The 72089-nt window shown below is 35.7% G+C and overlaps 1 pseudogene; it reads right to left on the reverse strand.

The window, feature by feature from the left end:
• Window positions 1-42350: 42350 nt before the first annotated feature.
• On the reverse strand, window positions 42351-47001 carry LOC140518768 (ELL-associated factor 1 pseudogene; annotated as a pseudogene).
• Between the last annotated feature and the right edge of the window lie 25088 nt (window positions 47002-72089).

Genomic DNA, 72089 nt, shown 5'->3' on the forward strand with positions numbered 1-72089 from the left:
AACAATTCAGATTAGTCATAAAACAGTAGAAAAAATAAATACATTGATGGTATTTTACCAAAGTAGAACTTTGAAAAAAATAAAATCAGACAATAAGCACTTTCAAAATTTGGCTAACATGCTTTTTACATGAAATGATTCAAAATGAAGAAAGCAAGTTCATGAAAATATACACAATAATATAATGTATGAAAAATGAATAATCAACAACTAGGCTATCTACCAAATACAGAGAATAAAAGAGAGATCCCAAACTGTGTAGAAGCAAAAAAAGGACATTTTTGTTACTCTTTGGTTAAAACAAATATTAAGTGTGTATATTAAAATACTGTTAGTAGTTTTATACTTTTATAAATTTTCTCAATTTTAATGTATTTTTTTCATTATAAATGCTTACTAATTTGATAATTAGAAATTACAATCCCCAAAGTGATTGCCAATGATCCTATAAAAGACAATATTACCTCACAACAACTTACAGAATTTAGGACCCCCATGACAATATTTTGTATTATATACTTACTGGTATGACCAAATGAAATTCTAGGGCCTTCAATTGTATAAACCACAAAAATGATCAGGTAATGGACAGTATCCAAGACAAACAACTACTTTGTCCAGATTCCAAAAACATTAAGTTGGGAGGAGAGTTTGTACACAGAAACTTACAACAAATTTTCCACAACAAGAGCAATAAATACCTTCTGTATTCAAGACATTGGGATTAGAGTTGATGGTAGAAAACACAATCTATTTAACCCTTGCCTAAAGATTTGTAGATTCTACTTGTGGTCTATGGCATACAAGCAGATAAATTTTTACACAGAAAAGTATATTATATATGGAGACAGAGAGAGAGAGAGAGAGAGAGAGAGAGAGAGAGAGAGAGAGAGAGAGAGAGAGAGAGAGAGAGAGAGAGAGATTGAAAATATCTAATTGGGGGAGGTTACAGTATATCTACCTGGGAAAGAATGAGGGCTTTTACTGGGGCCAATTAAGCGAGTGTCAAGAAAGGATGGGAGAGATATTTTTGAGATAGACATGAAGATATTTGCCAATTAACTGGAAATGGGAGTAGTGGGAGGGGAAAAGGTTGAGGATGACTCCATGTTTGCTAACCTGAAAAACTGGAAGGATTGTGAAGATTGTTGATTTTAATTAAGATTGTTGATTTCAATGAACCAGTAGCTAGATGATCAAGCCAACTAGAAAATACTAGGTTAAATCTCCTTGCAAGGCATCAGAATTTTTTAGTCCTTTCCAATTTTTAGATAAATTCATATATATTCAGGTAAATATTTAACAACCAGCTTTCCTGGAAAAAAATGTGCATGGCACACTTTTAAATTTAATCTGCATTATTAACATTTCTCCATCACTTTATTAAGTCTAGAAATCAACAAAATGATGATTCCAGCCTTGAACTGTAGTATTTGTCAGTTTCTTAGACATAAATGCACACACTGAAATTTTATCAATCTGCCAGAAATAATTTGCTGTAGATCCAGGAGATCCTTGGGTAGAATCAGGTATTACTTTCTCATCTCATCCAATTCTGATGTTATAAACTTTACAAATATTACCAAAAACAAGCAAAGAGTTTGAATGGAATGAAAAAGTAAAAAAAAAAATTAGAGGGAAATAATTACCTGAATATTTGAGTTTTGATTTTGTCTAAGGGTGATGAAAAAAACAAAAAAAAATCACAAAGATTAGAGGCTATTATCTTCACTTTAGGAGCAAGCCTAGAAAAGCAAGACAATTTGAAGACAATTTGAATTTCTGTATATTCACTGTAAATACTTAAGCATTATGGTTTAGTTTTGAGCTGATTAGATTGTTATTTTGAATGCTATACAATTATAGTTAGAAATGAATTTGTAGGAGCTAAGATGTTGGAGCCAAAGCAGGGACTTGCTTGAGCTCTTCTCTGCACCTCTCCAAATACTTGTAAAAATGACTATAAACCAGTTCTAGAGCAGCAAATCCCACAAAATGAGAGAGTGAAACAAATTTCCAGCCCAAGATAACCTGGAACGTTAAGAGAAAAGGTTTGTTGCACTAGGCTGAGAAAGGAGTGCAGTTTAGCACTCAAAATGCACCAGCACAGACCAGACCCCAGAAAACCCAGAGAGGGCCTCAGGGGACTGAATCACTGGCAGCTGTGTTGGTTTCCAAACTTTTCAACCCTCAATCACCAAAGACAGGTCAGTAGGAAAGGTTTATCAGACTTGGGTGAGAGAGGAGCTCATGGCAGAGGTGGCTGCTTCTACAGCTCTCAGCCTATCAGTGGTAGGGGGATCAAGTGGCTGATCATAAGGGGATTGCAGGAATCTCTTTCCTGGCACTGAGGCAGAATTCTCTTGCTTTGCCTATACTTCAATCTGGAACATAGTTCTGGGTGGTTGTTCTGGGGCAAGGAGGAATGCTAGTGTGACATCTTGTGGTAAGAGCACAGGCCAGGAGAGGACCAAACACCTCTCCTTTGATTATACTACCTTGGAAGAACCGAAAATTTACAGGTCCCTAGAAGTATCTCAGAAAACAGCTGTACAACACCCCCAAAGCTTGGGAGTACACCTTCTGCTCCAGCAGTAGAACTCTATTACCTCACTTAACAAAGAGTTAAAAAGTCAAGTAAATGAACAAGCAGTGGCAGATTGGGGGAGGGGGTAATCAGAAGCAACACTTTTGAGGAGGGACAGGGTCAAAGGAGACAATAGAATAAATGGGGGTTGGATAGGATGGAGGGAAATACAGTTAGTTTTTCACAAAATGATTATTATGGAAGTGCTTTACATGATTAAACACATATAACCTATATTAAATTGTTTGCATTCTCAGTGAAAGTGTGTGGAGAGGGAGGATGGGAGAGAATTTGGAAGTCAAAGTTTTAAAAATGAACGTTAAAAAATGTTTTTACATGCCACTGGGAAATAAGATATTCAGGTAATGGGGTTTAGCAATCTATCTTGCCCTACAGGAAAATAGAAAAGGACAGGGACATGGGGGTCTGATAGAAGGGAGGGCAGATTAGGGGAAGGGAAAATCAGAATGCATGCCCTCTTTGGGTGGGGGAGAGGGAAGAGATGAAGACAAAATCTGAAACTCAAAATATTGAGGAAGCAAATGCTGTGAACTAAAACTAAAAAAATTAATTAACAAAAAAGAAATCAAACTTTTACATGTAATAGATCATAAAAGTCTTGCTGAATTGGCAAAGGAGAATTCTGTCCTATTCAGGTTTTGGTAATTTTGCCAGTGTGTATCATATCCTATTTGTAAATTCATAGTATTAGTCAAAGGGAAATAAGATTCCATTAACAGTTGTGAATTCTTCCAGGACAAAGACTTCTTTTGGCTTCTTTTTGTGTCCCCAGCACTAAGCACATTATCTGACACATAATAGTTCTTTAATAAATGCTTATTGATTGATAACAAAATAATCACATTTAGTCATATTTCCTAGAACCCCTCTCTCACATTTGCTGACCAAACTCTTATCTTTTCTTCATAGCCAGTTTGAAAACATGAAGGCAAAAAAGAAACCTAAGTCCTCCTTTTTTTTTTATTACAGAACAGAATCGCTTAGGAATTGGTTTATAATTGTTTGGGAATTGGTTTGGAATCAGCAAAATGTTCTTTATCCATTATATACAAATATAATACACTTGAAAAAATGATTGAATATTATTTTATGTTTATTATGTACTTAATATGTAATAGAACTCTGTGTTAAGCATTGGATATATAAATACCAAAAAAGTCAATCACTGTCCTAAAAGGAGCCTGTATCTAATGAAGGCAGGGAAAATATATAAAGAAAAGGTGGTTATGGAAGAATACTTTGGTCCAAGAAGTCACAGTGATGCTCAGGAGAACAAAAGATTTTATTGATTTGCCCTTTCAGGATGTAATTTCAACATTGATTTGATGACTGAATAATAAAATACCTTATGGATCTGAAGATATTATGGATGAAATCATGTTGTCCATATATACATGTAACATCTGAAATATTTTTCGATATAATTCAGAAAGCTTATGATATGAGTTTGTCTTTGGACCCTGGGTAGCAGGTTTTTTCTAATGATAGTTTATACTGCAACTTATAATTATGAAAGCTTTTTTGCATATCACCTTAAATTCATCCACACAACAGGTAGACAGTCAAATTTTATTTACATCCTCATTTAACAAATGCGGAACCCAAGGTTTAGAGACATTACATTACTTGGCCAACATCATCCCAAAATTAAATGACAAAGTAGGGTAGACTTACAAAATGAACTCAGACTTTTGTTTTTGCCTTTATATAGTGGACTGGATATTTGATTTCATTAGTGCAACTACAAGTGAGGAGACTTCCTCTGCCAATATAGATCTACTATTTTTTTCTTTTTTAAAAAAATCTATTTTAGACTCAAACACCAAAACAGAAATATAGCAGAGATAAAGGAAACAAAAACATATCATAAACTTAAATATTAGAAATTAAATACAAAGAAAGGTATGTTATATGCATAGCAAAACATAAGAGAGGGTTCCAAATATGTAACAACAAATTTTCATTTCAAGAAAGCCCATATGATAAATATTATGTGTTGTATTGAGAACTGTCCATCTTTTCTTTGCTTCCCTGTAAGTTTTCTTTTGTTCTCTGCTGTGCATTTCTTAATTTTTTTATCCCCCACCCCACCCCTGTCAGAAGGCTACAATTAAGTGTGGATATATTTTTCCATAACTGTGGATACACACACACACACACACACACACATATACATATATTTTCCCAAATACATTCTACTCCTGATCTTTGTTTTTATGTTTGTGCATATCTCGTTTCCTATCCCTCTTATCTTCTCTACTTTACTTCTATCCACTACCTTTCCCTCCTGTTACTCACCTACACCCCTCTAAGGATCCCTCCTCTATTCTCCTATTCCTATAAATCTAAACACCCTTCTATACAGCCCTATAACTTATTTCCTCACCCTCTCCTCTAGAGATCTTTCCCTTATCCTCTCATTCCCATTGATCTAACCACCTTTCTATCCCCCCTTTGACTTATTCCTTTACTCTCCCCTCTAAGGATCCCTCTGTTGTCGTCTCCCCACTTCCTATCACCTTACCATTTTATTTCTTCTGGATTTATGAGACTTTTATACTCATTTAAATTTGTACATATTGTTCCCTCTTAAACTCATTCCCTATGAAAGTAGGTAACCAGAACTTCTAGCCCTCCACTCCTATGTAATTCTTATTTTTTTAAAAATTATTTTGTTTTCAGTGCTCTACAATCACTTCCATATCTCTTATATTTTTTCCCTTCTCTTCCCCTTCTTCCTCCCCCCACTCCCTCCCCAAGATGGCATGTAATCTTATATAGGTTCTACAAACACATTCCAATTAAATACATATTCACCTTAGTCATGTTGCATAGAAGAATTAAAATGAGAGAAACCATGAAAAAAAATCAAAACAAAACAACACATATTTTGAAAATATTCTGCTTCATTCTATAATACAGTTCCATAGTTCTTTCTCTGAATGTGGATGGCATTTTGCCTCAAGAGTCCATTGGGAATTTTTTAGATCCTTGCATTGCTGTGAAGGGCTAAGTCTACCAGAAAATTCTTTGTACACTGTGGTTGTTGCTATGTACAGCTCCTTTCACTCAGCATCCGTTCATATAAGCCCTTCCAGGTATCTCTGAAAGCTTCCTGTTCATCATTTCTTGTAGCACAATAGTATTCCATTGAATTCATATACCACAACTTGTTCAGCCATTCTCCAGTTGATAGGCATCCCCTTGATTTCCAGTACTTGGTCACCACAAAGAAAGCTACTATAAATATTTTTGTACATGTGGGATCCTTTCCCATGTTTATGATCTCTTTGGGATACAGTCCCAGAAGTGATATTGCTGGGTCAAAGGGTATGCAGACTTTTGTAGCCCTTTGGGCATAGTTCCAAATTGCTCTCCAGAATGGTTGGATCAGTTCACAGCTCCACCAACAATGAATTAGTGGTCAAACTCTCCCACATGTTCTCCACATTTATCATCTTCCTGTTTTGTTATGCAAGGCAATCTGATAGGTGTGATGTGGTACCTCAGAATTGTTTTGATTTGCATCTTTCTAGTCAATAATGATTTAGAGTATTTTTTCATATGACTACAGAGAGCTTTAATTTTTTCCTCTGCAAACTGCCTGTTCATATCCTTTGACCATTTATTAACTGGGGAATGACTTGCATTCTTATACATTTGACACAGCTCTCCAAATATTTTCGGAAAGCAACCTTTAACATAGGTTCTAGTTGTAAAAATTCTTCCCCAGATTTCTAGTTCCCTCCTAATCTTGGTTACTTTGGGGTATTTTGTGCAAAAATTTTTCAATTTAATGTAATCAAAATTATCAATTTTGCACATCATAATGTTCTCTAACTCTTGTTTGGTCAAAAATTTCTCCATTCTCCATGAATCTGACAAATACACCATTCCTTGCTCACCTAATTTGTTTATAGTATCAATCTTTATACCCAGATCATGTATCCATTTGGACTTTAACCTTGTATATGGAATCAGGTATTGGTCTATGCCCAGTTTCCACTACAGTGTTATTCAGTTTTCCCAGCAATTTTTGTCAATGAGTTCTAATCCCAGAAGCTGGGGTCCTTGGGTTTATCAAACAATAGATTGCTTTATTCATTGACAGCTTTGTCATGAGTACCTAACCTATTCCACTAGTCTACCCCTCTATTTCTTAGCCAGTACCAAGTGGTTTAGATGATTGGTGTTTTATAATACAATTTGAGATCTGCTGGGCTAGTCCACCTTCCCTAGCACTTCTTTTCATTAATTCCCTTGATATTCTGGAACTTTGGTTATTCCAGATGAAATTTGATATTATTTTTTTTTTTTTGTAGCTCTAGAAAACAATCATCTGGTAGTTTGATTGGTATTGCACTGAATAAACAAATTAATTTAGGTAGAATTGTCATTTTTATTATATTAACTCAGACTACTCACGAGCAACTGATGTTTTTGCACTTACTTAGATCTGAGTTTATTTATATGAAAAGTGTTTATAATTGTGTTCATGCAGTCCTGAGCTTGTTTTGGCAGGTGGACTCCAGATATTTTGTAGTGTCGACCATAGCTTTAAATGGGATTTTTCTTTTTATCTCTTCCTGTTGGGCTTTGTTAGTAATATATAGACATGCAGATGATTTATGTGGGTTTATTTTGTAACCTGCAAATTTGCCAAAGTTATTTATTATTTCAAGTAGGTTTCTACTTGATTCTCTGGGATTCTTTAAGTATACCATCATATCATCTGCAAAGAGTGATAACTCAGTTTCTTCTTCACCTATCTTTATTCCTTCAATTTGTTTTTTTTCTCTTATTGCTAAAGCTAAAACTTCTAGTACCATGTTGAATAATAGTGGTGATAATGGACATCCTGGTTTAATCCCTGATATTATTGGAAATGTATACAGTTTATCCCCATTACTTATAATGCTTGGTAGATACTGCTTATTATTGTGTGAAAGGCCCCATTTATTCCTATGCTCTCCAGTGTTTTCAATAGGAATGCATGTTGTATATTATCAAAAGCTTTTTCTGCATCTATTGAGATAATCATACAGTTTCTGTTAGTTTTGTTGGTCATATGACCAATACTGTTGATAGTTTTCCTAATATTGAACTAGTCCTGCATTCTTGATATAAATCCTACCTGATCATAATATATTATTCTCATGATAAGCTGCTGTGTTCTTCTTGCTAATATCTTATTTAAATTTTTTTCATCTATATTCATTAGAGATAATGGTTTATAATTTTCTTTCTCTGTTTCGGTTCTTCCTCATTTAGATGTTGGAACCATATTTGTATCATGAAAAGAATTTGGTAGGAGTCCTTCTTTACCAATTTTCCTAAATAGTCTTTATAGTATTGGAATTAATTGTTCTTTAAATGTTTGATAGAATTCACTTGTAAATCCATCTGGTACTGGAGATTCTTTCCTAGGGAGTTCATTGATGATGTGTTTAATTTCTTTTCCAGAGATGGGTTTATTTAAGTATTCAACTTCCTCTTCTGTTAATCTGGGTAATTAATATATTTTAAAAATATTCATCCATCTCATTTAGATTGTCAATTTTATGGGTATACAGTTGGGCAAATTAATTTCTAATTATTATTTTAATTTCCTCCTCATTGGAGGTGAGTTCACCCCTTTCATTTTTTGATATTAGTAATTTGGTTTTCTTCTTTCTGTTTTTTTAAATCAAATTGACCGAATATTTATCAATTTTGTTGGTTTTTTCATAAAACCAACTTTTAGTTTATTTATTAGTTCAATAGTTTTCTTCATTTCAATTTTATTTACCTCTCCCTTGGTTTTCAGTATTTCTAATTTGATATTTACTTGGGAATTTTTGATTGGTTCTTTTTCTAGCTTTTTTTAGCTGCATGCCCAGTTCATTGATCTTCTCTTTCTCTATTTTATTCATGTGGAAGTTCAATGATATAAAACTTCCTCCAGTAACGGTTTTGCAGTATCCCATAAGTTTCAGGAGGTTGTCTCATTATTGTATTTCTCCTGAATGTATCTGTTGATTGTTCCTAGATTTGTTGTTTAACCCACTCATTCTTTAAGATTAGATTATTTATTTTCCAATTAATTTTTGGTCCATCTTTCCATGGCCTTTTGTTACATATAATTTTTATTGCATTATGATCTGAGAAGCATGTATTAACTATCTCTGCCTTTCTGCACTGCTTTGTGGGGATTTTATGACCTAGTCCATAGTCAATTTTTGTATGTGTGCCATGTACCACTGAGCAAAAGGTATGTTCCTTTTGATTCTGATTCAGTTTTCTCCAGAGATCCATCATATCTACCTTATCCAGAGTTTTATTCACCTCCTTAACTTCTTTCTTGTTTATTTTGAGGTTAGATTTATCAAGTTCAGGGAATGGGAGGTTGAGGTCCCCTCAGTATAGTTTTGCTGTCTATTTCTTCCTGTAGCTCCCTTAACTTCTCCACTAAGAATTTGGATGCTATACCACTTGGTCCATATAAGTTTAGTAATGATATTGATTTGTTGTCTATGGTGCATAGTTTCCTTCCTTATGTCTTTTGATTAGATCTATTTCTGCTTTTGCTTTGTCTGAGATGAGCATTGCCACACCTGTTTTTTTTTTACATCAGCTGAAGCACAATATACCCTTCTCTAACTTTGTACCTTTATCCTGTGTGTACTCCCTGAGTTGAAATGTGTTTCTTGTAAAAAACATTTTGTTGCATTTTAATTCTTTCTGCTATTCACCACAGTTGTGATTACTATTTGTGTCTATTCCTCCATCCTCTTCCTCCCCCCTTCTCTCTTCCTCTCCACAAGAGTTTTAATTTTTGACCACTGCCTCCCTCAGTCTTTCCTCCCTTCTTTCCTCCTCCTCCCTTTTATTCCTCTTTTCTGTTACTACTTCTTCCCTCCCTTGTAACATCCCCTCCCTTTCCTTTCCCCTTTCCCTTCCTATTCTCTATTGAGCTAGATAGATTTCTATACTTAACTGAGTTTATCATTCTCACCTTGAACCAAATCAGATGAGAGCAAATCTCAAACAAAGTTCATCTCCTTCTCCTCTTTTCCTCAACTGTAATATGTTTTTGTGCCTGTTCCTGTGATGTGATTTACATTTTCTCCTCTCTTCTACAATTCCTTCACATCCCTAAATCACATTTTTATCATCACATCATTTAATTTATGTCCACTCCCTAAATCTATGTATATCTCTTTTAGATATCATAATAAATATGTAGTTCTCAAGATTAGCAAATATCATCTTCCCTTATAGGGATGTAAACTGTTTGCCCATATTGAATAACAAATTTCTCCCCCTATTTACCTTTCCATGCCTCTCTTCAGACTTGTGCTTGATGACTGAATTTTCTCTTGAGCTCTGGCCTTTTCATCAGGAAAGTCTGGAAATCTCTTATTTCTTTGAATGTCCATCTCTTTGCCTGAAATATTATGCTCAACTTTGCTGGGTAATTGATCCTTGGTTGTAGTCCCAACTTGTTTGCCTTAACATAATATCATATTCCACTAACTCTGATCTTTTAGTATAGAAACTGCAAGGTCCTGTATGACAGTTCCTCAATATTTGAATGGTTCCTTTCTGGCTGCTTGCAGTATTTTCTCCTTCACTTGATAGTTCTAAAATTTGGCAAAAATATTCCTTGGTGTTTTCAATTTGCAGTCTCTTTCAGAACGTGATTGGTGGATTCTTTCAATGATGATTTTTTAAAAATTTATTTATTTAACTTTTAATATTCATTTTCACAAAATTTTGGGTTCTAAATTTTCTCCCCCCTTGTCCCCTCCTCCCACCCGAAAACACTGAGCATCCCAATTGCCCCCATCACCAATCTGCTCTCTCCTCTTTCATCCCTCTTTGCCCTTGTCTCCATCCTCTCCTCTGTCCTGTAGGGCCAAATAACTTTCTATACCCCTTTAACCTGTATTTCTTATTTCCTAGTGGCAAGAGTAGTAGTCGACAGTTGTTCCTAAAACTTTGAGTTCCAACTTCTTTTCCTCCCTCCCTCCCCACCCCCTCCTTTTGGAAGGCAAGCAATTCAATATAGGCCAAATCTGTGTAGTTTTGCAAATGACTTCCATAATAGTTGTGTTGTATAAGACTAACTATATTTCCCTCCATCCTATCCTGCCCCCAATTACTTCTGTTCTCTCTTTTGATCCTATCCCTTCCCACGAGTGTCGACCTCAAATTGCTCCCTCCTCCTTATGCCCTCCCTTCCATCATCCCCCCCACCCTGCTTATCCCCTTATCCCCCACTTTCCTGTATTGTAAGATAGGTTTCATATCAAAATGAGTGTGCATTTTATTCCTTCCTTTAGTGGAATGTGATGAGAGTAAACTTCATGTTTTTCTCTCACCTCCCCTCTTTATCCCTCCTCTAATAAGTCTTTTGCTTGCCCCTTTTATGAGAGATAATTTGCCCCATTCCATTTCTCCCTTTCTCTTCCCATATATTTCTCTCTCACTGCTTAATTTCATTTTTTAAAGATATGATCCCATCCTCTTCAATTCACTCTATGTACTCTGTCTCTATGTGTGTGTGCATGTACGTGTGCATGTGTGTGTGTATGTAATCCCACCCAGTACCCAGATACTGAATAGTTTCAAGAGTTATAAATATTGTCTTTCTATGTAGGAATGTAAACAGTTCAACTTTTATAAGTCCCTTATGACTTCTCTTTGCTGTTTACCTTTTCATGCTTCTCTTCATTCTTGTGTTTGAAAGTCAAATTTTCTTTTCAGCTCTGGTCTTTTCATCAAAAATGCTTGAAAGTCCTCTATTTCATTGAAAGACCAATTTTTCCCCTGAAGTATTATACTCAGTTTTGCTGGGTAGGTGATTCTTGGTTTTAGTCCTAGTTACTTTGACTTCTGGAATATGATATTCCAAGCCCTCCGATACCTTAATGTAGAAGCTGCTAGATCTTGTGTTATCCTGATTGTATTTCCACAATACTTGAATTGTTTCTTTCTAGCTGCTTGCAATATTTTCTCCTTGATCTGGGAACTCTGGAATTTGGCCACAATGTTCCTAGGAGTTTCTCTTTTTGGATCTCTTTCAGGCAGTGTTCTGTGGATTCCTTGAATACTTATTTTGCCCTCTGGTTCTAGAATCTCAGGGCAGTTTTCCTTGATAATTTCATGAAAGATGATGCCTAGGCTCTTTTTTTGATCATGGCTTTCAGGTAGGCCCATGATTTTAAAATTGTCTCTCCTGGATCTATTTTCCAGGTCAGTTGTTTTTCCAATGAGATATTTCACGTTATCTTCCTTTCTTTTTCATTCTTTTGGTTTTGTTTTGTGATTTCTTGGTTTCTCATAAAGTCATTAGCCTCCATCTGTTCCATTCTAATTTTGAAAGAACTATTTTCTTCAGTGAACTATTGAAACTCCTTTTCCATTTGGATAATTCTGCTTTTGAAAACATTCTTCTCCTCATTGGCTTTTTTAACCTCTTTTGCCAATTGAGTTAGCCTATTTTTGAGGGTGTTATTTTCTTCAGCATTTTTTTGGGTCTCCTTTAGCAGGGTATTTACTTGTTTGTCATGCTTCGCTTGAATGTCTCTCATTGCTCTTCCCCTTCCCAGTTTTTCCTCCACCTCTCTAACTTGATTTTCAAAATCCATTTTGAGCTCTTCCATGGCCTGAGCCCATTGAGTAAGCTGGGATACAGAAGGCTTGACTTCTGTGTCTTTCCCTGATGGTAAGCATTGTTCTTCCTCATCAGAAAGGAAGGGAGGAAATACCTGTTCACCAAGAAAGTAACCTTCTATAGTCTTATTTTTTTTCCCTTTTCTGGGCATTTTCCCAGCCAGTGACTTGCCTTCTGAATATTCTCTTCACACCCATCAGGCCTCCAGATCCTCCCAGCCAGCACTTGGGGTCTGAGATTCAAATGCTGCTTCCCAGGCCCAGGGCTTCAGTGGGGGTGGGGCTGCTATTCAGTGTGAGATCAAGTTCAGGTGCTCAGGTGGGGACAGGGCCACCTCATGGGCTCAGTTCTCTCAGGGGGTTTATGCAGAGACCTTCAACAATGGATCCAGGCTCCTGCCTGCTTGGGGAGCCCTGGTCTGCTCCCACCTCCGCTGCTGCCTCCCAAGGGAGCCTGAGTTATGGGGCACCCCGCTCCCCTCTTGACCCGCCAAAGAGACCCTCTCACTGACCCTTGTCACCTGTGGGTGGAGGGACCCGCATGGCCACTGAAGATTCCATCCCTGAAGCCTGCTGGGATCTGCTCCTCTCGGTGTTGCGCGGCCGAGGCAGGACTGTGCTCGGCTCCTGGTCCGCAGCGTGAAGGACCTTTTGCGAGAGGTTTTCAGGCTCTCTGGAACAGAAATCTCCTCCAGTGCATTATTCTGTGGCTTCTGATGCTTCAGAATTTGCTGGCAGTTCTTTTTTACAGATATTTTATGGGCTGTGGGTTTGGAGCTAGCCTATGTGCGTCTTTCTACTCCACCATCTTGGCTCCGCCCCCAATGACGATTTTACCCTCTGGATCTAAGACCTCTGGACAGTTTCCCCTCATAATTTCTTGGAAGATATTATCCAGGCTCTTTTTTTTCCTCATGACTTTCTGGTAGACCAATAATTCTAAAATTTTCTCTCCTGAATCTATTTTCCAGGTCAGTTGCTTTTTCCAGTGAGATATTGTACATTTTCTTCTATTTTTTCATTCTTTTGATTCTATTTGATTGATTTTTGATGTCTCATAGAGTCATTCATTAGCTTCTACTTGCCCAATTCTAATTTTAATAGATTATTTAATAGATTATTTTAATAGACAATCTATTATTTAATAGATTACCCTTTGCATCTCCTTTTCCATTTGTCCATTTGTTCTTTTTAAGGGGTTATTTTCTCCAGTTAGGTTTTGCCCTTCCTTTTCCGTTTGTCCAATTTTTCCAGGTAGGTTTTGTGCTTCATTTTCCATTTGTCCAATTTTCTGCTTAAATTCTTCTGTGATTTATTTTTTCATATTTTTAAAACCATTGGCTTGTTTTTCTTCTACTTTTCTAAATTGACTTTTAAAATTCTTCTTGAGCTCTTTGAAGAATGCTCTTTGAGCTTAGACTAGCTCGTATTCCCTTCTGAAGTTTCAGATGGGAATACAATCTCAATGCTGACCTCTTTGGTATTCTTGTTTTGGTCCTTGTCCCCATAGAAAAATTGTATGGTTTTCTCTTTTCTGGTTAACTTTTTGCTCATGATGATCACCCTTTTCTTGGCTTTTAAAATGGATCTCTGCTTCTGGGGCACAAGGGTCTCTGTCTCTTTGTTCTTGTGCTTAGAACTTGAGGCTTTATGCATTGTGGCATCTGGTTCTTTCAGCTAGAAATTAAAATTGCTGCAGCTTACGTGTTGCTGATCTGGCTGGTATACCAAAGCAGAGGTCAATTGATGTCTTTTTGAGTTTCCCTGGATTTACCCTGGAGTTTGTTGTGTTAGCTGTGGGGGAAGCATGGTCTGGTGGCAGGAGGTCTCCTCTCCTGAGCTACAGCATAGGCAAGCTCAGTGGTTGGTGAACCCTGTCTGCCCTATTCTCTTCCTGATTCCCCTCGTTGTGCTGAGGCATGCCTGAGGTCCTGGTGTTGGCAACTATGGGCTCCATCCCTTGAGACTCAGGATCTCCTCCTAGTTTACTGATGTGGGGCTATCTGGCACAGCTCTGTTCCTGGACTGGTCTCCTTCAGTCATAGTCAGAGGGATAACCCCTTGTGATTTTCCTAGTCTCATGGACTCTAAGACTATTTGTACCTTTGGCTGATTCCACTGTTTCAGGATTTTTCCTGGGGAAATATTCTCTGGGTTTTTCAAGGTCAACAAGAGGTGGGGGATAGCATTTACAAATCACTCTGCTATTTCAGCTCTAGGAAGTTCAAGTAGGTGACTTAGACATTTTCTCTGCCAGGTGATGGTCTCAGGAGTGGCTGCTGCATTTACTTGGGGTACTGTACTTCTCTCTTGCTCAGTTCCACTCAACTCCCATCCTAAGCTGATATGTTTGAGAATCTGCAGTGTTGCTTCTGCTTCAGACCTCCCAGGGCTTCCTGCTTGGCTTTACATCAGCGGGGTCTGCACTGGTGCAGCCTGTGCACTGTGAGCTCCTCTGGGGCCCCACCCCCAACCCCACAATAGATCCTTCCCATCTACTTTCCAGGCTGTCCTTGGTTGGAAATCTGCCACACTCTGTCTCCTCTTGAATTCTGCCACTTTAAAATTTGTCCAGATTCTGTTTTTAGAGGTATCTGAAGGAGTTTGTCTTAGAGCTTAGGTAAATTCTTGCTCTCACTCTGCCTTTTTGACTCTGTCCTCCCTCGTCTTCCCATCTCATTCTTATGCATTGATGCTTCCTTTTACAACTCATTTGTATAAAATAATTATTCTTTTTAGCTATTCTTAAATGGTTTTACTTTTCAAATTCCTATCATACTCAGGTTTACCTCAATAATACTCAATTATTAATAAGACTCTTAGACATACATTTTGCATTTTACATGTATAAAAAGCAAGCATTCTGTCCTTATTACATCTCTTGTAATCAGTCTTTGTTACGTATCTTATGTTTCTCTTGGCTCTTATATGTCAAATCTTCTATTAGGTTCAGATTGTTTTCTTAACAAAGTCTTGAAATCTGACAATTGATCAATGTCCATTTGTTTCTCATTCAGGACTATGCTTAACTTTGTTGGGTATGATATTTTCAGCTGGAGCCCCAGTTCTTTTGCTTTTGATATATAGTATTCCAAGATCTGTGGTCCTTTAGCACTGCTTGTGTAATTCTAATTGTGACACACCTTGTGATGGCGGTTTTAGAATTTGAGTATAATATTTCTCTGCATTTTCCTCATTGTATCTCTTTTAGGTGGTGACTGAAATTTTTGCTATTTCTACTTTTCCCCTTTTTTCTAATACTTCAGGACAATATTCTTTAATTAATTATTTATTATTGTATCAAGATTTTTTTTTTTGCTCATAGCTTTCAGTTAATCAGATTATTTTTGTTTTCTCTTGATCCATTATCCAGGTCTGTTGTTTTTCTTACATTTTACTTTCTCATCTATTTTTTCATTATTCATATTTTGTTTAATTATTTCTTGATCTCTTATGATGTTGCTGACTTCACCTTACCCAATTCTAATTTTCCAGGTACCATTTTCTTCCTTAAGATTCTGGATCTCCTTTTCTAATTGGTTGACTCTCCTTTCATAATCTTCTTATTTTTCTCAGATTATTATTTTTTTTCTAGTTTTTCTTCCATCTTTGTCATTTAATTTTTAATGTCTTTTTAAAGATCTTCTATGAATTCTTTTTGGGCAGGTGACCATTTAACATTATTCATTTGGAGTTTCTTTACTTCAATATCCTCCTCTGAAGATGAACCCCAGTCATCTCTATTCCATAATAGCTTTCTATTATTGGATTCTTTCTCCTTTGTCTGTACATTTTTTTTGTGATAATAGCATAATTTTTTTTGTAGCTACCTCTAGCCCTGGGGTATGGGGCATGGTGCCTCTTGTCCTAATATTCAGTTCTCCCCTTTAGCCTGGAACCAAATCCAAACCTCTAAACTTCTGTAAGTCCCCACAGCCATGGGCATCCTGATCCACTGCTTCTGTGCTCACCAGGCATGTGCTCTTTCCTTCTGAGCTTTCCTTCCCCTGCCCTGCTCTTTGCAGTCCAGCTGGGTCTGGCATATCTTGTTAGCAGAGGTTGCCCTGATCTTCTTGGGCTCAGAAGTCCATCTCGCTTCACTATCCTGGGAAGAGGGGAGGTAAAAGTTCCTGTGGCTGGAACCTGAGGCAGCCTCTCAAACCAACTAACCAAGGGCTTGCTGCTTTTGGTAAAGTGGACCCCAGACTTGAGTTGTTTACTCTTTACTACTTCTCATCGTGGGATTTTTCTTCTGATCTTCTCAAATTGTCCCAGGAAGAACCCTGCTATGCCTTTATTCCCATTTCTTTTTTCTAGCACCTTATTCACCCTAATGTTCTATTTTATCTCTTTTGTGGGGGAAAAATCTGTAGAATTTTCTGTCCCCCTAAGCCATCTTCCCAGATTCCTCTCTCCTACAATCTATTATCTTAAAGTTGTCCAGGGGTACCAAGATATACAATTACTCCCCAGAACCACACAATCAGTATATATCAAAGTCAGGACTTGACCTCAGGTCTTCCTGACTCCAAAGCAACTTCTATTTTCACTATACCATTGGTATAAATTTCAAATAGAAATGGAGCAATTAAATTATCCCTAAGGGGTCACATTTCGAGTTAGAAGCAACAATTCACATTATCTGTGTTCTGTTTAAAATTTATTTTCTAAAATATTTTTCAATTGGATCTTAATCTGGTTCCAGTTTGTACTTGGGAATGTTGTGGTCCTATATTTGACATCTCTGTACTACATGATAGCTACTTCTTTGCCAAATACTTAATAGGCACTTGACAAACCCTTGTTAAATTGAATGGTGTTCTTACTTCCAGTTCAGTGCTCTGTCCACTATACCTTATTGCCTGTATTCTTAAACTTAGTGTCAAGGGAGAAAATAATTGCATGCCTTGAATGACATTTTGCATTAAAATTCATTTTCTTTAAATCTACCAAAGATGCTTGGAATAGAACAAGATAATAATAATAATAATGAGAACATCAATCAATACTTATATATCACCACCGTGGACAAAAATTAGCGGGGGAAGGAGTATTAAGATGGAGAAATACTTTATTCATGTTTTATTTTATTTCAGTGATTACTTTCTTATAAATTTTCAGCTAAACCTGCCAGCTTAGCATCAGTAATTATAGCCTATATTAAAACCAATGAAGCTGTTAAGTACACAGTCAGATGTGTAGCTAATGCTCTAATATATCACTCCATCACTTTCCATTAGAACATGCAACATTAGTCACCATTACTGCAGCATGCGGCCTTGATAAACACTTAATGCTATAGAAGAAAATGTCAGAAATATTGCCTATTTAAAAAAAATCTTCTGTATTGCTCATGCAGTTATTTTGGCTACACTTCATCTAATTTTATTTGTTAAGTTTGTATAAGTTCTCTGCATAAAAGTTTCCCCATATGTATATGCTGCAATTAGATTATAATTCTGTGCAGTGGTTCTCCTAACATTAATCAGTAGACTGAACAGCTGATGGCCTTAACCTCCCCCTTCTCCCACCAATTATAGGGAGATTGTCACATTACTCCTGAAAACACAGTGGGCTCTTCTATTGCCCATGGTCACATATGAAATTCAGTGGTAGGTATCAATTGTTGGTCATAGTTGTCTCAGTTGCATGTCTGTTCCATGGTTTTCTGGCTCATACCATACCCACCAAAAGTCTGAGTTTCATGTCTTTCAGAGTTTAACCAAACTCTGTGCTAAGTGCTAAGCATATTTACCTCTAGTGAGGCAAAGTACAGCATCAAGCTAGAACCATCAATTTTTAAAATGGAATACTAACATCATTTGGTTGCATAAGTTTGCATCAAATCCTTGAGAAAAGAGAAGGAAGAGGACCCTTTAAAGCTTTTGTTAGGCAATATATTTGCTCAATTACAAAGAAATCAATGTCATTCCAAATTTTTCAGTGCTGTGCGAAAATATGTAGCTCTCCAGTCAAAAGAGTAACAAAGAAGATACAATGTATTCTTTGTGGTAAATAATAGAAAAAGAATCATGGCATTATGGACAAGGGAACTTATTAAAACTTTCTGAGTCCAGAAGACATGATTCCAAATTCTGTCTCTTACATAGACAAGCTAGGTGACTTTAGTCAAGCATTTCAAACTTTCAGTTGTCTAAGCAGCAGGAGGGAGTAACAAGCATTTATTATTTACTATGTGGCAAACATATGTTAAGTGTCTTACAGTTACAGTCCCCTTCAAACCCTACAAAAATGGTGTGAGATAGATGCTGTTGTTATTTGCATTTTATAATTAAAGAAATTGAGGCAGACAGAGATTAGGTGACTTTCCCAGGGTCATCAAGGTAGTAAGTGTCTGAAGTTGGATTTGAACTCAGGCCTTGCTGACTTCAGGATCAATACTCTATCCCTTGCTTCATCTAACAATCTCAATTTAAAGTTACACATTAATTTAGAACAACATTTTGGAGATTATCAATTCAGAGAAGTTATCAATTTGAATTAGAGGTAATTATCAAATTAAGAGTTCACTGTGCTGATGAAATCACAGGTTTAAGGTCTCCTAATTCCATCATAATGATGATAATAACTTCCTCAAAATCCAGCATCATCCATACCATATTTGGAAGGCAACAGCAAAGAAAGGGAATACTAGGAAGAGTGATTGAAATAGTGTGGAGACTTCATGTACATTGAGACCTTCATGGTGGTTATAGGAGTCTGACAAGAACCTCAAAATGCTGACAAATTTTCTGGCAGTACTATAAACTGGGTTTTCATCTGAGTCAATATGATTCTACTCCAGCTAAGTTAAAAAGAAAATCCACTAGGCTTGTTGCATAGAGTTTCAGTCTGTCACAAAACCTTTGTTATGATCAGTTTGACATGGAAAGCTAGCAGATCAAGTGGTGCTTCTTTCTGTTCTTGTGACATAAGAGGAATGGTAAGTTGGAAAAAAATAGAATCACCAATACCCCACTTCCTAGAAATTATTCGGTAAAGATGCTGCTGAATACCTATATGGTGAAGCCAGAAATATGCATGAAATGAATTGAAATGTGAAAACAGGGGCAGAGCCAAGATGGTGGAGTAAAAACACAAACTTGCTAGAGCTCTCCTCCCAAACCTAGCCAAATACTTGTAAAAAATGGTTCTAGACAAATTCTGGAGTTGTAGAACCCACAGGATGATGGAGTGAAGCAAACTCCAGCCCAAGACAGCCTGGAAATTCAATAAGAAGTGTCTATCATTCCAGGATGGTAACAAAGAACAGTCCAATGAGGACCATGCTGGCACAGAGAGGACCTGAGAAAACCTAGGGGGGACTGAATCTCTAGCACCTGGGACAGTTTCCAGACTATATAACACCAAAATACTGAAGACAAATTGGAAGATCAGTGGAAAAAAAAATGTCAGATCTGTGTGAGAGACTAGAGTGGTCCAGCCCCAGCCCAAGGGCTGCAGAAGGGGAGGAGGAGCCAGTGTCAGCTTCAGCAGCAGCAGCAGGGGCACCAGTGCAGCTGCTGTTTCTGGAGCTCTAGGCCTATAGATATTGGGGGGATTATGCAACTGACAGTACACTTCTTATCCCAACTGAAAATGGAGAACTACCTGGACAAAGAGCTCAAAAGTCAAGTAAATACCTGGGAAAATGAGCAAAAACTGGAAAAATAATGACACTATAGAATCTTACTTTAGTAATATTTACTTCCTTAGTAATCTTTACTTCCTTACAAGGAAGACTAAGGTATACAAACAGAAGAAGACATCAAAGTCAAAGCTCCTAAATCCAAATCCTCCAGGAAAAATATGAATTGGTTTCAGGCCATGGAAGAGATCAAAAAGGATTTTGAAAATCAAATAAGAGAACTAGAGGAAAAATTGGGAAGAGAAATGAGAATGATGCAAGAAAATCATGAAAAATGAGTCAACTCCTTGTTAAAGGGCATGCAAAAATGCTGAAGAAAATAACATCTTAAAAATTAGACTAAGGGGAGAGGAGCCAAGATGCCAGAGTAGAAAGACATACCTGCTCTAGGTCTCCCCACATAGCCCTTAAAAAATTACTCTAAACAAATTCTGGAGCAGCAGAAGCCATAAAATCACAGACTGAAACAGATGTCCAACTCAAGACAACCTGGAAGGCTGACAGGAAAGGTCTATTGCACTGGGCTCAGAGTGGAGCACAACCCAGCATGGACTGAGCTGCATGGAGAGGCCTGGAGCAGGCTTCACAGCACTGAATCATGGGTGGCTGCTACAGTTTCTACATTTTTTTAACCCCAAAAGACCGAAGACAGCTTCAAAGTGAGAGGGGAGAGCAGACAAGTCCCAGCCTCAGCCCTAGGGGGGTGGCAGGCATTACTACAGCAGTATCCACTTTTGGAGCCCTTGGCCTAAAGACCCTGGGGGAATTGAGCAGCTGTTCTGAGTCTCAGTCCTGAATGGTGGTCCTGGGATGAGGAGGAGTGCTGGTATGGTGTAGCTAGTGGTGGCTGTGGAGAGGGAATCTTACTCACAGTTCCAAAGCAGAAATGAGTGCTTCTGGTTGCTCACAGACCAGAGCACAGACAAGTAGAGGAGTAAAATCATCTCACTTGATTGTGCCACCTTGGAGGAACTGAGAACTTAAACATCCCTAGAGATATTTCAGAGAAGAGCAGCACAAAACCTCTGAAGTATAGTGTAGGATACCCTCCATTTGACAAAGGACTCAAAAGTCAAGTAACTGGCTGGAGAAATACCCTAAAAGGGGAAAAAATAAGACTATAGAAGGTTACTTTCTTGGTGAAAAGATATCTTCTTCCTCATCCTTTTGGAAGAGAGAGAACAAAGCATAGAATCAGAAGACACAAAGTCAAGACTTCTATATCCAAAGTGTCCAAAAAATATACAATGGTCTCAGGCCATGGGAGAACTCAAAAAGGATTTTGAAAATCAAGTAATAAAAGTGGAGCAAAAATTGGGAAGAGAAATACGAGTGATGAAAAAAAATCACAAAAAGTAAGTCAATAGCTTGCTAAAGGAGACCCAAAAAAAACTGAAGAAAATCACACCTTTAAAAATAGACTAACAAGACAAAAGAGGTCCAAAAAGCCAGTGAGGAGAAGATTGCTTTAAAAAGCAGAATTGACCAAATGGAAAAGGAGGTTCAAAAGCTCATTGAAGAAAATAGTTCTTTAAAAATTAGAATGGAGCAGATGCAAACTAATGACTTTATGAGAAATCAAAAAATTATAAAACAAATCCAAAAGAACAAAAAAAAGCAATGTGAAATATCTCATTGGAAAAACAACTGACCTGGAAAATAGATCCAGGAGAGATAATATAAAAATTATTGATCTACCTGAAAACCATGATAAAAAAAAGAGCTTAGACATCATCTTTCCAGAAATTATTAATGAAAAATGCCCTGATATTCTAGAACCAGAGGGTAAAATAAAAATGGAAAGAATTCTCTGATCACCTCCTGAAAGACATCCCCAAAGAAAAAGTCCTAGGAATATTGTAGCCAAATTCCAGAGTCCCCACATCAAGGAAAAAATATTACAAGCAACCAGAAAAAAACAATTCCAGTATTGTGGAAATGCAATCAGGATAACACAGGATTTAGCAGATTCTATACTAAGGGACTGAAGGGCTTGGAATATGATATTCCAGACGTCAAAGGCAATAGAATTAAAAACAAGAATCACCTACCTAGCAAAACTCAGTATAATACGTCAGGGAAAAAAATGGAATTTCAGTGAAATGGAGGACTTCTAAGCATTCCTGTTGAAAAGATCAGAACTGAATAGAAAATGTGACATTCAAATACAAGAAAAAGAAACATGAAAAGGTAGACAGGAAAGTGAAGTCTTAAGGAAATCATTAAAGTTGAAAAAGTGAGACTTACTCTCATGGGAATTGGCTTAAGGAGGGAATAACACATTCCCTCTATTGGAAATCTATTTTATCCTGCAGAAGTGCAGGGGAAAAGGGGATAGGAGAAGGAAGATAACAGAAGGGGTAATAGAAGGGATAATTAGAAGCAAACATTAATGTGGGAGGACATGTCAAGGAAGAGAATGGAATAAATGGAGGGCAGGAAAGGACAGAAGGAAATGTGTTTAGTCTTTTGCAATATAACTATTATGGAAATGCTTTGCATGGTTAAACATGTATGACCTATATTGAATTGCTTGCTTTCTCAGTGACAGTGGGAAGGGAGAGAACATAGAGCTCAAAGTTTTAATAATGAATGTTAAAAATTGTTTTAGCATATAACTGAGAAATAAGATGTACAGGTGATGGGTTATAGGAATCTATTTTGCCCCACAGGAAAATAGGGGGAGGGGAATGGAAGAAAGGGGGTAATGGAAGGAAGGACAGATTTGTGGAAGGGGTGGATGGGGTGCATGGTGTCCTGGGGTGGGGCATTGGGAGAGATGGGGAGAAAATTTTGAATTCAAAATCTTGTGGAAGTGAATGTTTAGAACAGAATAATAAATAAATCATATATTAAAAAATAGGCGAACACAAATGGCAAAAGAGATCCAGAAAGACAATGAGGAGAAGAATGCCTTAAAAAACAGAATCAGCAAGATGAAAAAGGAGATCCAAAAGCTCACTGAAGAAAATAATTCCTTAAAGATTAGAATGGAGCAAATGAAAGCTAATTATTTCATGAAGAATCAAGAAATTATAAAATAAAACCAAAAGAATGAAAAATAGCAGACAACATGAAATATCTCATTGGAAAAAAAAAAAAACCAACTGTTCTGGAAAAAAAATCCAGGAGAAACAATTTCAAAATTATTGGACTACCTGAAAGCCATGATCAAAAAAAGAACCTAGACATCATCTTTGAAGAAATTATCAAGGAAAACTTACCTGATATTCTAGAACCAGAGGGGAAAATAGATATTTAAAGAATCTACCAATCACATCCTGAATGAGATTTCAGAAAGAAACCTCCTAGGAATACTGTAGTCAAATTCCAGAGGTTCCAGATCAAGGAGCAAATATTGAGAAACAAACAATTTGAGTGTTGTGGAAACATAATCAGGATAACACAAGATCTAGCAGCTTCTACATTAAGGGATTAAAGGGCTTGGAATGTGATATTCCAGAGATAAATGGAGATAGTATTAAAACCAAGAATCACCTACTCAGCAAAACTGAGTGCATCACTTCAAGGGAAAAATTGGTCATTCAGTGAAGTAGAGGACTTTCAAACATTCTTGATGAAAAGACCAGAGCAGAATAGAAAATTTGACTTTCAAACACAAGAGTGAAGAGAAGCATGAAAAGGCAAATAGGAGGCAGAGATCATAATGGATGTATTAAGGTTGAGCTGTTTACATTTCTACATTGAAAGCTAATATTTCTAACTCTTAAGACTTTTCTCAGTATTAAGGTAGTTAGAATGATTATATATGTGTAGACAGAGGGCACAGTGTGAGTTGAAAATGAAGGGATGATATCTGAAAAAATAAAATTAAGGAATGAGAGAGAAATATATTGGGAGAAGGAAAAAGGGAGAAATGGAACAGGTTAAATTTTTTCTCACATAAAAGGGGCAATAAAAACTTTTTCAACAGAGGGGAAGAAGGGGGACATGAATCTTCTTCCCATTGTATTTGGCTCCAGGAGGGAATAACATGAATTCTCAATTTGGTATGAAAATCTATTTTACACTACAGGAAAGTAGGGGGGAAGTGGTTAAGTGAGGGGGGTGGGAGGATAATAGAAGGGAGGGCTATGGGAAGAGGGGGTAATTAGAAGTAAATACTTTTGAGGAGGGACAGGGTCAAAAGAGAGAATAGAGTAAATGGGGGGCATGATAGGATGGAGGGAAATACAGTTAGTGTTTCACAGCATGACTATTATGGACACGTTTTGGATGACTACACATGTATAACCTTTATCAAATTTCTTGCCTTCTCAACGGGGTTGGGTGGGGAGGGAGGAATGGAGAGAAGGTAGAACTCAAAGTTTTTAAAATGAATGTTAAAAATTGTTTTTAAATGAAAATGGGAAATAAGACCTACAGGTAATGCAATAGAGAAGTAAATCTTGCCCTACAGTAAAACAGAGGGGTGTGATGAAAGTGAGGGCAGATTGGGAGAAGGGGTAATCAGAATGCATCCTGTCTTGGGGTGAGCAGAAGGGAGAAATAGGGAGACAATTGGAACTTAAAATCTTGTGGAAGTAAATATTGAAAACTAAAAATAAAAAAAATTTTAAAAAAGAAAAAAAGAGAAAACATTGACTATGTTCCAGTACTATATCAAATAACAACCAGAAATACATCTAATCAGATATAGGTAAAAGCTTCAAACTGCTTTTGTTCAATGATACCCTTAGCTCTAATTTGCACAAGAATGGATTGTTGAGTGTTGCAGAGCAATACAATAAATAACTTCACCAGTGAGCCAAGGCTGGATCAAATAATAGGTAACACTGGAGGACAGGTGAAATCTGTATAGGTTGATGTTGAAAAACCCAAGGTTATATAAAACCTCCTCTAAATGTATTTTCCACAAAATATGCTTCAAAACAAAATGGATGAAAACAGCAATAACTGTGCCTAAAGTAATTTTGAATGAAACAAAATTATAAAAATAATTTTGGGCACAGCTCAATTGGAATTATGGAATATCCATTTTTAGTTTGATGAGAAACCAGAAGTGGCACTATACCAAAAGAGATACTTCTTATATGCTGGAATTTGCCATAATATTGCTGACCAGAAAATTTTCTTACATTATTTTAAAAAATATAATGTAGACATATCAGGTCTTGCTGTTATTTATGGTAGTTGCTGCCATGATGAGTGCTCTAGCACTTATAAAGTGGAGTTATCAAATGATACTCTTAGGAAGAGGTGACAACTGCTTCACACTAACATTTGCTTGAGAGAGCTACATCTTGTAAGATTCTATTTTGCTTGACTGAATGAAGTTCCTTTTTAGTAATTAAAAGAAAAAACACTGAGCCTTGTAGAACCGTATGTTCTCTACATCTTTCAGTTAATTGTGAAACATTAAATATGTGTTCCTATGCTTTGTGTATCTGGCTCATAGAGGGTTTTTTTTTTAATAGTTGAAAGAATAGATATATAAGGTAATAGTTAACTAATGTTCTCTTGCTTGCCTTGTTAACCTTTGATCTGAGATTTGTTTCCATGCTTTTGGCAGATTCCCCTCTTTTACCTCTTTTAAGATGTTATCTCCTATAGCACAGATTTCATTTATATAAACTTGGCTCTTTGTTCACAGACAACTGATTTTTTCATGTTTGTTCTCTTTGCTGATGTGTGTATTCCCTCTATATTCACATCTAAGATGTGGGTAGTAGGGTACAGATGTCATGATTCCACTATCCTTGATCAGTAAAACAGTTTAATATAATGATTCCTAAAAAAAAAATTCCTAATTTTTCTTTTCCTGTTTGTGCTTTTTTCTTTTCACCCTGAAAAGTGCTTGGAATGATGTTACTTAGTTCGATATCTTATTACATTTTCTTCAAAACATTTTACTTATTGTTTCTTGACTTCTAGAAATATTTAGACAGAGCGTATCTGAAGAAATAACCTTATTCCTAAGCCTAGACTAAATGAAATGAGTATAAATTAGGGATTTACTTCAATATCAAGAGGTTAAAGTTGAAGATATCAAATGTGTTAATAAAATCTATGCAATGCAAATTCCAAAACTGCTACCTAATGTTCGTAAAAATAATGTTGATATTTTGAATGATTTTGAAAGGAAAATAAAAGATTGTGTGATTTTTTTGCATTCTTTCTGACTTCTTTCTCACCACTCTACCACAGTCCATGCCAAAGCAGGAGGGATCCACTTAGGACTTAGGGGTCATCGCTATTTATCATCCTGTTTTACATTCCCTTAATTTGATGTGTCCCATCCTGTTACAACATGGAGAGGTGGTTGGTCTTTTTTAGTAATAACAATAATCACAATTTACATGATAATTATCATCATTACCATCAACTTGCTCTTATCCTTTTAGAGACAGTTCATATAGAATAAGTGCTAGTGAAATTCTCTGTCCTGATAAAAATTCTACCATGGTAAGAAATATTTCAGTCCAGTGTGCTATTGAACACACACACACAGACACACACACACAGACACACACACATATTTGCAAATGAATCAGCGTATTGAGGTTTAAGCTCATCTTCTGTAGTCTCAGTGAAATTATCTTCAGGACAATTCTAGTAGCAGGATGGATTCAATACACCATTCGTGTGCTCTGAGATTGCTGTCAGTCATCTGTGTTTTTTTTTTCTTGTGAAGGAGTCTTAAACTTTCTGTAAATACCTTAGGGCCTTGTACTCTATTGTTTCTAAACATTATGTGCATTTTGTTAGGACGCTGTTGAAATCTAATATAATCCCGTTTAAGCTTCTGGAACTGTACGCTAAAACTGCTATTGCATCAATATTAATTGATTTAAATATGTTCTTTCTACTGAGCTATGATTTGCTGAAAGGCAACCAGTTAGCATCTTGTCATGCTCCTGGTTGGGTTAACACCCCAAACATTATAAATAAATTAATAATATGAATATAAGAAAGATATTAAGGAGAATAAAATTTCAAGCTGAACCTACTCAGAACTACTGTGATTATCAGTTTGACATGGAGGACAGTGGAACTCCTGAAATACAGTGACTACTCTCTTTCTCATTGCAAACTTTTCTGGTTATCATTTAAAGTCCTTCACAATGGGGTCACAGTTAGCCTTTCCAAACCGATTATATACAATTCTGCTCATTCAAACTTTATGACGTTCTGTATCCTTCTGTGCCCTCATACGAACTTGGTTTTTGTACCTGGAATGGTTTGCCTGCTTCTATCACGGAAACCTTATGTTTTCACTTTCAGTTTGTAGATTAAGGTATCAAAAATTCTGATACATAGTTTGCATACTAATATGTATTATTATTTCTCTTCATCCTCGCATGTAGCTTTACTCAAGTTTCTTTAACACTTTGTGCCTCTGCTTATGCTGGTTCCCCATGCCTAACCTGTCCTTTCTCTTCCCCACTGACTTTGAAAATCCTTCTTATCTTTTAGCTCAAGTGCTAACTCTTTCATGAAAGTTTCCATGGACATTTTACGCCCTCCATTCTATCTTTTCTTTCCCCCTTCCCTCCTCTTCTGTCTTCCCTTTCTTTTTGTCTCTCTCTTTTTCTCTTTCTCTCTAAGAGATCTTTGAATTTGTCATTGTGGGGAATTCATGCTGTGAGAATTCCTTCTGTGATTACATTAGACTTCATTGCCTCAAATTTCTTCTGAATTCTTACAGCATTTACTATTGGTAAAATTTATAGTACTAATATCTAGAGAATCATAAAATTCTAGAGCTAGAAATCTTATTGATGAAACATTATTAGTTAAGATTTGTAAAACAAGGACTAGTGAAATTAAATAACTTTCCAGTTAAATAGCTTAATTTCATTTTAAAATAAGTTAAATGATCTAATTATAACTTCTTACTCTATTTCTTTTTGTTTCACTTTTCTTAGTCATATTCAAAGAAAATTTGAAAACTGCTTGAGGACAGGGCTTATTTTATTTGTTTGTTCTCATATTTTTTCTAGCTCAGGGCTAAGCACATTATGGGTTCTCAATAAATGTTGATGAATTATTTTGTGTTAACACAAGTGTTTATTCATCCACAACTACATCCCCTTAACCATTGCCAAGGTAATGGCTTTTGTGCCTTGCTTCCAATCTGATATATTCATCCATTAATATAACAAATATTTATTAAGATTTTGCTACGTCAGACACTGTGGTTAGCCTGAGAGAGTGCAGGGAAAGCACATAAGCTAAGCAAACAGTCTGAGTCCTCAAGAAGATTATGTTGTATTGACATTACAGAATACCAGAATTCATTTACTGAAGCTGCTACAGTTCCTGTGTATCCCTAGCTTGTTTTTGATTTGAAGTAAGAAGACAGGATCTTCAAGAGACCAGGTTGATTCCAAGACCAAGCTAGGATTCAAGTTCATTGCAGAAGAGACTGACAGATTGAGTCTTATTTATTTTATTTTTTTGCATTTTACTATTTTTTGGACTGGTGCTGACTCAGGCCTGTTTCTTGGTTGTTTGGGTTATATATTTGGAACAAAATGAGATATTTCCATGTCATTCAATAGTTAATAAAAAGAAAATTTACTTAGTCATAATATAAAGATCTTCAGTAGGGTTTCAGGGTTCAGTAGGTTCCTGCAGCCTCAAGGCCACATGTGACCTTCTAGGTCCTTGGGTGTGGTCTTTGACTGAGCTGACGTTTTACAGAACAAACCCTTTTATTAAGGAGATTTGTTCTGTGAAGTTTAGATTCAGTCAAAGGCTGCACCTGAAGACCTAGAGGACCACATATGACCTCGGGCTACAAGTTCCCTAACCCTGGGATAGACAATGAGGACACTTTAAGCTGATTGGACTGAGAGAAGCTCCCATCTAGGTGGATCCACTTTGTCAAGCATCTGAGAACCCCCACCCCGGGACTTCTTAACTGCATTTTCACTGAGGTGATGAGAAAATATCATCAACAGTCAGAACTCTGTGCTGTTAAAATGCCAAATACTTGTTATACAATGCAATGCATGATTTCATTAAACCCCTACTATATACAAGACAATAAAGATTTTAAGACACCTTCTTATCCTTTTGGTCTTTTTTACAGTTACTTTCCTCTAAGCCCTCTACCAACCAGCTATCCTGTCTTACTTGATGTTCCTTTCATCGCCTCCCATTTCATGTCTTTGCCCTGGGTGTATCTCAAGCTGGGAATGTTCTGCCTTGTAACATATCTTTTATCTTCCCTTTCTCCCATCAAGACACATCTCAAAACCCATCTTGTGCAGGCCTCTGAGATTTCTTTCTTTTCACTATTTTTGTATTTTATTTATGCACCTAGTTATTTACTTATTGTATATCCCATTAAAATATGAACTCTTTGATTAGAGGGACTCTTTGTATCCTCAGTACCTAGCACAGTGTCTTGAAGATAGCAAGTACTTAATGAAATCATTGAAGAATTGAATTAGATAACTTAATTATTTGACATTTTAACAGCATAAAATATACAACACTTATTAAGCTGTGGGGAAGACTTGTATAATATATGTATATGTACATATTTCTGAAAGTATGGAAGATTGCATGGAAATCAGGTCACAAGCATTTAATTATATAGCATACTATTCCATTTAAACTTAATAGAAACTGGTCTGTATTAGTGAATATTCATGCATATATTAAAATATGTTTAATTTTCTATATATTGTTCCCCCCACAACAGAATGTAAGCTTATTAGTGGCAGTACCTGCTTCACTTAGTCTTTGTACTGCTGACACCTACCACAATGCTTGGAAATAGTGATGTAAGCAGGTAATATTGTTTATTGGATCAAATGTTTATTGGATCAAACTTGCTAAGTGTCTACATGTAATTCAAAAAATATTTATTAACTGTTTACTATTTGCCAGAAACTGTGCTTAGAATTTGCAGTACAAAGCTATAATAAAATAGCTCTTGTCTTCAAAGAGCTTACCTTGTATTAAGGGTGGGAGGCAGACAACATGGATGATGATGATGATGATGACCATGGTAACTTTATATAATGCTTACTATCTGGCAGACAGTGTGCTAAGTGTCTTATAATTATTATCTCATTTGAAAATCACAACAGGCCCAGGAAGGGAGTGCTATTGTTATCTCCATTTTATAGATGAGGAAATTCATCCGTACACATCATTTTATAGATGAGGCAAACAGAAGTTAAGTGGTTACCCAGGGTCCCAGAGCTAGAAAGTATCTGAAACTGAATTTTAACTCAGATCTTCCTGACTCTAGGCACAACATTCTATCTGCTATATCACCTAGTTATAATAATACATACACATACATATGTACATATATATGTACATGCTAATAATTTCAAGAAGAGGGTAGGAGATAAAATCTATTATGAAGAAAAGTTTATAACTATATTGTTATATTTATGTTTTGAACAAATAGGTAAAACATATGTACCTGATTTACTACATGTTCTAATTCATTTTTTTTATCAATTCATTCATTGATTTTCAATATTATTTCATGAATATGATCTAATGGAAATACAGATTTTTTGCTCTAAGGCATAAAAAACTCCCATAATTCTAGACTTAAGGATATATAGACATTTTTGTATCACATATTTTAGGCAGCAGTAATTTTTCTATCAATAGTAATAAATTCATCAATAAAATAATAGTGTAGGGGCCCATGAATTGTGCCAACTGCGAAAAAGATGTGGGAAGGTAGAAACTTTCTTCAGAAAGATTTATCACCAATCCCACTTACCTGCTCCTAAAGTATTAACTGAAATACAGGAGATTTGAACAACTCTCATCTCCACATTTCTCTCACTTGCTTAAAAGCTTTCTTTGTAAGCCCTTTTAGCCCAAGAGGTGACAAGCCAATATAAATAGCATGCTCTACACTTATACTTCTGTTGAAGATGCACCATCCCCTTAAGACATGGCTTTCCCCTCAGTTTTGTATGTCAGTACATTGCCTTGAGGATGTTTATATTCAACAAGAAGAAAGGCAATATTAAAGTCAGGTAGTACACTGGAATTCAATTGACAACTAAAGCAAAACCTCTGGAAATCATGGGAGACAAACTGAGGAAGAATTTACTTTATCAATTTACTGAGCAAAGTTGTTCAAAAAATCTAACATTTGACTGGGTCTTTTGCAATTGTGTAGATTGACTCAGACAGTATGTACAGACAATATATACTTAAACCTATCTGTGATAGGTTTAAGCACTTTATACCATGAATGGACTTATGTCATAGAAGGCCATGATTTCCGATTTCAAAGGACACTCAGTGACCAACTCATTCAACAAACAGGCTAAACCAGATTGAGAGTAATCAACAAGCCTCAAACTCAGTGGCAACCTGGAGGAGTCTACCCCAAGCTTGTGAAGACTTCCTCTAATGGAATGGGTAAATGAGAACAATTTGTTAGAATACTCATGAAGGAGTTTGAATTAGGTCTTGTGGAACACTTAAAGATTGGTTAGGCATTGAAGACACTAAGGTCATTCCCTGCATTCCAGGCTATTTCCATTTGTCCCCACTTTAGTCTTGCCACTGGACTTTGATTACTCTGAAAGAGAGGGGCTGAAGACTTTGTGTAACTCTGCCTCATTTAAATCCACTTCATGTGCAAGTAAAAACAACCTGTTATGCAATTGGTCCTCTTCCAAAATGAAGTATCATCCATACTTTACAAAGTTTCCTTTAAGATAGATAGATATGTCAAGTGTTCAGTCTTTGGTGGGTTTTGCAAGTGAAAAAAATGTGATCTCCCAAGATAACCCATTCAACTTTTTGATTGCTCCAATTATTAGGAATTTTTCTTCTTTTGATAAACATAAATCTGTTGCTCTGAAGCTTCTCCTCATTTCCAGGCCTGTCAGCCATGTGACCTCACTAATATGCTTCACATTGACAATTATCCTACTCCAACAAGACTAATTTAGCTTTTAGAGGAGTTTATTCATTAAGATGGTATAGAAAGAATATAGAATATGAGCCATTTGGCTCCCAAATTTTGGAGAACATTCTCCCACAAGCACACACAATCCCCAAGAAGAGTGGGTTTAAACTTAGAGTACTATGGTGGAGCACATATGCAAAGGACCCATGTAGCCAAATGATAATTTCATAATTTGTCATTACTGAAAGTCCCTTTACAAATCATAGCTGTTATTCTTCTCAGGCACAAGGATTCATGCTGCTTTAAATTTCATCTTTCCTCGGGTGATTGTTCTCTATCTGTGTCCATTTTTCCTTCAGGGTTATTTTCAGTATATTTCTCTCTGCTCCTGGGCAAGCTCCATTTTCTTGGATAACTACCTGTTTGCCTATGGTGTGCCTTTCTGTTCTCAGGTAGATGTCTTTTCTCCTACTGTTCCTTCTTTACAGTTACATGATTAATGAAAAATAAGGAAGGAAAACGGTAGAAAATTCTCACTCTTCTCTTCCCTTGAAACCTTCCTCCACCAAAAGAAAATGATGTCAGAGGCCTGAACCTGGAGTGCTTCATCACTGGGCTTATCTACCATTTCATTTTGCTCATCACAGGAATAGCTTATTTTTATATGTAGCTCAAGAAGTACGACCTGATGTTTTCAGTCAGCAACAAAATGTTCCCTGTGTGTCATCATCTTCCCTCCTTCAAGGTCTCAAAGTCCTTCATATTTTATTAACAGCTTGTCCATACATTGCAACTTAGTTACATGAAAATTCTTTAAATTTCACTTTACTATTGATTGATAGAGTCAGTTAAGTAGTCTGTGCCTTCTGTATTTTCATTAATGGAAAGCCTTCTATTACTATTTTAATGTGTTTGTAATTTCAGCAATGTAGGCACTACTTTCATCCTTTCTCATCTTTTGCAATTCTTGTCCTTAATTCAACAAAAATCTTCCATAAAGCATCTACCCATGTGCAGAAGGTCTTCCTTTTATTCTCTTCATGTCTCTAGGATACTAATGGACAATTCAAGCTATTCAGCCATTTTCTCTCTTTCCAACTAAATGATCTGATTATTTATTTTTCTAGTCATTCATGTCCTTGGACTTTTTTATGCCGCTTCTCACATACAAAGCAATTTTGGTTGTTTAATTACAACCAGTAAGCATTATTTTCCATTGCTCTTATTTTGTTATTTTAAATCTTCCAAGATGGTGATGTTTCACAATTCCCAGTCACACAGCATCTCTATTAGAATATTATTAAGGGGATGGGCTTTTATGGAAGTGAGCAGCCTGAGAGCACTGCATAAATTCACATTAATCTAGCTTACATTATTATAACTATTATAGTAACTGAAATGCACTATTTCATTCATGAATTAACCAAGTATATTTTTGTTCTGCTAAAATAATTTTAAAATCTGTTAAACACACATATTTTATATACTTATTATTGCTCATGAAGAAGTTTAGCAAATTCTAGGTGGAACTGGATCTGGAGTCACAAAAATCTGAATTCAAATTTAGCCTCAGACATTTACTAGCTATGTGACCATAAACAAATCATTTAGGAATTGTCTGCCTCAGCTTACGCAACTGTAAAATGGAGGTGATAATAGCACCTACCTCACAAAGTTGTTGTGAGACTCAAATGATATATTTGTAAAGTGCTTGACACAGTGACTAGCAAATAGTAGGTGCTAAATAAATGTTTATTTCCTTTAATTTCCTATTCACCCATGTGTAGTGGTAATTTAAATGGGAAGATCTTTTCCATTCATTAATAGGTCAATATGACCTACTTAAACCTCATGGAAGCCTAAGTCATATGTGGTGGTAGGAGCTTGCTGAAGAGGTAAAACAGGAAGGGTAGAGTAGTGCTGGGAGGAACACTGGGGGACCAATGGGGGTGGGGGGTAGGAATGACTTGGGAATGACTTTCTTCAGTGATAATATGTATTGACTTCTTGATTAGTATGATGGATTTGGTTTTCTGATGTGTGAATAAATGTTCTTCTTCTGCCATCTATATGGAGAGTTTGTTGTACTTTGTGATTCAGAACTATGCTGGCATAGTCACAGTCGCTCTCAGTGCTGTGAATATTGCCTTGTCAATACTTTTGGCATTACAAACAGGATTGTAGGGTATAGAATCTCTATTTGGAGGCAGAAAGGCTTTAGAGAAAGAAACAGATATCCCAGGATTGGAGGATTTACCCTATTTCTCCTTAGGAAGGGAATGGGCTAAAAGCACTGGACCCTGTGAAAACTGGGGACTGAGGTTACAGGAGTGGCTGACCTGAGAGATTTGGAAAGATATTTGCAAAGAATACTAATAAAATCAGGGAAAGAACTGGCAGGGGTATGTAGGTTACTATGTTATGTGTAAAAACAGACAAGCTGCTGAAGGAAAAAATTCATACAGGAAAATATTTAGCTAGTTTGCATGGAAATTCTCAGCATTCAGGCTCTCCTTTAAAAGAGCAAGGATGTATATTTAGCTCATAAGAAGAAGCAGAATGCTGGCAAAAGAAGTGTGCATACAACTTTTGTACATATTCAGCCTAGATGCCAAGGCAGTGACTGCCAGGAGAGTGCGTGGAAGGAAAATGTAACAAAGTCAGAGTTGGAAAATGAAACAATGTTAGAGGGAGAGGCTTCTCAGGCAGAAGCATGCCCAATACTAAAGTGAAAACAGGTGAACCAATGGGGCAACACAGTGTTTAGGGAGAAAATTGAGCATTTTACCCAGCAGGAGGTCACATATATTTTGAGTCAGTTCACCCAAAGGATGGGAGAATCATTAATATCTTGAATGGTGAGAATCAGTGTTGAAGGGGTGAGAGGAGTATCTATAGATGGCATAGATTGCTTGAAATTCTAGGTATTCATCCAAACCCTTTTGCATGGTAAGCTTTTAGAGATTACAATATGCAAGGAGAGAACAATATGACTAATCTGTTAGCTTTGGCTTCAGAAGGATGCAATAAACAATATCCTACTGACCTAGTGGAGACAGACCCTGTTATTCACTTAAGGACCATATAAGGAAGTTAAAGGAGGAGGTAATGAACTTTGCCATAATGATCATAAACACAGATGCATACTATGATAACCTCTTAGCAGTGTCTCATAGAAATATAGTAATGAAGATAACTCCTCCTATTTACAAGCACCTGGTATTGACTCTAATAGTTGGGGAAGTAGAGAATCCTCTTTCGGAGGTGCTGGACTAGATTTCACAGTTAAGTGACTTAGGGGACTGGGGAAAAGATAAATTTTCTCGAGAGAGGAGGGTAAATAAATAGCCAGCAGATTCAAAATCAGAATAGACTGACAAGAAAAAGAACTGTTTTCTGCTCTACTGAGAGCAAAGGTAGATTTTGGAAGCATAGATGGTATTCCAACTAATTATACAGAAGTTATTAAGAAAAGGGGCTTGGTACTAGATGGAATAGAGAAGCAAGAACTGCCCCTACAGATCCTCCTGAACCCCAAATCAAGATAAGCAGTTCAAGGAATATATGTATTGGCTGCAGTAATGGATTCTAATTATCAAATAGAAATTATTGTGAATTTCCAAAATTTAGGTGAAGAACCTATACAGTTTTGTAAAAAAGTGATAGAATAGTTCTAGTCATTATTACTCCTTGTGAACCAATACTCCTTGTGAAAACTGACTCTCCTTCCAAAATAATTAGCAGAGAAACTGAAGGATTGGGTTCTACTGACAGACTAAATTTGGGAGCTAAAATATTGATAAAACGGAAGCAAAATGATATTCCAAAGGCTGTGGAAATTATAGCACATGGGAAAGATACTATGGTAACTCTTGTTTATTCAGGAGAAAGTGATTACCAAATTTTACCATTAACCCATTTTTCTACTGGGAATGAGGCTATTCTATTGGATTCATGCACCCCAGAAGCATGGCTGACCCTGTATCCACCCTACTTCAGATTATTGTCTTTTTTTTTTGTCAGTGAAAGATGTTTACTAGATGTTTGTTTGTTTCCTGCAGGCTTAGTATCCTCCACCTGCAGGTGCCTGATTGCTTAAGCTGGATGTCACCCTCTGTCTATGACTATGATGTGTCACCCCTAGGTCTGGTGTTGACCAAACTCCAGATGCCAACTAAAGAACTAACCATCTTGAATGGGACCTCTTGGGACAGAGACAACTCTACATCCAATTTCAGCAGGAAGTAGCTATAGAAGAAGAGACCTTTTCCCCTTCTCCCAAGATTTTAGACCCCATTAATTCGAGGGGGGAATGATAGGGTGTTTGTGCTCTATCTCCACCCTAAGGTATTGTTTTTTGTACTTATTTTGTGTGATCCACGTTATATTGTTGTAAAGTTCTGTTGACATCAGTTGCTTAAATATATTATTTTATATGCTTATTTTCTGTTATCACTATTACGGTTCTGTTGATGTCAGTTGTCCCATCTACCTATGTAACTGATACAAAAGATCTGGGGGTTGAATGTAATGGTAATTTAAATAGGAAGATCTTTCCCATTCATTAATAGGCCCATGTGACCTGCTAAAATCACATGAAAGCCTAAGTCACATAGTGGAAGGAACTTGCTGAACAGGAAGAACAGAAAGGATGGAGCAGAGCTGGGAAGAAGCTGGTGAGAGCAGTTAGGACAGAGGAGAGAGGACAAGTTAGGACAGAGGAGAGAGGACACAGGCAGGCAGTTAGTCTTGTGAGTGTTTGTTTGTGGGAAAGCCCTAGCGGGAGAGGGGAGAGAGGGGCAAGGCTTGGGAATGGTTTTGTCCCCTGCGGTGTATTGGTAATGTGTATTGACTTCTTAGTTACTATGATGGATTTGGTTTTCTGGTGTTGAAATCTGACTTTTTGGTGTCTGAATAAATGTTTTTCCTCTGCGTTCTACATGGAGAATCCATTATACTTTGTGATTTAGAAATGTCAGCATATCATACTCATCCTCTGTGCTGTGAAAATTACTTTGGTGATACACCATGCAATAATGTAAGAAGTCATTGTAGTTAGTCCAGATGGGTGATTCACATTAGTAATTCCTGGAGCCAAGAGGTTAAAACTACTGGATCATTTGAATTAGGGAATTCTGAGCTGCAGTATGATGAAAGCTCATCTGGTGTTTTCACTAAGTCTGGCATAATACTGAAGCCATTTGGAGTGAGAAAAGAACCAGTACACCTAGGGAGGGAAAAACTGATCCAGGTTAATGGAGCATATGAAAGCTTTTTTTGTTGATCAGTAGTGGAATAAAGCCCATGAGTAAAATTCAACCCTGGGATAGGCAGGAATACCCAGTTTAAATTTTTCTTACTCGTGAAATAAAAAACACAGAAAAAAATACCAATAATCAAAAAAGGGAAATAATGGTAGCCATAAGAAAAAAATCTTTACCAACATATCATTAAATTGCAATGTGTACTTCATTTCCTTTATCACTTTGGTTTTATCAAACAATTTTATATATGGTGGTTGGTTATTATTATTGGCAACAGCAAAAGTGTCAATAAAAGATTTTTTTCTAAAAAGTAAAACAGTAAAATTGTTTCTGTTACATAATTCTAAGGAATGTTCAAAGAGTAAAAAACTTGTCAGTTTAGATCTCCCCATTTGAGAATAAATGGTACTTTGGTCAGGGGATACACTAAAATTCTTTTTCTTTCTTTCTTTTTTTTTTTTTGCTTTTTTGGAGGGCAAAAAATAAAGCTTTCCTAAAATAAAATTTAAAAATTATAAAGAAAACTGACGGAACGACATTTAATTTGCTTACAAGAGAATTGTTTTTCATTACATAATCAGCCCCCTTTCTCTTATGTACAAATCTCTATATTAAAGTAAATCTGACAATTTCTATTTGCCAACACTTCCTTGACATTAAAGACAATATTTCAGAAAAACGATATGTTTTAGAAAAATAGAACTATTTCTTTGTAGAAACATTCTATATTTCCATAGACTTCACTTCACTAATTCAGATTGACTTTCCATTCAGTCAAAATTATTACCTTTAAAGCAATGGTATTAAGAAATGGAAATTCTACAAACGTTGCTACAAAGGAGACTCAGAACATTATGTGTTCCAATTAGTATTCTGACAAAGTATCCCTTTCTCAATCATGAATTCAATAGTGAACTCCCATCAGAGGTTTATAACATTTTTTGCTATTATTTCAGCTACCATTCTGGCAATTCATTTTAACTACTTTCATATATTTGCTGGCATCACAAATGACTATCTTAATTTGAGAATATAGAATGTCCACAACAAAGATCCAGGAAGAGGTTGCAGGGGAGTGAGAGCAAAGTAAAAAAAAGGTAAAGAGGGTACATGCAGAAAGTGTGCTGGGTTCTGACTTGAAAGGTAACATGTAAAGTATGTAGGCTTGAATCCATTTTTACTCCTGGAAAAATAACAGTACATTATGCATTGATGGTGACTCAGTAGTGGCAGAGTGAACCATTTCATAAGAAAGTTTTTTAAAAAGGATTGCTCACTTTAATTTCTTATTTAAACATAGTGATTTTAAAAAGTAAAGTAAAAAAAAAAACCTTACAAGTAAATATTTCACGTAAATACATGCATATTTCTACTTTGTAGTAAAGCAGCTATGAAAATAAAATCTAGTACAAGGTCTTAAAAACTGTATCACAGATCCAGACAACTTTAAGTTAACTTGTCAAAATGAACTGGGGACAAAAGTAATGATGGGGAAATGGTAATGCCAAATGATGATCATTATTTTACTGATCCTTTATTTCCATCCACCCTATGAGTTTCCAAAAATGCCACCTATCATGGCTCATTGGAATAATTCCATTTTTACTACAACCTAATATATGACCATGTAAGAGTGTCTATTTCAAACCAACAAATATGCTGCACACATAAGTCCTATTGAATCTATTATCTTAATCAGGGAAATAGGAAGTCTGGAATATTAATTTTCCCACCACCAAAGACAAGCAAATAGAAATACTACATATAAAAAAAACCATAAGATTATGACAGACAAAAGACCAATAAAGAATCAATAAGTAGTCACGGTTTCAACTAAAAATCTCTTGAGTTTGCTAGTATTCAAAACCTATGCAATATCAGATGTAAAATTTTAGCACTGTGATATTTCCAAAAGATAGAGTCCTAAGATTTCTGACTATCCACTATGACCAAACTCTAAACAAATATTAAAGAATGAGAGAGAAACAAAAAAATAAAAGGGTATTTGAAAAGTATCATTCGATGCTTCAAAATATTGAAAACATCCATAGCTCCCACGTTCAAGTTGTTATCCAAAGTATACAAAATCTTGTAATGTCCTACCCTCCATATTTTTCCGACCAGTTCACTATATTTGAATAACTAACCATAATACTATATGCAAATAATACATTTAGACTATCCTTTTTGACTCTTAGCAAATGAATTAGAATGTTAGGTGTTAGAATTAAGTTCCTTCTTGATTTCTTTAGCATTTTTTAAAATTTAAAATGAAAAAAAAAAGTTTACATAGGCAACTTTAGTTCACAGAGTAGCTAGGTGGCACAGGATATAGAGCACAGGGCCTGGAGTTAGGAACATCTGAGTTCAAATCTAGCCTCAGACACTTACTTACTAGCTGTGTGACCCTGGGCAATTCACTTAACTCTGTTTTCCTTAGTTTCTCATCTGCAAAATTAGTGAGAGAAGTAAATGGCAAACCACTACAATATCTTTGCCAAGAAAATCTCAAGTGGGGTAATGAAGAGTCAGACACAACTGAACAGCAAACAGGAAATCTTAGTTCATTGAAATCTGGATAAAATAATTTGTCAAGTTAATAATAGCTGTGAAATATTTAAATATTCCTTATTTCTAACAATATAAACTGATAATAGTATTATCTGTCTCTAATGACAACATGACCAACAGATTATAAATGAATTATCAATTTGTTATAAATAAATTCTTATACTCCATTAAATACAACCTAAAAGCCTAAGATTTGGGTAAGAACCAAAAAGTACTCAATGATCACAAGGCAATAAGGGCTATCCCCCCTTACTTGGACTTCAAGCTTTCCTTGGTCAATTTATAAGGGAAAATGGAGTATTCCTCCACTTCTCCTGCCCCCTAACTATGGCTCCACTTAATTTCATACCTTTGAGCAACTCCCATGTATCTTGTGTCCCATATCTAGATTCATATTTTCCTACTTCAGAATTGAGGTTGAAGAGTCAATAGACAGTGAATGGTGGGAGTGAAAAAGAGGCATAAATTAGGGAGGCAATAGGTCAGAAATTAATTTAAAATTTATATGAACAACAAATATAAGCAAAATATTTTTGAATTAAGTAATTTCTATTCTAATTATTGGCAATGAGATATTCATTTAGACTATATGGAGACCTACTGAATGTACACTAAATAAGACACACTCAATTATAACTGAGGCTTGCTGTCCTAGAACAACTTTTTCACTTCATTGATAGTTTATGAATTTGCAGGTCTGTACAAAAGAGAACATATTTTGTCTTGCTTCCAGTTATAAGCAGACCGCAGAGATTTGGTAGGTTTGGCTCCAGACCACTGCAACAAAGTGAATATTGAAATAAGGCAACTCATATGATTTTTTTTTGTTTCTGGTGCATATAAAAGTTATGTTTACACTATTCTGTAGTTTATTAAGTGTGCAACAGTATCATGTCAAAAATGGACATCCTTTAATTAAAAATATTTATCCCTAAAAATTGCTAACCATCATCTGAGCTTTCAGTGAGTCATCTTTTTTGCTGGTGAAGGTCTTGTCTCAATGTTGACGGCTGCTAAGTAATCAGGGTGGCAGTTACTGAAGTTTGGGGTGGCTGTGCCAATTTCATAAATGAAGACAACAATGAAGTTTGCCTCATTGATTGACTCTTCACTTGCACATTTAGAGGCCGTTGAAAGGTTATTAATTGTCCTAATTTCAATATTATGTCTCAGGAAACAGGGAGGCCAAAGAAGAGAGAGAGAGAGAGAGACTGGGATGGCAGATCAATCAAGCAATCCAAACACACACAACATTTAAGTTCACTGTCATATGTGCATTTTCCCTGGTATCCCAAAGCAATTATAATAGTAACACTGATCATCGATCACGAATCACCATAAAAGATATGATGATGATGATGATAAAGATGTTTGAAATACTGAAAGAATTACCAGAATTCAGCAGAGACATAATATGAGCACACGTGGGAGGAAAAATGGCATTGTAAGTCTTGCTTGAAGTAGGATTGCCATAAATCTTCAATTTGTAAAACAAAAAACAAAACACACTATCTGTAAAGCATATTAGAGTGAAGCACAATAAAATGAGGTATACTTGAAAATAAAAATAAAAAATTGTGATTTAAACATAATTATATAAAGTCATGGGGGGAAATCCCCAAATTTAGGAGACTTATAGTATTCTCATTTTATGCTTGTATAAACTTACTTAGATTAAAAAAAAGCAAAACAAAACAGAAAAACCTCTTTACTTCTGTTTCATAATTCAGTAGTTTTTTCTCTAACCCATGCTACTCGTATCCATTTCCATTATTTCTTTAAAAAACATTCCTTTTAAAATCCACTGAATCAATTATGTCCAATGAAAGATGAACAGGATTTCATGAATTTCCCTTATCAAGTCCGTACTCAAACTTCCAATTTCATACAGTCATTACACCTACACATGAGTTCCTTCTGTCTAGTACATAGGCAACTTTTACTTGCTCAAATTCAAACTGGAAACAAATTGTACTTTTGACTTTCACTGTTTAGTTACAAAGCTCCAACGTACATATGATTGCTCCATGTGCACAGACCATTGGTTTTGATACATATCTAAGTCCTGCACACAGTAGATTTGCAATAAACATTTCATGAATTAAATATAATGGGAGGCATTATGGTATATTGCAGAAAATGCTGGAGTCTTGATTTTTACTCCCATCTCTGTTTTTAACTAGCTACATTATGCTTTTCTAAGGATCCCCCCTTTGGAAAATAAGAGACTTAGACTGGATCATATACAATGTGCGATCTACCTGTATGTCTAAGTCTGTCTCCACTGGCCTATCAGTTCAGATCAAATTAGGTGAGGAAGACTACAGTCTTCATTATTTCCACATGCCAAATAATTTGAAGAGGATTTAATGCACTTTAGGGGTGCTGCATTTCCCCTAAGTGACAAATAATTTGCTTCAGCAATGAAAATAACAGTACAAACTAAGTGATTGCCAAAGATGTATAACAATTTAACACTCAGCCTTTGAAGAGCCAAGACATCTCCAAAACTACTCAGGTTTTTCATCCAGGATACTAACCAAACAGCAACAAATTCTTTTAATTATTTACTCTTTCAACTAAGATAAAATTTTAAAACAGATTATTCCCCAAATAAAGAGAATCCTGCTCAAGATCTTGGATCCATCCTCAATCTGCTCATTGATCACAAATTCTCAAGTACTCTCCTTCATGGTGGGTTTCTTGCTAGCTTACTGTTGCTCTACATGTTCACCTATCAAAGAGATGGATGTATGATGTTCTCAAGTGTAAGTCATTTTGAAGGGTGTTCATCAGATGGTTATTTCCTGGGTTAGGCTGAAGCCATGGCCACAGGGTTTCTGTGGCTGACCAGCTGCTAAGAGGGTTGCGTGGGCAAGGTGCAAGCAACCAGCTCCTCTCCTTTACTGCTTGAAATTCTGTGAGTTCTTCCTGCTGCTGCTACTCATTGTTCAATTATTTTCATCTCTGTTCTCAGCTCTCTTTTAATGTTATCCAAACTGAGGTTTGGGTGAGGGTTTATCTTTCACAGGGCAGGTTTTCAGGGGGCTCTAAAAGTTACAGGAGATGGTGGTGCTCCAGCAGGGAGCAGGTTATTCTATTTGGGTTACTTCTCTCATTTTTTGTTTTCTTGACCTGAATCCTGTAACTGAGTTTTCCAACATACATTCACCAGTGTCACAATTAATAATGCAAACACAATCTTTCTGATATGGTCTTTTGTTTTCTTTGGAGACAATCACTGGAGGTGTGCATCCCTGGAGGTGTGGCATTATAAATGTGATTTCATTATCCTTTGCTAACCTGGAGTTCTATATCACATGAAGGTTCTACAGATGCTGGCTTAAAATCACAGTGAATGTTGTGAAAGGAGAATTTGGGCCTCTTTTTGAAGCTCTCACTGAACTTTAGGTCATGCTCCTTAAGGTCCAGAAGCAGTAGGTTCACTGTACAGTTCACTGCCCTTTCCCTGCAAGAGGAAGTGACCTTACCTCATTACATCTCCTGAACCCTGCACCACTGAACAAAGGTTTTACACAGAAGGAAGTAAAGTGGTATAGTGGAAAGAGTCTTGAATTTGGAGTCAGGGGACCAAGTTTCAAATCCTTCCACTGACACTTAGGCAAGTTGCAACTTCCATAGGCTTCAATTCCCTTGTTTATAAAATGAAATATATAGATTAAAATATTTTCTGGTACTAAATTTGTGATTCCATTCTATGGATATGCAAATAATAAAGTGAAAGGAATCATGGTTTAGGAGTTAGAAGACAGTAGTTTTAATTCTATCACTGTCACTTGATAACTGTGTGACTTTGGGCAATTCACTCAGATTGAGTCAATTCCCTTCTTTTATATTGGTGATAATAACAATTGCTTTACCCAGATAAGAAACAGGAAGAGAAATAATAATGTATGTGAAAGTTCTTGAGATCTTGGGAAGTGCTACATAAATGTAAGTTATCAAAATAAGGTCCCAAAGAACTGATAATAAAATACTTTTCCCCTTCTCTTAGAAAAGTAGGGGAACAGCAAGGCAGAATGTTGTATATATTAGCAAATGCTACTCTAGTGGGAATTAAAGGGTATCTGAAGGAGAATAATGTATAATATTTTGGAAAGGTAGGAACCAGTTTTGATTGACATTGAATATTAAATGGAGGAGTTTGTGTTTGAGCCTAATGGTTGTAGCGGGTTATTAGAGTTTATTGACTAGTGTATCATGATGATCTGTGCTCTAGGAATACCAGTGTGGCAATTTTGCAGATGATAATTTAGAAAGGGAGAGTAGAAGAAAATTTAAGTTATTGCAGTAACTAAGCACATAGTGATAAGAACCTACATCAACTACAGCTGTGGTTGTGTGGACAGAGAGAAAGACTGATAGGGAAGATGTGGATGTAAAATCAAAAAGACCTGACAATTTTTGAGTTTGCATCTCTTTTTTAAACATTTTTCTTGTCTATTTCTTTTTAGCATTATTTTTTAGCCATGTTAGAAAAAGAAAAGCAAGAAAATTAAGTGAAAAAATATGCTTCAATCTGCATTCAGACTTCATCATCATGATCATGATCATGATCATTATCATCTTCTAGTTATTCCTTTCTCCCATTGGCCCTCCCTTCTATCACCCCCCCACACCCCACTTATTCTCTTCTCCCCTATTTTCCTGTAGTGTAAGAAAAATTTTCATACCAAATTGAGCATGCATCTTATTCTTTCCTGAAGCCAAATGTGATGAGAGTAAGCTTCACTTTCCCCCTCTAACCTCCCCTTTTTCCCCTCTATTGAAAAAAGTTTTTTCTTGCTGTTTTTATGTGTGATAATTTGTCCCATTCCATTTCTCCCTTTCTCCTCCCAATATATCCCTCTTAGAGCTCTTAATTTTATTTTTTTTAGATATCATCCCTTCCTGTTCAACTCACCCTGTGTCCTCTGTCAATATGCATATAATTCCTCCAGCTACCCAAATACTAAGAAAAGTCTCAAGAGTTACAAATACTATCTTTCCATGTAGGAATGTAAGCAGTTCAACTTTAGTAAGTCTTTATGATTTCTCTTTCCTTTTACCTTTTCATGCTTCTCTTGATTCTTGTGTTTGAAAGTCAAATTTTCTATTCAGCTCTGGTCTTTTCATCAAGAATGCTTGAAAGTCCTCTATTTAATTGAATGATCAATTTTTCCCCTGAAGCATTATACTCAGTTTTGGGTAGGTGATTCTTGGTTTTGATCCTAGCTCCTTTGACTTCTGGAATATCATATTCCAAGTCCTTCAGTCCTTTGATGCAGAAGCTGCCAGATCCTGTGTTATCCTGAATTTATTACCACAATACTCGAATTGTTTATTCCTAGTGTCTTGCAATGTTTTCTCCTTGAACTGGGAACTTTTGAATTTTGTTACAATATTTCTAGGAGTTTTTCTTTTCAGATCTCTTTCAGGAGATGATCAGTGGATTCTTTCAATATTTATTTTACCCTCTGTTTCTAGAATATCAGGGCAGTTTTCCTTGATAATTTCATGAAAGATGATGTTTAGACTCTTTTTTTGATCATGGCTTTCAGGTAGTCCCATAATTTTTAAATTGTCTCTCCTGGATCTATTTTCCAGGTCAATTGTTTTTCCAATGAGATATTTCACATTGTCCATTATTTTTTCATTCCTTTGGTTTTGTTTTATAAATTCTTGATTTTTCATAAAGTCATTAGCTTCCATCTGCTCCATTCTAATCTTTAAGAAATTATTCTCTTCAGTGAGTTTTTGAATTTCCTTTCCCATCTGTACAATTCTGCTTTTTAGAGCATTCTTCTCTTCATTGGCTTTTTGGATCTCTCTTGTGATTTGGGTTAGTCTATTTATTAGAGTGTTATTTTCTTCAGCATTTTTTGGGTATCCTTTAACAAGTTCTTGACTCATGTTTCATGATTTTTTTGCATCACTCTCATTTCTCTTCTCAATTTTTGCTCTACTTCTCTTACTTGATCTTCAAAATTCTTTTTGAACTCTTCCATGGTCTGAGACCAATTAACATTTTTCTTGGAGGCTTTTGATGGAGGAGCTTTGACTTTGTTTTCTTTTGTTTGCTTTGGTTTTCCTTGTCACCAAAGTAAGATTCTGTAGTCTGATTCTTTTTCTGGCTTTTCGGTATTTCCCCAGCCATTTACTTGACTTTTGAGCTCTTTGTTAAGGTAGTTCTTCCAGTGGGGGAGAGGGGTGTACTGTCAATCACTCGATCCCCCCACAATCTGTGGGTCTAGAGCTCTAGAAACAGTGACTGCAGCTGTCACTGCTACTGCTGGGGTTTTGGGGGTTCCTCTTCCCCCTCCCCCTTCTGCTGCCCTGGGGCTGGGGTTGGACTACTCCACTCTCCTGCACTGATCCCACAGGCTTTTCCCACTAATCTTCCAATTTGTCCTCGGAATTTTGGGGTCCTGAAGTCTGAAAACTGCCCCAAAGGTGGGAGATTCAGTCTCATCAAGGCCTGCTCAGGTCCTGTCTATGCTGGCATGGCCCATGCCAGACTGCGCCCTGGCCCCTACATGGCGTGATAGACACTTCCCAGGACCTTCCAGTCTGTCTTGGGCTGAAGATTTGCTTCACTCCATCGTTCTGTGGGTTCTGCAGTTCCAGAATATGTTTAGAGCCATTTTTTATAGGTATTTGGCTAGGCTTGGGGGCGATGCTCTAGAAAGTCTGTACTGTTACTCTGTCATCTTGGCTCCCCAGTAGCCAAGTTTTTCAGTGATCTCCTGGTTCTTCTCACTTCACTTTGCAACAGTTCATTTAGGTCTTTTCATGTTTTTTTCTGCAACCATTCCCCTCATCATTTCTTAGAGCACAATAATATTCCATCACAATCATATACCACTGGTTCAGCCAGTCCCAAATTGATGGGCATCGCATGAGTGTGCATCTTGATGTTACATGCCACATTGCACTAACAATAAGAGTGTCAAGGAATAATGTTATTATCTCTATTTTTCTCCCAAGAAATATTTTTTTATTCCAAAGTGAAGGTTGAAAAAAGACTTTTAAAACAGTGTCTTCTATATTATATTAACTGTCTTTATACAGTTAATAATAACAGTGTATGATCATGAATTCTCTGCACCTTTCAGTCAATTCCATGATAGTAAAGATGTTGCTGGACATTTGAGAAAACTTACATGATACTTTAAAATAGTTTTATCAAGATTGTTTTTATTGTATGGGGAGTTTATTCTTATAAAAAGGTTATAAAGATAGGAAAGTGATGATTGACATTTATTTGACTATTTCATTTTTCATCATTTCTGTGTTCTTTAGAGCCTTGTATATCTTTTCTTCTTTCAGTATTTTGGGAATCAACACTGAAATTACTTTAAAGTTGTGCTACTTACACCATGGACCCCTCCTGTATATAAAGTATCAAGTAAATTCCCTTGAGTTTATTTTCTTCAGTGTTATTTCTATGCCCTTTTTTACCTCATTGAGGCTTGTAGAGTACAAATGTAGAGTGAATATGTAAACTTATGTAATATGTAAACTTCCTATTGTAAACCCTTAGTTATATTCCTTCTATTTTCATTATTTAGTTATATCTTGGCATGACTTGACTGCATTGAGCCTCATGCTGAATTTTTTCCAAGCTTTTTTGTCTCCACTAATGATTATTCTTTAATGGGACCATCATGCTCATTACCTTTCAATATTGTCTTCCATAATATTTTACAAACAAGTTTGTATTCCAAAACCAGCATTGTCTATGGCTTCCATATCTTCCCAATTGGCAAGAATATCAACTGTTTAATGTCTAAAAAATTTTCAAATCTGTTTCTCTCTTCTTTGTAGGGCTTGATGTATCTTTTAGATTAACTTAAGTAATGATGGAAATGTCTCAATTTTTGTTGTTATTTTGTTGATTGTTATTTTATCCAATTTCCATTTTCCAATGTCTACAAAATAGGTCAGATTGGAAGTGCTTTCTAAGTGATCTTCTTATTTTTATTTTTTCAATTTGATATTGATTTTGAACTCTGTTTTATCAAATTTGTGCACTGATTGTACACATTCAGCCAATTTAGAAATGACTCACACGTTGATAACCATTGTTTTTTGCCTCTTAAGTTATTCTGTTAGACACAAATGAAATTTTTCTTAATTTTGCTGAATTCTCTATACAAATTGTATCTTTCTGGTTACTGGAGAAGGAAGGGATATGTTTGGACATAAAGGTAATATAAAATAAAATGCATTATTTTATACGTATACATGCACACATATACATATGTGTATATATATACATATATATGTGTGTGTATGTGTATGTGTATATATGTATATATCTGTGAAGGAATTTGGTTCTTTTTGTGTTCATCACCTCCCAATTCCCCTCTACAAAAAAAAAATCAATATGTAGGTATGAAGCCTCTTTTCAGTTTTTAGTCATTTTACCCCTTTCATGTCATTCTTGAGCCACATTTTCAAAAATGTCTTGACTATTCTCCCCATCTTTCCCTATTCACATTGGAGTTATCTTTAAATTTACTTTTATAGGTATCAATGAGGTGCTCAGACTTTAAAAAAAATTTCCTTGCCCTCTCAAGAAATTTTCGAACATAAACTTCCAAAAATATGCATACACACATGTAGAAACATACATAAATGTGTAATATATACACACATGCACATACATATCCATCTTTAGTACTGCAACATGAGGTAGAAAAGTAGACCATGAAATTATGATCTTATTGCCTTTGGACAAATGAGAAAAATGCTAATTCTATTTCTCTCTTTTTTAGTGCCAGACTATTTAGCTCTGTTTTTTGGCATATAGTAGGTGCTAAATAAATGCTTGCTTACTTGACTTTTTCCCTTATTACATTTAATGAAAGAATCAGTATTAATATGATGGATATCCTATTATAGTATGTCCAATGGGTCATGGGTTTAGGATTTTATAGAATAATAGCAGTTACTTTTGTTAATTTTGTTAACTACTTCTGTCTATAGAGAGTCTCCTCTTTCTGTTATTCTGCCACCGTTTCTGATTAAGTGAGTCATACAGGATTCAGGGGTATTTTTTATTTGATTTTGTTTCATATATTGAAGTGATCAAGTAATTCATCACTTAGTGGTCAGTACAATCAGCTGATGACACCATGGTCATATGTTCACAAAACCTTTGTTTACTTACTACCTTTATGAGGCAAATAATGCCATTATTTTAATGATGATTTATCCTAGCCATTCTAATAAATCTAAAAATGCAAAATAATAGAATTCTCTCAACATTTAGACTTAAGAATTATTTACCTTAAAATGGTAATAAATGGGGTAAAATTTGAATTTATGTGTAATCCATTTGGGAGAAGACTATAGTAGTGTTTACCATGAAGTATAAATAAAAGGCTAGAAGGAAAAATGAAGACATTCCACTATTTTAAAAAATCTTTTGGAACCAGAATGAAGGTATTTGAAGAGGAAAGACACCATCAAAAACACCTTCACAATATATCAGACTCGGAATGGTCTGTCTATAGTTAATAGAAATGGCAAAGAAAGAAATTTTAAGCCTTGTGTTATTTTTCTGTTTGTTCTTTTCTGTTTCTGAAAGCACAGAGATTTATTTGAAACATTTCTGAGACTATCAAAGCACATTATTTTCCCATTCTTTTGTCCAATATTATGCTTTTTATAGCTTGCTTTCTATTCTAATCTTCCAACACATTCTGCACCGTCTTTTGTAAAAACCTAATGGCATAGCAGTTTTCTCTCGATGATTACTTATCTGGAGACTATATTATTTCCTTTTACTGTTTGCCATTTCATATAAACCTGCATATATGTTTCTTTCTTTTATTCATGTCCATGACATTTTGGCTTTTCCAAATACTAACTTACATGCACTGGGTCTTGTCTCTGTCTGACTACAGCACAATAACACTAAAAAAATCACTTTATTGATTCATTCTGGGTCATTAAGAGTTCCTTGTATGTATCTTTCTGGGTCCCATCAATAAAGGGATAAAATATAGGGAAACTGAACATGAATTTTAGCTTGAATCCAAGCTAATATCTAATATGTAAAATTGTTTTACATGTTTAAAATATAAAATTTTCTCCTTTGATTAAAATTTTTGATTTATAGATATCCATCAAAAGTGGTAGATAGGTCCACTTTGCCATATTGTTAATTACCAACCCATCTGGGGTCGAGCTGAATCTCTGACTAATTTCTTCCCTAGCCACTTTCCAATCTGCTGTTGCTCTCTTCTACACTAGAATTCTAGAAACAATGCCCAGGAAGAATTAAATAACTCAGAGTGCTTGACACATATCAGTTGATTAATAAATGATTTTTTTTCATTCCTTAATGCTCACTCGGAAATCATAACTGCTTATGTAGTGACTTCACAATAATGTGTCATAGAAAAAGAATTTTCTCCTCTTGAATTTGATAGCCTCTCCTCACCTCTCATTATGGCACAAACTCCTGTCCTCATTATATAACACTTGATCTTATACCCCAGTTAAATATTTGGTGGGATTAGTGGAGGTAAATTTGGCATACTCCAGTTTTCAAAGTTGGTAAGCAGCAAAATTCTGATGAATATCATTGCCCTAAGTCAACAGGAGTGGTATGATGATGATAAGTAACTATCTTCATATGTGTGTGTATATATATATATATATATATATATATATATATATACAGACATACATACATATATATGTATATGTGTGTGTTTTAAGGTTTGCTAAACACCTCACAAAAATTATTTTATTTTTTTCTTCCAAAACTCTGAGAGGTAGATGTTATCATTATTCCCCTTTTTAGATCAGGAAACTGAAACCCATGAAAACTAAATGATTCTTTTGATAAATTTAGTGTGACAAATAAATGAATATCTGCTATGTGCTTAGTGATGACATTCCTTCTGGATATAAATCAAGCCATTATTGTATAGTAGAAGAAAGAAGATCATAGTATCAAAGGCTTAGGATGGAAATGGAATGTAGAGGTCATCTAGCCCAAATGTTTTACTTTATAAATGAAGGAACTAAGTCCCAAAGAAGTAACTTGTCCACTGTAACCTAGGTAGTGTGTGCCAACTGAAGCAGTATATGAGGCTGAATCCTGCTTTTGCTTAGATCTGTGCAAGTTACTTAAACAGCTTTTTTTTTTTTCAATTTCAATAAGGCTAAATACCTCCTAGACCCAGTTTGTGGCTCTAGGAAGGCAATATAGATGAAGAGATGGTGTTAGTGTTGATAGCAGTATAGACACAGCTAGATAAGGTTGGACCATTACCAATAAAACACTGAGTTGCATGGAGTTCTTTCATGAGATGAACTACCATTCTCTAAAATTTTAGCTCTATTACCTCAACAATATTTTCTAACATTAATGTTTACCTCTTCCCACCTTTAGATTATTGTCCTGGTCTGTGTTTTGTGATTCCCTTCCCTTCTATGCCTCTATACTTTTTTTTTTGCCTTAATAAACTCTTAGCCTTAATCATAATGTGGAATTTTGATTAATCTTTTGGATCATGTCTTACATCGTGATTTTTCCTTTGTATTTTTTCCACTCAGTGCCTAATAATTTCCCCTCAATACTGGTAATGATTTTCTCTCCATAAGGGCAGGGACTCAATAAGGGTCATAAATTGCATTTATGACATTATTGGTATTGAACTAATAGCTCTTTGGAATGTTATTTCTCACATTCATATTTTGTTAAAACAATTTGTGTCATTTTATTGGGGGGGACATAAATAATAAATGTAAAATTTTTCTCATCTTTAATATGAATATTAATTATAACCATCACTATTATTATTATTATAACAATAGCAATAGTATTATTACATTGCCTCTATGTCTCCTTCATATTAACAAATCACAGAACTCAAGTTCATGGGGCCAAAACTAATATATCTAATGTCAGTGTTATACAATGCACAAGTAGGTGGCACAAGGATAGAGCATTAGGCCTGGAGTGAGGACTATTTATGTTCCTGAGTTCAAATCTGGCCTCCAACACTTACTAGTTGCGTGAATCTGAGCAAGTTACTTAATTTTGTTTGCCTCCATTTCCTCACGTGGAAAATGAGCTGGAAAAGGAAATTGGAAACCACTCCAGTATCTTTGTCATGAAAACCCTAAATGGGGCCATGAGGAGTCAGATAAGACTGAAACAATGACAATAACAACAACAACTTCCCATGACAATCAAATACTTGGACACAGGAATCATTTCCCACTAAGTCCTCTCTTCTCCAAGTTAAACAAAAGCCTCTTCCCTTAAATTGGTTATTATAGGACATGGACTCAAGGTTTTTCATCCTGGTTTCACTCACCTGGATTCACTGCAGTGTAGTAATGGATCGCATAAAATTTGAGACCCAGAATTGGTTTCAGAATTGAGTATTAAATACAATAATTCAGATGTGGTTTGAGTAGGGCAGAGCAGAGAAGAATAAAGACCTCCTCATTCCTGAAAGATATGTCTTTCAATTCTGCTCAACATTGTGATTATTTTTTTCAGCCATAGCATATGCTGACATATTGAAATTCCAATATTAAAACTCCATTAAAACTCTAAGATCTTTGTTCAGACAAACTGCTCTCTCACCAAGGTTCCCAAATCTTGTATTTGTGAAGGTGATTTTTTATTTTTTATTTTTTATTTTTGTACCAAAGTGTAAGATTTTAAATTTGTCCCTGCTAAACTTCAACTTGCTAGTTTCAGCTCGACCCTTTAGGCACTCTTGGTCTCTGATTTGATTCAATTCAGTTTAAAACTTCTATTAAGGACTTCTATGTGCCAGGCATTGTGGTAAATGGTGGGGATACAAATAAGAAAAAGAAAGCCAGTTCCCACCTTTATGGAGCTTATAATTTAATGGAGGAGCACAAAACACAAAAGGAAGGGAATGGACACAAAAAGATATTCAGAGAGAGGAGGTTGAAAGAGTTGGGGAATGCTAAGAATCTAAGGTTGAGTTCAGCTTGACAAGATTTCTAGAGGTCAATTTATCCTGGATGATGAGTGTGTCCTGGAAGCCTCATCTTGTTCCCTGGAGTTCAGACAAAGAAGAGGTACAGATGGAAACTGGAATGATTCTGTCTTCCAGTAGTTTTGCTCTTCTTCCCAGATTTTTCTCATTTGTAAGTTAGCTTAGGATGACATTTATTTATAAATTTAAAAGGCATGACATCTATACCTTTCAAACAAGTCATTGATAAAAATATTAATCAGCATGAAGTCAAGAATATATCTCTGACACAATCTAAATTGACAATGAATGGATCAGTTGAGCAATCAATAAACATTTATTAAGCACTTACTATGTTACAGGTGCTCTATTAAGTATAGCCTATAGGAAGAAAGAGAAAGAGTCTTTGTCCTCAGGAAGCTCACGTTCTGATAAGGGAAAGCAACAGAAGTCAATTTAAGATATGTACAGATTAAAAAGAAGGTTATGAGAGAAGGAAAGATGTTTCAGTTGCTGGAACCATAAAAGATCTCTAATAGAAGGTAGGGATTAATCTGATAAAAGGTAGAAAAAAGGTAAAAGGCAAGAAAGCTCAACTACTAACTGCAGTGAGTAGGATAGAATACCAACTAAGAGGAGAGAGTAGAATTGCTTTCGTACTAAGAGGATCTAGTTGAGATTTGAGAACGTAAATTTGTAATAGACTGAAAAAGCATGGTTTTATGATTTCCTGCAATTTCTTTCAGTAGCAGGTAAATAGGATCAAAGAAGGTAGGGGGTGAGTGTAATCCATTGCAGTGAGTTTTCAAGGTGTTAGCAGTGATTTCAGGGGCAGCTAGGTGGTACAATGGATAGATCATTGGTTCTGTAGTTGTGAGTACCTGAATTCAAACCCAGCCTCACACACTCACTAGCTATGTGATCCTGGGCAAGTCACTTAACTATCAAACAAAAAGTTGTAAAGAAAATAAAATGTAGATTTTAGAGTAGAGGGTAATGAGGAGTTGAACTGGTTCATCATAAGGTTAAGATTTATTAGGAATGACAAGTAGAGCCAGAGTAGGGCTTATGGCCTGGAATAGTAGGAGGGATAAAGGCATTAGAGGTCATAGTAAGGATGAAAAGTAGTTTAAAGAGGAGAGTCTGGTCTAGATAGAGATGAAAAGAGAAAATATCATGCTTCTGTAGAAGAATTTTGTTTTTTTTATTTTTTCTCCTAACCAAGGGGAGCTTTATTGATACAAAAGCAGTGGACTAGCACTGTAAGAGGGACTAGCAATTTACAGGGGGACAGGAGCTTGTTTTTTATGAGGATGGGATAAGGGAGACAAGGGAATCTTATGACCCGAGATGGGGGAAAGGAGACAAGGAATTCCATGGTCCAGGATAAAGGGGAAGTTTTATGGTATTTCAAGATAAGGGGAGAATTTAGGGCACAAGGGAAAGAGCAACTGCCTTTGTATCAAGAGACTTTAGGTTGCTATTAGAAGGTAAAACAGGGAAATGGCAGCTCAAGCTTTAGAACACATTTGTATCCACATCATTTTCCCACTCAACCACTAGGTAGGAGAAATCTTTTGGGAAAAGGCAAAAGTTTTTGTCTTCAGTAGATGTTTCTTGCTAAACAAGGGCAAAGAGTCTACTTCAGGGGCCAAGAGTAGGTTGAGGAGGGGTGATCAGCATGAGGGTGCAGAATGTGGTACCAGCTAAGTTCAGGGTGGAGAGAGGTAAATCACTCAGGGACATCAAGGGAAGGAGTTGGCATCCTAAAAGTTGCTGCGGGTGAGAAGACAAAAATTGAACCAGGAGGTTAAACAAAGCACAGACCAATTATAAAAGTGAGTAAAGTGATCAATAACTGGATCAGAATATGGAAAGTTCCTAACATGAAAGTTTGCTTAATAGGAATGTATGTGCAGAGCCCATTTAAGATTGCATACCGTTTTGGGGAGGGAAGAGGGGGGAAGCAGAGAAAATTTGGATCTTATTGGGTGATTGTTGAAAACTGAAAACAAATAAATTAATAATTTTGAGGGGAAAACAAAGAAAAGCCTGGAAAAACTTATATGAACTGATTATGAATAAAGTGAGAACTAGGAGAACATAATACACGGTAACATCCAAAGTCTGCAAGGACTGTTTTTGATAGACTTAACCCTTCAAAGACCTAAAACATTTCCAAAGGACTCATGATGCAAAATACCATCTATATCCTGAGAAAGAACTGTGGAGTCTGAATGCAGAATGAAGCAGACTATTTTCTCTTTTATTACATTTTGTTTTGCTTTTCTTATTGTTTCTCCCATTTGTTATAATTTGTCTATGCAACATAACTAATATGAAAATGTGTTTAATAGAAATATATCTGTAGAGCCTATTTAAGATTGCATGTCATTTTGGGGAGGGAGCACTGAGGGAGCAGGAGAAAATTGAAAACTTATGGAAGTGAATGTTGAAAACTAAAAATAAATAAATTAATAGGTTTGGAAGAAAAAAATTAAATGTGCATACAGTGGCTCTTAAAAATAACTTTAAAACTTAATGAAAATAAAACTATCCACCACTATCACCATAACAAAAATCTGGAAGTATCAATGGAGAGCCTCATATTTTCATTCCTCTTATTTTATTTAATTAAAAAATTATGAAGTAATATTAAGAGAAAGGAAGTAATCCCTTAGTATGAAATCCAGAGAGGTGACCAAGAGCCAAATATTCAACTCAAAGAGAAAGAAAGGAGAATGTCCTAGGTTTCTAACGGCTACTATAATCTTCACTGACTGATAACTTGGGATTGTATGAACCTCAAGGAAGAAGTGGTTGAGTAATGTAAGGAGAGTCTGGAAGTGTCAGTGGGAGGCAATAATTATTCTGATTTTCTAACCACTACCAGTAAGTCAGGGGATAGGCATGCATTTATAATTTTTATAAAAAATACTAGACACAGTGTGACCAGGTTGCACTAAGTAAGCGCCAAAGATAGAAGGATCACTAGAGGATGTGGAATAATGTGAAACAAAGTGTGTTAATTTATAACAGGATTTCCAAAGAGTATTGTCTAGGTTGAGTATCACTGAGGTCTATTTATCAAAAAAGATGAAATGGAAAGGTTCAAGGTTAACTCTTATTTATAAAGAATACTAAACTGCCAAACTTGCATTTTTTTCTGTCTTAGCTAGTGTCATGGGTATGCTGGAGCAAGGCTGAAACAGTTCATGAAAACCAATTGTTAAATTCCCAGTGTGAGCATATATACCTCAGCAAATTTTACAAAAAAAAAGGGTTTGATTCATTCCTTCACTGATTCCCTAGACTTAAAAAAGCAATGGAGAAAATGTTAATAATGCAGTTTAAACTTAAAAGTATATCCTATGTACATTTATCTTTTTTGAGAGCTGGGTGCTAAACAGTTAACAGCATACCTCTCCTCTCAAAGTAGATAGGAATAAATGATCTTTATCTTTTCAGGAGTCTACTATGTCACAGAGCCAACTCAGTGGAAAGCCTGGTATTATTGTTGCTTTCAGGATGCCTGGAAACCAAGTGAGGAGTCAATTTCACAGAGAAAATCACCACAGAACATTCAACCAATCAGTAGTCATTCAAATATGCTTGTTTGAAGGTTCTAAGTCGTTTGAAAATGTCATTCATGTAATATTGAGAAACAATCAGTAATGAACTACTGTACACCACTCTTGTCCACATGCTAGATTTCTCTTTCCTTACTCCCCAAGAAGCAAACAACAGTTAAAAAAATCAGTTCAGCCATAATCCTGTCAAATCAGAGGAGTAAAATTTATTTTTCATTCTGATTTTCATATTATTAAGACTCTGGGTATAGGAATTAGGATCCAGAAGAATAAACAACCAAATTCCTGTAATAATGCATTTGCAGCCTTTCAGAATACCTTCCCAAGTTTTGCCAAAGGTAGGCAATGATTATTCTCAAGGATTTTGTTCCCAGGATTATTTTGGAGTGAAATGATAAATGTGAAGATTTTTCAGGTATTTATTGCAATGTTGTCAAAATATAGTTTATCTGTATTTCATACATTTATAATGCTATTATTGAATATGCTTTTAAAATGATATATGTATACTATGTTCATCACTTGGCATATATTAGACACCATTAGTTGGTACCACAACAAATATCCAATCAGTATAAGGATTCTAGGATTTGACACTTCGAAAAGAAAACTTTTCCATTTTCTTAATTTTTTTTTGCTTGTAGGATTGTTACTGCAACTCAACTATCTTACTATCTGCATTAAATTATTTTTTTAAATCAGCTAGCAGATTGGTCCAGTAGGTAATTAGTAAAACATAAAATCTTGAGAAATTGACCAAAAAAATGGAAAACTCTTAAGAAAATTGCAGCAATAATATTTCCTCAGCGTGTATACTATATTAGCAAAACAGTACAAATCAAAAGGGCATTTGTGGCTCTTGTATAAGAAGCTAGTTTCACTTCTATGTGGGAATGTTACAGGGGAATAAGAACAAAGAGGTAATAACACTTCAGCAGTTTTCCAAATGCGGAGCTTCATTTAGCGAAAGAACTAGGGTAAGGGAAAAGAATTTTGTCCCAGTGGTTTGAAGGTTCTTGGGAACAAATCCACCCCTACGTTGTTTCATGTTATTGGCCAAATTGGCTAGGGTTTTCTAGCTACTTTTAATCAGTGCAACACTCTCTAAAATGTAGTAATTTTTTTTCACTTTAAGCAATAAATCCTCAATCTAGAAATTTTAGGAGAAATGTCTCAGAGTTTAAAGAATGTAATGGAGTAGAATAGTGAAGTAGAGATGACCAGTTGAAAGTAGTTAGCAGAATGTAGATACCAAATAGAAGATAAGGTCCTTGAGGTCAGAGACCATTCCACATTTGTATTTGTATCTCTAGCAACTAGCTTACTTGTCTCACCATAGTACATAGCTTATAAATATTTGTGGAGTTGAACTGAGAATGAATATCCATCTGGGGGATATTTCTTTGCCAGTACAAATGCTGCTATCAGCTTTGTTAATCACAGTATATTTATTTTGTATTCAGTCTCTATATTTGAGGCTAAGTTCTTCTTCTAACAGTTTCATTTGTACCAAGTAGAGATTTTCTACTGTGTGATATAGAAATGAACTAATGCCACTTTCTATTATAGGAGAAAGAGCTCTGGCCTTAGATATAGATCTGGTTTCATATCACAAGCCTGCTACTTACTACGTGTGAGTATGAATGTCACTTCTCCCTCTTTAGAAAGGTTTTCTCATCTCTCTAATGAAAGACTTGGAAGAGTCCATCTTGGTACAACTTTCCAAATCCTGTGATTCATGAAATTGGTAAATGCTTTTTCAATACAATGGAGTATTTGCATGGTATCTCTGCAAGTACAAAGAATGACCTAGGGTTTCTGCCTATCACAATCATCTCTATTTTTTATGTATTTAGGATAAACACTTTTTATAAAAGTTTGCAAGTCAGTTATTTTCTCTTATAAGCCAGGATTCTTTACCTTTCAGGCACAGTCTCTGTCATCTACAGAAAATGGCCTAAAATTATCCTTATCTTGACCTTGCTGCTGCTGAAAATTTCATGCATTTTATAACCTCATCTCATCACATTGACAATTTCTTCTTTTCATCCTGTTTAACTGCATTCTGTTTTAGGGAGAGGGCTAGATTTACAACTTGAGGAGTGAAAGGTGTCTTTTCATGAGAAGCTAAATAAATATTGGATGAGTAGGGGAAGTGTTAGTTCAGTTTTATGTATGAAGCCATGACTACTTCTATGATCTGCCTATCACATAGATTATTCTTAGTCCTTGTTGTGTTTTGAGGTTATTTTTAATAATAAGAACTGAAAAGACAACTGCAGAGTATCTTGTGGCTAAAAGCAAGAGGTACATAAGTTAAAAAAAAGGAAGCCCAAGAAAATACTTTATCTTGCTTAATGAAAGAGTAATGATACAGCCACTGGAAAATTGCAGATAACTCAGATCATTTTTGTTTCACACTGGGAGGTCTTATGATGCTTTAATTTGAATATAGATACATCTGATTCATCTGCTGTGCTTAGCAACACTTTTTTATTGAACATAGCACTATGCTGTGAGGGTGCAAAGTAAAGATGAGGGTTCTTTCCCTTTATAGGTTTCCAGTGTAACTAATTGAGGGGAAGAACAGTTACAGATATATATGCAAAAGTTGATTCCATACTGTCTTATGTTACTATACAAGTGCAAATGACTATGGATTTGGAAAGCACTTCGAGGAGATTAGTAAGGACTGAAGAAATCATAGAAAGCTTCATTATGACAGGGAAATAGACCTTAAAAATGGATAAAATTTTGACTGCTTTAAAGGAGTTTTATATAGCGGGATGTACAAATAAGTGGAGGTTGTAATATAGCAAGTCTACTTAAAGGTAATTTGAGCTTACACTTTCTATTGTAGAAGGGAGGGAAATTAAAAAAAAAAGTTTGCTTGAAGAAGTCTTTATCTTCTAAGCCCTGTGAGGTTTATAAAATGGTAAGGAGGAGACCAAGAGATAACCGTTATATTAACTTAGTATGTCCTTGGCATTGTAGATGGACATTCTGTTGAACCAAGAATTAAGTAAGGGAAGAATAGACTAGGTTGAATTTAGAAATCATTCTGCTCTATTAAAGATACCAAACTGCTTCATGGTGCAAGGACTCCTCCCTTTTAACAAACTTAAAAAAATAATTCAGTTGACAAGCACACACACATGTCATATGCCTGTGAAACTTGGAATATAACAATCTCCAAGGAACCTGTATTGCAGATGAATTGCAGGCAATAGCAAAATACGTGCATATAGGTTGCAGCATGTTTTCAATAATGATTTAGGTACAAAAAGTGGCATAAAGAATATCACCGGAAAAATATGTGATGGAAAAATAGAGTGAGATGGAAAGTTACTATTTTAATTTTGAACCCAAAGTTGCTTTGTTTTTTCCCTTCTTCCATAGATTACCCTGACAGATATTAAAAATCATTCAGTGTCTGAAGTATCACTAGAGGTTACCCTACAATAAAGCTCCTAACAAAACAAGGCTATTTCAAATTTCAGGCTATTTCACTAACATTTACGTTACCTTAGGAAAACTGAAAACATATTTTCAGCTTGTGCTGTGTGCTCAGAAAGATATCTGTGTGTTCATGCAGTGAGGTCTAGTGTTCTTAGGAGTCCAAGACAAAAAAAAAATCATATAAATACGATTTTGTTTATTCTGTGTGTTCTAAATATTGCCATGGCAGGATCAAGTGTGCTTTACTTATTAAGGAGCAGAACATTTTTGTGAATGTGTTGAAAGCATAAGTACAGAAGCAAAAAAAGTAAAGAGCTTTTATTTTTAACATTAAAAAAAAGTAAAATGTTTTTTAAAAAAAGATAGGAGGTGGGTCGATCATGTGTTTAACTGATCAGTTAATATCTAAGTGCTTCAAGGTACTAATGCAATGTCTCTACCAAGTTGTCATGCCTTCTGTGCAGTGCACATGAAAGAACACAAACAAAAATACAGAAAATATGAAGAAATGGAATTGTTGCAATCTGAACCAATGGAGGAAATGTTCACATCCAGAACCTATATCTTTTGAAATAACAAAGTGTTGACGTATATGCCCTAAATTTCTCTCTTCTAAAATTACCACTCTCCTACTTCTTTGTCTTCTTTTTTACTGTCCTTTCACTAATTTAAAATATTCCCCCAGTATCTGGTTTTCTACTATGGTATTTTAGCCTGCCACTACACCATTATTTTGTCACCTCATTATATCATTTTTCATTTTGAAATTTCTCTGAAAATTCCAAAATCACTTATCCCTAGCACAAATGGAAAAAAAAAAGGATGGCAATTATGCAGTTAACTTATTAGAACATTAGTGATCAAGTTATTTAATTATTCTTGACTTTCTGGTAAGAGAACATAGGAATATAAAGGAGGTTCAAAGAAACAAGATTTTGTGAATATTTGATTTTTTCCCCCTTCATTTCAAGTTGTAAGAATTATAATCTCCATACAGAAGCACTAGAAGTAGAGCTTTACCTCTTAATCATCTCTAAAGACATTTTGTGCCTAATATTCCTCTTTATTATAGACTTTTAACCCAATAACCTTTAGTTTTATCAAGGAGAACAATGAAAGAAAAGCAAAGGTTGTTCCATAGTCTGGCCTCTGAAGAGCTGATGGACAGCAGCTGCTGGTGAATGATGGATTGTAAGGTTTCTTTAAGGGGAGAAATATCAACACTGTATTTTTATGCCTATTTAGTATAAAGCAAGTTTGAGTCATTTGCTCCTAACCACAACCCCACCCCCAAATCCCACCCCCATTTATTGCATTTTTCACTGTCATCCTTTTGGCATTTGGAAAAGGCTGCAGAGCAAGACTTTATGAATCCTCCCACATCAGAAAGAGGAAATTCTGGAAGTAGAAGAACATAGCAAGATCTATAAAAGCTATCCCACACATAAAACAATAGAATATAGTCCAGCATCAGCAGCCTAGAAACATACTCACAAGCCTATATGAATCTCCCTCTCCCCCTCCTCCCCTGCCACCACCCCTGCATACTAATAATGGGGCTAAGTAGAAATCACTTAAGCAGCAAAACTAAAAACCCACTTAGAGATTAAATCAGAATAATTGAAAATAAGAGAAAACTGAAGATTTCCTGAGGCAATGCAATACCACAGTGTTCCATGAAACTGAAAAATGAAGAAAAGATGCCAAAAAATAAATAAAAAGCTTCTGAAGAAAACAAGTGAAGAATGTATAATCATAAATGAATCTATATAGGAAATCACATTCACTAAGTATAACATCAAAGAAACCCTACCCAGAAAAATATGTATAGTTTGTCTCAGGGGGATATGTAGAAGTAAAGGGAAGCATTTTTAAGATGAGAGGAAACAATGTTTAAGAACTGAAAGCAAAAATTAATAATCTGCCTGACGAAGACCTATGGAAAGTATTTAGGTGTTGCAAGGGAGAAATAAAATCAATGAAAGGGTGAACATCTTGAATTTCTACAAAATGTGCTATTAATGCTGTTCCAAGTGTCTGATTCTAACACTTTATTTTTCTTATGCCAAATGATGAAGCACTTATTTCATTCTATTACTTAGTCAAGTAGATGGGGAAACTACAGAATGACAGTTCAATGCTTTACCTCAATTTCATATCTGTACATTGATTTGCTTGGAAAATAGACTTATTTTATGCTTCAGGGAAAATAACATCCCAAGTTTCTTAAACTAAGTTTTTATTTTTTCATTTTTATGTAAGGTGGTATATCTTTTGTATAAAAAACTATGTGTGGATAAGAAAAGGAAACAAGCTGGTCATGCAGTTGAGTAGCATTTGTACTAACAATGAGTCAGAACTACACCTGGGGAGCATTCAGTTCTAGGATATAGAAATGGCAATGCAAAACAGACAACACTCCAAAAGAAAGGGACATACTACTGTGACTAGAAGAGGACCACTATGTGAGTGTCATTGGAGTTGTCAAGAGTGGCCCAAAAGACCCATAGCTACTCAAAGTGCAGAATGAGGAATGCAATTTTTATGTGCCCAGTTCTAAAATTTTTGCTTGCTTATGCAAATTTGTTAGAAGGGCTTTCCTTTAGTTTTTAAATTTTATTTAACTGCATTTTTGTTTTAATTTTTATTTAACTCGATAAAATACAAGCTTGTTAATTGGAAAAAAAAAAAGGCTTGGAGGAATAGTTATACCCACATACAAGACAACCATGAAGGGAAAGTTGTGTGACTATATTCACCAATAAAAGTTGAAATCCTCACCCCAGCTATTTGATGAATGTCTATGACTTTCAGCTTAGCTGAATGATAAGATATGAAGAAGTGTTTTAATGCTGTATGCATAATATTACAATAATGAGAGGAGGATCTTTAGTTCATTGGTTGGACTCTCTAGGGAGGAACCATGTAGGAAGTAGAGATGTATCTGGATTGTCATCTGCAGACATAGAACCACTGATGTCTAGAAGATGTCTTCAGCATTTGTTTACTAAGAAATAATGGTCAAGTATATGGCTGATGCTCATTTTTCAATGGTACAATCTGAATTCACAGAATAAGAAAATTTTAGAGCCAGAAAAGACATCTGAAGCTCACCCAGACTAATCTGTATGTGACCAAGAATCTTTTTATAACACTTTTATAATAAGTGGCCAGCCAGGTCTCCTTTTGAAAAATCTCTGTTGAATAGAAGCCATTATCTTCTGACTCAACCTAATCTACATTTTCATACTTTTAAATGTCAGGAACTTCCTATCTCTTCTTTATGCTGACATGAAAACTGCAAGCAAAGCAATTCTAATCTCTCTTCCATGTTGATTAGTTGCTGTCCTTTCTTCTCAGATAGCACCAAAAACATCACAGTGTTGGAGCTGAGGAATAGTATGTTCAGCTGTGGCTTATGAGACCAATATGGGCTTGAGAGGCTCTACCACAGTTTGGGAAAAATAGTTCGTAGGAACATTTGAAGTGAAAATGTCTCTAAATTTGCTTATCTCATGTTTCTCTTGAGCTACTGCAATTCTGCTTTGCTCATAGAACGCAATACTTTCTTTGATGCAAGCATACCATGCTGGCCAGTCATATGCAAGGATCGCCCATGTCTCATAACTGATTCCAGAGTTCTTCAGAGACCTTGAAAATGTCCTTGTATCACTTTTTCTGACCTCCATACTAGCACTTGCCTTGTGAGTGCTACATAAAATAGTCTTCTAGGCAAACGTATGCCTGACATTTGAACGATGTGGCCAACCCATCAGTATTGCACTCTCTGCACTAGAATCTGAATGCTCGGCAGCTTAGTTCAAGAAAGGACCTGTTTCTGGTATCTTATCTTGCCAGATGATCTTCAGAATCTACGTAACACTATTCAAATGGAAGCAATTAAGTTTTCTGGTATGGCACTGATAGACTGTCTGAATTTCACAGGTATATGACAATGAGGTCAGCACAAGGAATTTGCAGACCTTCAGTTTGGTAGGCAGTCTAATATTTCTTTCCTTTCACACTTTCTTTTGAAGCCTCTAAAACATTGAGCTAGCTGTGGCAAGATATGCAATAACCTCATCATCTTTGTGTACATCCTTGGAAAGTATACTGCCAAGGTCAATGAAGTTATCCACAATATTTTAAATATTGTGGATATCTTATAAAATTTATTTTATAAAATATTAAAAATTTCTCCATTTGCTGTAACCAATAGTTCCACATATGGATGGTGCAATGGTGACTAGTGGAGTACCTGTGTTTTCTTGGTGTTGTGATGCCAAAATAAGCACAAGTAGCAGAGAATTCATCTTTACTTTGTTGTATCTCAACCTCAGAGGCTCCACTGAGTGCACAAGGAGTATTCAATAGTCATCCACCAACTCTGTCTCAGCTTTAGTCTTGGCTTATAATCATTTAAAGTTAAATAATTCACTAGGTCAGTGTGGTGACTGACCATGTTGTTTTCATTCTCACTGAAGGAGTTGAACAACATGCTTGAAACCATCATGATAAAAAGCATGGGAACAAGCTCACAGACCTCCTTTCTATTCCCAGTAACCTTTCCATTGGTTACTGGGAAAATACAAGAACCTCCTCCATTATCTAGAACCCATGCAAGTGTGCTCTCATGAAACTGACCTGAGAGCCAATGTGACTTCAGGAAAACCTGAGGAACAGTTGATGTGGTGTTTGCTGCTGACAACTCCAGGAAGAGTGCCAGGAGAGAAACAGAGGACTGTACACAACATTCATCAATCTGACCAAGACCTTTGGTACTATCAGTCATGAAGGTTTGGGGGAAAATGTGGTAAAATTTGGTTGCCCAGGGACAATGTATTGTCTCATGTAATACCCCTTCAAACACTTGAAGATATTTACATTCTAATCTTTTCCCCTTCTCATTCTACCCCAGGCACTTGACCCCTCAACAACTAGGTCTTTGCTTTTTCAAACAAATTGCTAGGTCTTTCATTATGTATTAGAATTTCCCTTGATATATTAGTTTTTATTTTTCATTTGGGAAGGAAATGACAAATGGACATATTCTTTATTCTCTCCCTCCAAAAAAGATTTTTATCACTCAACATGAAGTAATAAATGAGAACATCAATATGTTTGTCATATTTTGGAAGATATAAGCATTTTCTTCAGGGGTTCTATCTTTCTTCACATTTCATATTCTCAAGAATGTTGTGTATTTTTCTTGAGCTTTCCCACGAAATATGCTTTTCTATTTACTGAAGAAAATAACTGAATTCTTTGTTGGTTTACTTTCTAAGTAAAATGCATTTTTAAAATTTCATTTCAAGGTGTTATTTAAATAAACAAACATACACAACTCACCTTCCCTTTCTTGAATATATATTTTTCACAGAGATGATGGTACTATTTACCTATCTTTAGAGGGACTCAGAGCTTCCTACATGTGTCCAGCAACCATCTTTCTGATGCAGGTGGGATAGAGCTTTGAATTGTTTATACTACATTTTTTTGGTAATACATTCCAGGGGTATAAAGAATTTTCATTAGAAAAATATTTTTAAAGCTGGAATTAATTTAAGAGATCATCTACTTCGGTTCCATCATTTTGCAGATGAGTAATCTCACCTAAGAGCTCATGGAGATTAAGGGATTTGCCTAAGGTAGTAAATGACAGAGGTAGAATTCTAGCTCATTTTCAGGGGCTTCTAAATGCAGTACTTTTCCCCACTGCATCAAGAAGAAAGTCTCAAAGCTTCCTAACTTCGCAGTCATCAGGCAGGGCTATGAGTTACACCATAGTTTTTTTTTAACAACTTCCCTGTACTGAGAGTCACCTTTTCTGACCTACTCTTCTCTAGGTTCTAAATGTTGCTACTCCATAGCATGAGTCACATCATTCTGTTGTTTCATGAGCCCTGCTGAATTATCTGCTTTTTCCCTCAGAACAGTGATGGTAGGTCACAGAATTTCCTGGAAGATCTCTCAGATGCTAAGGTAGAGAAATTGCAAAGAAACTGTACCATGGAGAGAATCATTTACTCTATCCATTCCAACAACAAAATTTTGATATAAGGAGAAGACAGACTGCTAATGATAGGAGGAAATGGATGAGGGACTGAAGTGGATAACAGCAAATCATAGTGGACATGCCTAGACCCAATCTATATATCAAAGCAGGGATAATTAATTTCACATCATCCCATCATGCCACTAAACATCAGGGAATTAGTGTGAATTATTACAGTTTTACTTTGGCACTTTTCACCTTTCTTGTACTTTGACATTCTACTTTGTTTTCTCCTCATTTGTGTGAAAGTCTTACCAAATATCTACTTGTATTATGCTATACATATAGCATTCAAAATTACTTTAGATTTGGATGTTGTTCTCTGTTGAAATGCAAATATCACTAAAAATAACTATCATAAATGATTATTACTCATTTTTGCCTTAGTATATGTTGTATAGTTGTTGAGAAAAAGTTCAAGTTTTTGATACTGTGTTGTTCAAAATTTTTATTTATGTCATTATTTTGTGTTTATCAAAACTTTGGATGACAATTTTCCTTCAAAGGAAACTAGGTTAAATAGTGAATAATAAAAACAACATAGAAAACAATATAAAGATTAGAAATATTAATAGGCAAGGATGTCGATTGATGCTAATAAAATAATATGTAAGAGCAATAAAAGGATATCTTGATTTAACGTTAAACTCAATTACATGGGCACATGATAAGATATGTTAGGGTGCTGCTATAATTGAGACGATGCATAGAAACATTGGCTGCTCATATGTAATGTCAATTTAAATGGGGAGATCTTTTATATTCATTAATAGGTCCATATGGCCTGTCTGGGTCACATGGAGCTTTTGGTAAGAGGAGTTTGCTGAATGGGTGGAACAGGAAGAGATAGAGATAGAGCAGAGTTAAGAGAAAATTAGTGAGAGAGCAATTAGAATTGAAGGATGCAGGCAAGGCAACAGCTGGCTGTGAGTGTGAGAAGGGGATTTGTTTAAGAGAAACCTGGTGGTTGATTTGTTTAAGGGACCTGGTTTGTAGGAAGCCTAGCAGGGTGAAGACTTGGGGATGGTGTTGTCCTTTGCACTGTTACTATGTATAGATTTTTGTTACTATGATGGATTTGGCTTTCTGGTGTCTGAATAAATATTTTGGTTCTGTCTTCCATTTGGAGAGTCTGTTTTATTTCTTAATTCAGAATTGTGCTGGGATATTCATGGATGCTGTGATTATCACATTGGCACTATATCATATAAGCATAGGGATCTATTGAGTATCTAAGTTATTCTAGGAATTCTTAGTCTGAAGCCAAGGTAAACTAGGGGAATTCAGAGACAATGATCCAGAAATACCAAGGAGAACTAGACAAGGAAAGGCAAATGTAAGAAGCAGGATAAGTCTGAATATCTGAAGAGAAGAAGAAAAAACCATCCAAGAATGAACTAAAAAATGAAATTCAAGGCATTTGCTTAAAATCGGCTTCAGGACATGGACCATAGAGAAGTTGGTATGCACTGGGCCACTTTGAAGAACAAGCTCCATTTTGAGGCTTTTCAATCCTTCTGAGCTGTTGGAAAGTGAAGATGGTTGAGGTGCTAGAAGATATAGGACATTGTTAGTACTTCCTATGAAAAGGCAACTACAGATGATTATGAGCTTCAATATGGGTTATATGGATGAAAAAGAAACAAAGACCCTATTAGAGTTTTCTATTAGAGGTTTTGGTCAAAGGACATGGAAGTTTCACTGTATTCTGTGATGATGATACCACAATTCAGATTACCGAATTCACTTCAACTCTGAATGTCAGAAAGGATTTTCAACACACATAGAGTGTGTTGAAAAGAGTGTCACCAGGATCTATAAACCATCTTATGTAAGTCTCAGTAAAGAAAATGAGACCGTTTAGAGGAACACATCATTGTGGAAAAATACTTGGATTTGACATCAGGGTAATTGAATTCAAATCTCATCTCTGCTACTTACTACACTGGCCATGGCACTTAACATCTCTGAATTTTTCCTAATAAGTATGAGGTATTCGGAGTAGAAAAATTTTAAACTTTAAAAAAAATTTTGAACCTTTAATTATATTCATGACAGGACTTTCAGGAAGAGCAAGGAGTAGATGCTTTTTGTGGAGTTCCAAAGAGCAGGACTAAGATCATTGCATGAAAATTGCTAATTTTGTTTCAATATTTTATAAAGGTATTAGAAACTGGAGTTGTTTAATTAAGGAGTACACAGTTCTACAGGATAGACAGTGCTCATGACCGGCAATATTTAAGCTGAGTCTGAATGACTGTCAGAGATGCTTTAAAACAACATTTTTTAATCTTTTTATGGGGGCCTTATAATCTTTTGAAAGTCTAGTGAAAACTGTGGACCCCTTTGCGGAATATATGTTTTTTTAAGCAAAGGAAATCCCACATTTCATTTAGATGTTTTTTTTTTTTTTTTTGCATCAAGTTCACAGCCTTTCTGAAATTCAGCCACTGACTCTTTGCCTGAAGTTGAACCTGCTGTAAACTCTTTCCAACTCTAAAATTCTACCACAAAAAAGAATAGAGACAGAGGTTTAGACTACAAGGATTTTTTTTGTGTGTGTGTGTTACTTGCAAACTGGGCAAGAGGTTCTAGGTAGCTAGGGAGCAACATGAATACTTTACATAGGAAATAGGAATCAGAGAAAGGGGAGCAAAAAAGAAGTGAGAAGTCATTCAATGTCAGTCCCATCTATTTCACAAGTATGCTAAAGACTACCCTCTAAACATATGCCCAGTTGACCATCTACAAAGTCCACACGCTGCCAATACTGACTTTCAGTGAATATTTAATAACAAAAGAAATAGAGATAATAATTAGAAGGTTAGAAATACCAGTAGCCAAGTGGTTCCCAGCAATAATTCTGAAACACGGTTTAATGAGGGACTGTGAGATAAGTCACCACCGTCCAAGAAAACGGGAATATCTTCTGATTTGTCATTTTAGGCAAGAGAACTTAAAACCAAGCCATATAAATATTTTCTCTAGCACCAAAATGCTTCATTTGTGTGGAAAGGTTCAGGACAGATGGAAAGTGATTGTTTTATTGGAAATAAAGGGGTTCTCACTTCACAGCTAATCAATAAGTTAATGATAATAATACAAAGAGAGACAAAAGGCAGATCAGATACTCCCTCATCCCTCTCCCCACCATCCAGTTTTTTTCCTTACTTTTGAAATGACTTTGATTTACTAACATCCTTAGGCATTTTGTATACCCCTCCACACTTCTTATTAATAGAATACAAACATCTTGAAGACAGTAACAGTTTCATTTTTTTCTTTATATCACTAGTACTTAGCAAAGTCACCTGTGCAAAAAAAAAAATATTCATTGAAATGAATGGACTTAAAAAAATGACTGCAGATCCAACTATAATTACAATTTTGAAAGGATTATCTATCCCAAGAGAAGTGCTTTAGAGTCAGAAAAAACAGAGTTTAAATCTAGGTTCAGACACATACTAGCTGTGTGACTCCAGTCATGTTGCTCAAAGTCTGTTTGCCTCATTTTCCTTATGTGTAAAATGAGGATAATAGTACCTCCCACTCAGGGTTGTTGTGAAGATTAAAGGAGATATTAATTGTAAAACATTCAGTATATAGTACCTAGCAAATAGTAGCATTATATAAATGTTACATATTATTAATATATGAATCAATTTCATAAATTTCTAAATACTTGATGCAGTGCCTGATGTATCATAGGAATATATAAATGCTTATTTTCTCTTTCCTTACCTCTCCCTTCTGGGTTTAGTCTTGGAAGAAAATTCTCAATGCTGAACTGGATATCCAGAGAAACTGGTAAGGATTCCACTCCTGGACATCACGGAGGCTCATTTTCTTCATCTTTGGACTCACAAGACAGTAACTGTCTCTAATTTCCTTCTCTTAAAATCAGAAACAATACACACAATCACAACTGAAGCAACAGTTGAGTCATTCACTCATTGGCTACTTTGTGGTAGACCAAATGGGGTCTTATTTTAACACCCAACACTTAGTTCTCTACTCTTCACTTTAACATATCAGTTAGGAAAGAAACATGGCCTAGGAAGAGATCAATTCTGACTACAGCATTTTGAATGGATACTACTTCTGGCTTCCTAACCAAAGTGGTTCCCCTTTACCACATGGTTAATGGAGCAGAATCAGTACAGAAGGTCTGCACATGCTCCAAAGTTTACATGGAAATTGCATTAATTTAGCACTATGCATATGATCATTGGTCTCTGCTCATTGGCATCTTATTAGAATGGTAAACAGAAACTTAAGTAGGAACACACAACTTAAAATTATCTCTGGGGAGAGAGGAAAGAGAAGTGCAGGAGCAGAATGCCAAGACAAATAGTATATCATTACTCCACACTAGTAACTTGGAGTGAGTCATAATGCTGTCCTCCAAAAATCTGTGATGAGAACTGACTCTTGGCTCCATTAAATACAGGCTCTAATGGTCACCTTCCGCTTCATTCCCTGGTGTGATAAAATTGAAACCAACCAATTTTCAATTTAATAGTAACAGAGAAGATGACAATCACCTGGCTCTGTTACATACCTGCAGGATAATTAGGATAGAAAAGAAACCCTAGCTTTAATAGATGATTAAAATTAAATTTGATACTTATTGTGCCATCAGAAATGAATATAGTTGAATTCTATATGGAACTCTTTTCTGAAAGACTGGACTTTATTATTTATATGCAGTCATTTAAAGCTCAGTTAAATCAATTTTTCTATGCCCAGGTGTAAATGATATAACTTGTGCGGACCTGATGGAGGAATCTCAAGTGAAAAGGAATCTTATCTTCTTTGGATACTTAGGATAATTAAGCATGTGTTCAGTGCTGTGACTTTCTGCTGTTGCTCCTTTAAATGCAAATGCCTCCTTCTAAGATACATCCTAATTGGCATCTTTACAGTCATCCTTTTTTCTTGTTCTATTATGTTTTGATGCCCCTGACATTCAAGGAAACTACTAATTGAGGATATGAAGGTTTAAGCTGGCTTACTTACTGATGATACATTTAAGATAATAAATGAACTCTTCCAGGCCACTAAATGATCTATCTCACCACTTCTTAGTAATGGTTATATTTAAACTCTAAAGAATGTACTTTTCTCTGTAGGGTCATTGAAACAGAAAACATTCCCTGCAATGACTCTAATTTAACTAAGGGATAACATTGATGTGGGCACTCCTAGAGTCAAAGGGTCAAAGATATAGATCTGAGAAGGAGAGTAAAAATCACCTAATCTAAACATATCATTTCTCAGAAGAAGAAATTGAGGACCAGAGAGTTTCACTTGATTTGCACCAGATCACATGGCTGGTGCCAAAGATGAGATTTGAATTTAGATACTCAGATCTCATCTATCAGGACAGATTATAATCCATCTATGCCTTTGCATACTGTATGATTCTACTCTATGCTCTCCTACAAATCTTCCACAGATAATTTTTACTTTAGGGGTTCTCATATTTGTGGAATAGCAATGTGTCAGTCAGCCTGTCTGTTATGCCTCACTCTAGTTGCCCAGTCCCTATATATGACATTTAGATAGTATTCTTCATATTTATAAGTCACGTTACATAGATGGAGGCTCGAAAAATTCTACAGATACTTTCAGGTATTATTATACCCATTTTACAAAAACTGATTGTAAATTCATCACTTTAATTGCCTGATGTCACATAATTGGTAAGTTTTGGAAGCAGAATTTGAACTCATCTTCTTGATCGAGGATTCTATTTTTTTTGCTACCCTGTCTCTCTAGGTGAGTCTTTTCATGATTTTCCACTTCTAAATACCATCGAGTGATGTCTTTTTTGGTCATTTCCTGTGTACAAATACCATCATAGCCAATGTGTTGAGATCTGCTTATGCCCCAAATAAGAAAAAGTGATTTTATTGTGTATTTTAAACTATGCATTTTGATTGGGATAAAGGATAAGAAAAGTGCTTGCTGTATTCTGCACACAAACAAATGCTATTTCTGAAACAAAGTGCTTACATCTGGTTGCCCTTAAATTGTGTCTGGTTATGTGTTCCTGATAGAGTTAGCACAATTGTCTTCTGAGATGGTTGCTGCTTATTAACATCTTAAAGAGGAAGAAAAAAAAGGAGATATTCCTCATTGTGAAAGCAGAATAGCCATTAGCATAATGCCTGTTCTTATTCTAAATAGATGAGCTACTTTGAAAACTGAGAAAGTCTTTTATAAAACTGCAAAAATGTCACTTTTTACTAATAGTACAATAAACAATTGAATGGCAAAGCCCCAACTACAATTTTATTACCTACCAGATTAGGCACCAATGAGTGACAGTAGATAGCTTTATGGGAACTTTCTTCAGTCCCAGGGAGTCAAAATATGA

The sequence above is a fragment of the Notamacropus eugenii genome, chromosome 1 (assembly GCF_028372415.1).
Source record: "Notamacropus eugenii isolate mMacEug1 chromosome 1, mMacEug1.pri_v2, whole genome shotgun sequence".
NCBI classification, from domain to species: Eukaryota; Metazoa; Chordata; class Mammalia; order Diprotodontia; family Macropodidae; genus Notamacropus; species Notamacropus eugenii.